This window comes from Equus quagga, chromosome 4 (genome assembly GCF_021613505.1).
Source record: "Equus quagga isolate Etosha38 chromosome 4, UCLA_HA_Equagga_1.0, whole genome shotgun sequence".
Taxonomy (NCBI): domain Eukaryota; kingdom Metazoa; phylum Chordata; class Mammalia; order Perissodactyla; family Equidae; genus Equus; species Equus quagga.
In genome coordinates, this window is record NC_060270.1 from 62202458 (window position 1) to 62274032 (window position 71575).

Genomic DNA, 71575 nt, shown 5'->3' on the forward strand with positions numbered 1-71575 from the left:
TCATTTACCACTGCCTTTCCCAAAGTTTTGTTTTAGCTTTTTAAAAGTATATATATATAGAGAGAGAGAGAGACAGAGACAGAAAATTTATATATAGAAAAGATGACAAATCTTAAGTGTACATCTTGATAAATGTTTCTGTACACATATCTACCACTCAGGAGTAGGGTTGCCAGAAGGTTCCCTCAGGCCACTTCCCAGGCATTCTCCCTATCCTGCTCCCAGAGGCCCACAGGGGCTTAAAAGTATCTTAAAAGTTGAGCAGTAGAGATAATTAACGTTTCCCTTTTTCTCTCCATTGTCTTTTTTTTTTTTAATAAACTTTTTATTTTGGAATAATTTTAGATTTGCAGAAAAGTTACAAAGGTAGTCTACTCTTCACTCAGTTTCCCCTAATGTTAACATCTCCCATACTCATGGTACAATTGTCAAAACTAAAAATTACTATTAACTAAAATCCAGACTATATTTGGAATTTACCAATTTTTTCACTAACATTGTTTTCTTTTGTTCCAGGATCTCATCTATGACATCACATTGCATGTGATAGTTCCTGAGTCTTCCCTTGTTTTTCATGCCCTTGCTAGGTTTGAGGAGTACTGGTGAGTTATTTTGTGGAATTTCCCTCAATTGGAATTTGATGTTTTTCTCATGGTTAGACTGGGGCTATGCTTTTTTGGGAGGAAGATCAGAGGAAAAGTGACCTCTTCATTACATCCTATAAGGGTAAATACTATCATGACTCATCACTGTTGATGCTAACCTTGATCACATGGTACAGTACTGTTTGTGAGGTTTCTCTAGTTATTTTTCTCCCTTCCCACGCTGTACTCTTTGGGAGGGAGTCACTATGCACAGCCCACACCCAGGGGTGGGTGGAGATTAATACCCCTTCTAGACAGGGTATGATTAATTAGAATTCCTATATAAGGAAGATTCATCTCTTCTCCCTATTAACTCATTTAATCATTTATTTACAGCAAAATGGACTCTAGCATATTGATGTTATATTCTCTGTTACAATCTAATCCTATATAATTTAAGTTGTTGCAGAAATTGTTCCACGTTGGCCTTTGAGAGCTCTTCCCGGTTGACTCCTGTGACCTCTGACAGCCTCCATTTCCTAAATTGCTTATTCCTGGCGCTGCACGATGCTGCAGACCTCGCTTGGGCTCCCCAGGACCCGCTCTAGCGTCACTCTTCTCCCTAAGGAGCCCCGGCTTCTTTTATTGGAGGGGGCATTCAGAAGCAAGGTGTGCGCACGCACTGCCCCTTCTGCGCTGGAGCCCAGCCCGAGCTCAGCGGAGCAGGCGGAGCCCCGCCCCCGCCCCCGCCCCCGCGACAGCCCGAGGGGCCCGCCCCGCCGCGGTCCGGGCAGGCGGCGCGCCGGGCGCATGCGCGCCGGGGTTGTGACGCGACGACGGCAGCCGCGGGCGCGAGGCGGCGGAGTCCGGAACCGCGGCGGCGTCCTTGCGTTCTCAACGCTCCGTGCTCGCAGGTGACCGTCCCGGCCAGCCGGCCCTCCACCCCGAACCCCTCCGGGCGCCCCTCGCCCGGCCTCGGTCCCCCGAGCCGCCCGCTCCGCCGGAGCGCGCCCCCGCAGGCGCCCCCGGGCCCGCCGCAGCTCCGCCCGGGCTCCCGCGGTGCCGGCCGCAGTGGCCGCAGTGGCTCGGGCCCGCCCGCCGGCTCGTGGCGTGCCGTCCCTTCGCCTCCGGTCGCCTCCCGACCCGTGGGGTCTCCGCGGGCGGGGGGTGGGCTCGCGTCGGCGCGGGTTCCCGCCGGCTCCTCTCGGACGCAGAGGGACTGACGTGGGAGGCGTCCTGAAGGAGTCGCGGCGCTGCGGCTGGGCGGAGGGCAGGGCGAGCCGGGCCGCCGGGCCTTCCGTCTGTTCTTCGGCCCCGCTCTGACCCGGAGCGCGGCGTCGCGCCGGGGGCCGGGCGCTGGGCCTCGTGGAGGCCTGTTACAGGCTCGGAGCGTGGGGCGCGCGCCGGGACCGTGGAGTGCGTCGGCCCCGGATCGCGGGGCAAGTCAGTGACCGCTGTGCGCGGCAGGCTCCCGCCCCGCTGCTGGTCCGCGGGTTCCCGACCCTGCGCCGGTCGGGGCGTCGTTCGCGGGCAGCGGTGGAGACGCTCCGGCTGGGCGGGCGCGCGTCTGGGCTTCCAGCGCCCGGCGTCCGCCCCGTGCCGCCTTGTTTCCTCACTGGCCTCCGCTGTGCCCCTCCGCCCCAAACGCCCTGAGCCGGCGTAGGGCTCCGAGCGCTGCGGGTCGTCCCGGCGGGCGGCGCGGTGCCGTGCCCGGCGCCTTCCCGGGGTCGGTGCGTGCTTCCTGGAGGAGGCCGCAGAAAGGGCCAGAACCTGACGGCCAGTCTGTACTAGCATGGTATTTTTATTCGTGTTAGCACATTCTGTAAGTAAATTGCCTTTTTTTTTTTAAATCGAGGTAGTATTGGTCTATAACGTTATATAGATTTCAGTCTTCTTAAATTTATTGAGACTTGTTCTGTGGCCTAACATGTGATGTCTCCTGGAGGATGTTTCATTTGCGTTGAAAAAGAATGTGTATTCTGCTGTTTTTGGGTGGAATGTTCTGTATACATCTATTAAATCCATGTGGTCTAATGTTTCTTTTTTTTTGTGAGGAAGGTTGACCCTGAGCTAACATCTGTTGCCGTCTTTCTCTTTTTGCTTGAGGAAGATTGTCGCTGAGCTAACATCTGTGCCAGTCTTGCTCTATCTTATGTGGGCTGTGGCTTGACAAGGGGTGCTAGGTCTGGGCCCGGGGTCCAAACCCGCAAACCCTGGGCCGCGGAAGTGGAGCACACCACTGGGCTGGCCCCCTCTAATGTGTCTTTTAAAGTCACTGTTTCTTCAGATGTTCTGTCTGGATGATCTATCCGTCCATGTAAGTGGAGTGTTAAATTCCCCCACTGTTACTGTGTCACTGTTTGTTTCTTTCTTTAAGTCTGTTAATATTTGCTTTATGTATTTAGGTGCTCTCGTGTTGGGTGTGTAGATATTTACAAGTGTTATATATCCTCTTGTTGGATTGTTCCCTTTATCACTATGTAATGCCCTTTTGTAGGTAAATTTCCTGATAATCTCATAAGGACAGAATTTATGAAATGTGTACATCGATGGTTTAGGAAGAACAGATAACTTACATTTTGTGGTCTTCCTAGGGAAGACAGGTTTTTCTTGACTCCCTTTAGAAGCTTTGCTATGCTTCCCACCTTGCTGTCCTATGGTAATGTTTGATTTCCGTCTGCTCGCCTCTGCCTTTTTTATTTTTTACTAGATATCTAAAGAAATTAAAGAATTACTTTATCAGTGTCAGTAACTATCAAAAATTGCAGAGTGTGAAATAAACTGTTAAAAGTGTTACAAAAAGTAGGCCAGTTGAACCAGTCGTTTGATTGGTTGTATATTTACTTCTGAATCTAATCATGGGTACAGAGAGTTGAACTTTCTTGCCTCTTTGTTTTCTTGGTCTGTCTGCCCTTTGATGAGTGCTTGTTATTAAGCAGTTGTTGCTAGCTGGAAGTGACCACTGCCACATACGAACTGACCTCTAAATGGTGCTAGGTCACTCTGACCTCTTGTCCCCTGTGTTGTTGTGAAGTACACTGGAGACTTCTTGTTGTGTTTACGGTACTGTCCTTGAAGAACAGAGTTTTTCTCCCTTTGATGAGGAAGTGACTTACAGCGAAGGTCCAGAGAACACTAGAGGACCTAGGGTATTGAGAACAGGTCGGTTGTAGACAAGTGACCCTGAGTTGCAGCTCTTAGAATGAAATAGTAATGTAATTATAGCAGTTCTCACTTTGGGAGCATGTCCTACAGGGCTCCTTGGGCATATTATTTAATTCTCAAAATAACCCCACGAGGTAACTAGTAATATCCTGTGGTTCAGGTAAGAAAAGTGTGGTTTAGAGAGGTTTAGTCTCTTGCCCAAAGTCATACCAGTTAGTAAAAGGCAAAGGGAGTCGACTTCAGCCTCAGAACTGCAAGATTCAGAAGGCAGTGTTCTTTCCACCTCTTAAATTGGCCCCTTTTGGATTCAGTGCCTTTAAAATGATTTGGAGTTCACATTGAAAATAATTTGAATTGTTGGGTATGGTTTATATTTTAAAAGTTTCCATAAGTTTTCTTGGCATGTGAGTATTGTAGCTATTTTCCGGCTAGTTTGCCAGCATTTTATCCTCCAGAGACGCACAGCAGGACTTTAGACTTTGTCTGATGAGTTTTAGTTTATGCATTAGGTCTTGCTCCAGGGCATGAATAGTGAAATGTTGGAATAAGTTGTGAAGTGCTGTGGAGTGAAGCAAGGTAAGGCAAAGAGCTGCTGTTGTTCCTTCAGAGACTAATTCGGTTGTGTGTTCTGGAAGGTTTTTGGTTTGATTTTTTATTTTATTTAACTTTTTTCTTCTAGGGTGTATGCGTTCAAATTTTGACCCTCAAGGGCGTCTGAACTTATGAAGTCTTCTAAGCCATTTGAGAAGCACCCTGATGTGCTTCTGTCTTCTAGAATGTTTTGGGCAAATTTTAGTCAAGTTGATAGTGAGGAAATAATAGTGATAATAGTAATAATATTTGTTGTAGGAGCAGTTTTAGTAACTGTCAGGCACTATGTCAAACACACCTTATTTCACCCAATTTTCCAAACATCCTATCTAGTAGGTGTTGGATTTTATAGATGAGAATAGGGTAAGCCTTGGAAAAGTTAAGTAACTCACCCACAGTAATTTATAAGTGATTGAGTCAGGATTTGAATGTAGGTCTTTTGACTCCAAAGCCTGTATTCTGAAGCATTAGGCTCTATGAATTTTTAAAAGCATATCATCAAAATCATACTTTGTGATTTTTGGTTTCTAAAGATATACTAAGTTCCTCCGCCCAATTTAAAAACAAAAGCAAGGAACTGTTAGAAGGAAGGTTCAAGTAGGTGGATTTCATCCAGGGTTTTTTTTTTTTTTTGTATATTTGAAGATATTTAAATTATTGCTTACGTGTTTACATGTATCAAAAGAATACATATGCATAGATTGGAAAGCCAAATAATACTTTAAACCTCAGAGCAAAAAAATCAGTTTCTTGTTCACTCCCTTTCCATTAACTAGAGACAACCATTTTTACCTTTTTTAGTTGCCTTTTTTAATAGTATTTTTATATTTTGAGATGTGATGATATATTATTGATTTCAATATAGTCTTTAATTCCCACCATATAAGACTTTTGCTGCTTTGTAAACACTCCTCGATCCAGTTTACCAGAAACTCTAAGATGTTGTCAGTCCGTCTGTCCGAGTCATCTCTGTTCCTCCCCCCACCGCCCCCAACTCTGTCCTGCTCCAGTCTCGACTAGTTTCTCTCCCAGGCCTATTGCAGCTGTCTTCCTGGGACCTGCCTTCACCTGCTTCCTGGGCATTTTCTTTCTCTTGGTCTCTTGTTGGATCCCTTAGTTCCTCTTGGTTTATTCTCTCGTTTTGGTGGAACACATTCTTCACTAGGTTGAGGTGGAATCAGGGTACATGGATGGTAAATCTTGAGCCTTTCAGCATGTATGTAAATGTCTTTATCTACCTGATTAATAGTTTGACTGGCTATGGAATCCTGGCTTGGAAATAGTTTTCTGTCAGCATTTTGAAGATACTGATCCGTTGCTTTCCAGCTTCCAGCACTGTTGGTAAAGATGCCTTGTGCTTTTCTGATCCTTTATGTGTGACCTCTTTTTTTCTCTGGGAAGTTTTTAGGTTCTATTCTTTGTCCCTAGAGTTCTAAAATTTCTGTCATATACCTTATTGAAGGTCTTTTTGTAAAAATTATTACTGAGGTCATAATAGTTTATAATGTGAAATTTCAGTTGTACATTATTATTTGTCAGTCACCATGTATCTGTGCTTCTTTACCCCTTATGCCCACCCCTCTGGTAAGCACTAATCTGTTCTGTTCTCCTCTCCTGACCACTAAACTGTTCTCTTTGTCTGTGTGTGTGTTTATCTTCCACGTATGAGTGAAATCATGTGGTGTGTTGTCTTTCTCTGGCTTATTTCAGTTAACATAATATCCTCAAGGTCCATCCATGTTGTTGCAAGTGGGATATTTTTGAATATAAGAAGTGATTTGAGTCTGCAGAAGAATTACCCTTTTTAAAAAGTCATGAGTTAACTGTTGCTAATTCTAGTGTAAGTTTCTTTCTGTCTTGTTGTAATAAGCTAGTTTTACCTTTCTCTAACTTTTGAATTATTTTATGTAGACACACCAAAGATATGTTTATGGTGGTGTCCTCTAGATGTAGAAACTTGTTTTTTTCCTTTTTGATTCCTGACTCAAGTGGCATGAAATTGATTCCCAAGTCAGCTGTTCAATTTCCTCTTGGTGACATTCCTTGAGCTCTAGCTACCGGAAAAGAGTAAAAGAAACCCAGCTTCACCCCAAGGAAGCACCAAAGAAAACATAGGCAACTCAGATGTTGACCCATACAATGAGTAGATGATAATCCGATAATAGGAAATCTCTAGGTCCTTAAGATTTTATCTTAAGCTCTCTTTTTAACTCTTTATGTTCATGGGTGCTAGTGTTGTTGCTAATCTTACAGGCATGTAAAATTGTTGAACTCAGAATCTTAAAGACCTCTGAATAAATGAAGTTGTTCTTAATCCCAGTTACAATAGTCTGATGTTTTGACTGATTTATGACAGCACATATAGCCAAAACAATATCAAGAATCATTAAAGATTTCTAAAAACTTACCACAGAAGTTCAGGAAAATCCGTTTTTGTTGCCTCACATTTTTACACTGTTCACTTCGTTCCAGAACCACCAGCTCATAAGGTACCAGCAAAATTGTATGGCAACATTTCCGTCAGGTTTTATGTGTGTATTATAAGTAGGTAGCTCCTAGTACCCACAAGTAATTTTTAGCCTATTCCTGGATATTTTCTTTTTCATGTGAAATACAAACTGAGAATTCACATTGTGACGGTAGGAAGTTTTAGTGTGAATATCCAGAATTTGGCATGAATGAATATGTGCTCCATACCCTTCCAGTTTTATGTTCTGGGGTAATAACATCACTGAAGAGATGTGATGCCATCGATAACACTCCTTTGCTTGTCTTTTTAATTTGTAAGTTTAAACTGTTTCTTCCACTAGAGTGTGAGCTAGATGAGAGGGGGTGCTTTGGCCTGGTCACTGCTGTATCCTTAGTGCCTATTGCAGGGCTGGGCACACATTCCGAGCTCAAGGAATATTTGTGGAATGAAAACATGATGGTATTATTTCCCTGCCTCAAATCCTTTTGAAAGTAAATGATTATTTTGGAATGTTTTAGGCTACATGTTGCAGGAAACTAGTTCAACCCAGTTTAAATAGTAAAAAAACCTGTCATTTTGCTTAGCAGAAAGCCTTGGATTCAGACGGATTTCCTGGGTGGCTGAGTCAGTGGCTCTGCAGAGTCAGCTCTGCTCTCTCTACACTCAGCTGCCCTCAGGCTGGTTCCCTTGTGGCAGAAGGTGGCTGCCAACAGCAGTAATCAGCATGCACATCCCCTGGGAGAAGGAGGAGAGATCGACTTTCTGGATCTAGTTCCCCTAGGACCGGATACGAACACATAAGTGTGTGGGGGAAAAATGGGGCAGGATGAGGAACTTACTTTGTTTCCTTTCTTGGTGAGGACAGACAGCATGAGTTGGCAAAACTTGCAGGAGATTAAGAACCTTCAGAGTACAAGATTATGGAGATGTCAGAATATAGAATGACTAAAGCTTATGGAGCTATTTTTCTAAAAGTTTGGAGAAGTGAGAATTCAGCCATATTTCAATGTGGGCAAAATTAAATAAGGGGGACTCATTTATTCTTCTGAGGTGTCCACTTGGGCTTTTGCTCCATTTTGCTAACCTTCCAAACCATAGTGCCTTAAAGAGAACACTTGAAAATGCTAAGGTAGAAAACAAAAGTGGTCCATAATCTCAAACTCCAAATATCTGTTAATTTCAACAACAACAGCAACAACAAAAGAATAAATAAAAGGATATAATAATGCAGATTTTTAAGAAATTTTAGATAGTACAGAAAGGTGTAATAGGACCAAATAGTCACCTTCTTTTCTGATGTACACACAGCATTGCCTCATTCCTTTCCTCAGAGGTACACATTGTTAATAGTTTCTGTGATTCCTTCCAGAAAACAGCCGTGCAGGTGTCAGCTTGTCAGCACGCACTGTCCCACCTCACTCCTTCCTGTCTGCATCGTGGTCTGTGCTGTGTGGAAGTGCCCATTGCGCAGGCCTCTGCTGTGCGCACTTAGGGTAGGGCTGGTGGCGTGCAGTGTGAGCCGTGCTGCAGTGAGTATACCTGCGTGTTGGTGAACCTGCACCCACGTGAGTGAGGTGGATTCCTAGTAATGGTGAGGTTGCTGGGTCAGAGTATATGAAAATGTAAAATTTTGGAAGATACTGTCAAATTCCCCTTGTAAAAAAGCTTGCAACATTTTTTATTCCTGCCATCACACTTTCTCTTTTCTAGGTATCACAGTTGTTTTCATTTGTGTCCATCTGATAGATAATATTGTTAACTTGTGTTTTGAATTTCATCCGTTGATTTGAGAAATTGAGTATCTTAGGAGTTTCTTGCCCCTGCATGTTTCTTTTTCTGTGAACTGCTAAATGATTGCCATTTCTGTTATATGTGAGCTTTATGAGTGAAGGAAATTAGCTCTTTGCTGCCATATGGCTGTAAATGTTTTTTCTTAGTCTTTTATTTTTCTTTGTATTTTTTTAATTGAGATTATGATAGTTTACGACATTGTGAAGTTTCAGTTGTACATTATTACTTGTCTGTCACCATATAAATGCTCCCCTTTACCCTTTGTGCCCACCCCCGACCCCTCTTTCCCCTGGTAACCACTAATCTGTCCTCTTTGTCAGTGTGTTTACCTTCCACATATGAGTGAAATCATACAGAGTTTGTCTTTCTTTAGCTGGCTTATTTCACTTAACATAATACCCTCAAGGTCCATCCTTGTTGTGGATGGGACGATTTTGTCATTTTTTATGGCTGAGTAGTATTCCATTGATATATAAACCACATCGTCTTTATCTTATCACCAGTCAGTGGGCTCTTGGGTTGCTTCCATGTCTTAGCTATTGTGAATAATGCTGCTATGAACATAGGGGTGCATAAGCCTCTTTGAATTGCTGATTTCAAGTTCTTTGGATAGATACCTAGTAGTGGGATGGCTGGATCATAGGGTATTTCTATTTTTGATTTTTTGAGAAATCTCCACACTGTTTTCCATAGTGGCTGCACCAGTTTGCATTCCCACCAGCAGTGCATGAGGGTTCCTTTTTCTCCACAACCTCTTCAACATTTGTTATTTTTTGTCTTGGTTGTTTTAGCCATTCTAACGGGTGTAAGGTGATATCTTAGTGGAGTTTTGATTTGCATTTCCTTGATGATCAGTGATGATGAGCATCTTTTCATGTGCCTATTGGCTATCTGTATCTCTTCTTTGGAGAAATGTCTGTTCATATCCCCTGCCCATTTTTTGATCAGGTTGTTTGATTTTTTGTTGTTGAGTTGTGTGAGTTCTTTATATATTATGGAGATTAGCCCTTTGTTGGATATATGACTTACAAATAGTTTTTCCCCCTTGGTGGGTTGTCTTTTCGTTTCAATGCTGTTTTCCTTTGCTTTGTAGAAGCTCTTGAGTCTGATGAAGTCCCACTTCTTTATTCTTTCTATTGTTTCCCTTGTCTGAGAAGACATGGTGTCCGAAAAGATCCTTTTGAGCCTGATGTCAGAGAGTATACTGCCTATATTTTTTTCTAGGAATATGGTTTCAGATCTTACCTTCAAGTCTCTGATCCATTTTGAGTTAATTTTTGTGTATGGTGTAAGAGAATGATCTTTACTTTCATTATTTTGAGTGTGGCTGTCCAGTTTTCCCAACACCATTTGTTGAAGAGACTTTCCTTTCTGCATTATATGTTCTTAGCTCCTTTGTCAAAGATTAGCTGTCTGTAAATGTGGGGGTTTATTTCTGGGCTCTTGATTCTGTTCCATTGGTCTGTATGCCTGTTTTTGTGCCAGTACCATGCTGTTTTGATTACTATAGGTTTGTAGTATATTTTGAAGTCAGGGACTGTGATGCCTCCAGCTTTGTTCATTTTTCTCAGGATTGCTTTAGCAATTCAGATTGTTTTGCTTCCCCGTATGAATTTTAGGGTTCTTTATTCTGTTTCTGTGAAGAATATCATTGGGATTCTGATTGGGATTACACTGAAGCTGTAGATTGCTTTAGGTAGTATGGACATTTATTTTTGTTTTTCCCATCCATGTGCATGGAATGGCTTTCTATCTCTATGTTGTTGTCAATTTTTTTTAGAAAAGTCTTGTAGTTTTCTTTGTGTGGGTCTTTCACATCTTTCGTTAAATTTATTCCAAGATATTTTATTCTTTTTGTTGCAGTTGTGAATGGGATTGGGTTCCTGAGTTCTCTTCCCATCAGTTCATCATTAGTGTATAGAAGTGCAATTGATTTCTATAAGTTGATTTTGTATTTTGCAACTTTGCTGTAATTGTTGGTTACTTCTAGTAGCTTTCCGATGGATTTTTGTAGGGTTTTCTATATATAAAATCATGTTGTCTGCAAACAGTGAAAGTTTCACTTCTTCATTGCCTGTTTGGATTCCTTTTAGTTCTTTTTCTTGCCTAATTGTTCTGGCCGAAACCTACAGTACTATGTTAAATAAGAGTGGTGAGGGTGGGCACCCTTGTCTTGTTCCTGTTCTCAGAGGGATGGCTTTCAGTTTTTCCCCATTGAGTGTGATGTTGGCTGTGGGTTTCTCATATATGGCCTTTATTATGTTGAGGTACCTTCTATACCCATTTTAGTAAGCGTTTTTATCATAAATGGATGTTGGATCTTGTTGAATGTTTTCTCTGTGTGTATTGAGATGATCATGTGGTCTTTGTTGTTCATTTTGTTAATGTGGTGTATCACATTGATTGACTTGCAGATGTTGAACCATCCCTGTGTCCTTGGTATAAATCCCACTTGATTGTGGTGTATGATCTTTTTAATTTATTGCTGTATTCAGTTTCCCAGTATTTTCTTGAGCACTTTTGCATCCCTGTTCATCAGCAATATTGGCCTGTAGTTTTCCTTCTTTGTATTGTCCTTGTCTGGCTTTGATATCAGGGTGATTTTGGCCCTGTAGAATGTTTTAGGAAGTGCTCCATTTTCCTCAATTTTCTGGAATAGTTTGAGAAGAATAGGTATTAAATCTTCTTTGAATGTTTAGTAGAATTCTCCAGAGAAGCCTTCTGGTCCTGGACTTTTATTTTTGGGAGGTTTTTCATTACTGTTTCAGTCTCTTTATTTGTGATTGGTCTATTCAGATGAGTCTAAGAATTTATCCATTTCTTCTAGATTTTCCAATTTGTTGGCATATAGTTTTTCATAGTATCTTAGAACGTTTTGTATTTCTGTGGTATCTGTTGTAATTTCTCCTCTTTCATTTCTAATTTTATTTATTTGAACCTTCTCTCTTTTTTTCTTAGTGAGCCTGGCTAAAGGTTTGTCTGTTTTGTTTATTTTCTCAAAGAACTAGCTCTTTTGTTTCATTGATACTTTTTACTGTATTTTTTGTTTCAATTTCATTTTTTTCTGCTCTAATTTTTGTTATTTCTCTCCTTCTGCTGACTTTGGGCCTTGTTTGTTCTCTTTCTAATTTGGTTAGGTATAGTTTGAGATTGCTTATTTGAGATTTTTCCTGTTTGTTGAGGTGAGCCTGTATTGCAGTGAATTTCCCTCTTAGGACCACTGTTGCTGCATCCCAAATGAATTGGTATGGTGTGTTTTCATTTTCATTTGTCTCCAGATAATATTTGATTTTTCCTTTGATTGCCTTAATGATCCCTTGGTTGTTCAGTAGCATGTTGTTTAATCTCTATATCTTTGCCCCTTTCCTGGTTTTTTTCTTGTAGTTTATTTCTAGTTTCACAGCATTAGGGTCAGAAAATATGCTTGATATTATTTCACATTTCTTAAATTTATTGAGGCTTGCTTGTTTCCCTACATGTAATCTATCCTTGAGAACGTTGTATGCACACTTGAGAAGAATGCATAACCTGCTGTTTTTGGATGGAGTGCTCTCTATTTATCTATAAGTACATCTGGTATAGTTTTCATTTAACTCTACAGTTCCCTTGTTGACTTTCTGTCTGGATGATCTATCTATTGGTGTAAGTGGGGTGTTGAGGTCCCCTACTATTATTGTATTGTTGACATCTTCTTTTTGTTAATAGTTGCTTTATGTACTTTGATGGTCCTGTGTAGGTGCTTATATATTTATAAGTGTTATCTCTTCCTGGTGGAGTGTCCCTGTTATCATTATATACTGCTCCTCTTTGTCTCTCATTATCTGTTTTGTCTTGAAGTCTACTTTATCTAAGTATGGTGACACCTGCTTTCTTTTGTTCACTATTAGCTTGGAGTATCATCTTCTATTACTTCACTCTGACCCTGTGTTTGTCTTTGGAGCTGAGATGTGTTTCCTGGAGGCAGCATCTTCTTGGGTCTTGTTTTTTAATCCTGCCACTCTGTGTCTTTTGCTTGGAGAATTCAATCCATTAACATTGAGAGTGATTATTGATATGTGGGGGCCTAATGCTGCCATTGTATTTTTCCTTTTCTGGCTATCCTTCATTTCCTTTGTTTCTCATCCCATGTATTTCAGACTACCAATTCAGTTAGTTAGTTTTCTAGGCTGATTTTCTTAGTCTTCTCCTTATTTATAATGTGTGTCTCTGTTCTAATTATTTGTTTAGTGGTTACTGTGTGGTTTGTATAAACATCTCGTAGATGAGGTATTCTGTTTTCTGATGGCCTCTTATTCCTTTAGACTAAGCCAATTCTATCCCTGTCCTCTTCCCCTTCTAAGATGTTGTTGTCACATCTTATTTCTTCTTGTATTGTGAGTTTGTAGTTAAAATGACAAGATTATGTTTATTCTTGGTATTTTCCTTCCCTTTATCTTTAATGTTGTAATTAAGCATTCGCTAATGTGTTCTGATGGAGAGCTGCAATTTTCTGATTTTGTCTTTCTACTTATCTCCTTGCTCAGGGTTTTGTAACCCCTGTCCTTTTTTTTCCCCCCCAGGTCTGAGGGCCTTCCTGAGGATTTCTTGTTGGGGGTTCTTGTGGCGATGAACTCCCTTAAGTTTTATCTGGGAACGATTTTATTTTTCCATCATATTTGAAGGATATTTTTGCTGGATAGAATATTCTTGGCAGCAAGTTTTTGTCTTTCAGAGTTTTGAATATATCATTCTACTCTCTCCTAGCCTGTAAGACATCTGCTGACAGCCCAATAGGGGTTTCTTTGTAGGTTATTTTCTTCTCCCTTGCTGCCCTTAATATTTTTTCTTTGTCATTGACTTTAGCTGGTTTTACTACTATATGCCTTGGCATTGGTCTTTTTACACTGATAAAGTTTTGAGATCTCTTGGCTTCTGTCACATGGGTTTCCAGCTCCCTCCCCAGGTTTGGGAAGTTCTCAGCTGTTGTTTCTTTGAACAAACTTTCTGCTCCATTCACCTTCTCTTCTCTCTCTGGGATACCTATAATCCCTACATTGCATTTCCTAATTGAATTGGATATTTCCCAGAGAGGTTCTTCACTTCTTTTTAGTTTTATTTCTCTCTCCTCCTCTATCTGAAGCATTTTTATATTTCCTTTCTACAGACTGCTAATTCTGTTCTCCAAATTATCAGCCCTATTGTTCAGGGAGTCCAGATTTTTCTTAATCTCCTCCATTGTGTTTTTTGTCTCCAACATTTCTGATTGGTTGTTCTTTATAGTTTTAAGTTGTTTTGTGACATAGCTGTTGAACTTGTTGCGATGTCTATCTGTATTCTCTTTTAATTCATTGAATTGTTTTTTTTTTTTTTGAGGAAGATGAGCCCTGAGCTAACATTTGCTGCCAGTCCTCCTCTTTTTTGCTGAGGAAGACTGGCCCTGAGCTGACATCCATGTCCATCTTCCTCTACTTTATATATGGGACGCGTGCCACAGCATGGCTTGCCAAGTGGTGCCATGTCCGCACCCGGGATCTGAACCTGCGAACCCTGGCCTGCCAAAGCAGAACATGAGAACTTAACCGCTGTGCCACTGGGCTGGCCCCTCATTGAGTTTTTTAATGATAGCTATTTTGAATTCTTTGTCCTTAGGTTATAGGTTTCTTTGTCTTCAGGATTGTTTTTTGGGTACTTGTTATTTTTCTTCTGTTTTGTAGATTTAATATATTTTTTTCGTACTTCTTGATGGCATGGATTTGTGCCTCTGCATAGCGGTAGAGTTTGGTTACTGCCTCCACTTGGTGCCACTAGGGGGAGGGAGCAGGAGCTGTGTAATCCGTGCCCTCCAGGACCCCTGTCAGCTTGGGATCCTTGGGATTGCAGTGGCCCTGTGGGTCTCCCATCAGCTGTGGGAACGATCACACGGGGGCTTCAGGCTGCTGCTGCCTGCTTCCATAGATCTGCGTAGACATGCTCTCTCCTTAGGAACCGCAGACATGTTTTGGGCTTTCAAGATAGCTGGGAGTTGTTCACCCAGACTCACAGCTCCGCTGCCATCTCCTCCTGCTGGATCTCACTTGCCTCCTCGGGGCTGCAGCAGAGCTATGGGGGTTTAAGGCAACCAGCAGTTTGCTCGCCCAGCTGCCTGTGTCTGCTCCTAGGTTGCACCAGCCTTTGTGTTTGGTGGGCGAGACCTCTCCACTAGGGCCAAGACAAGTCTCTCCCTGGGGCTACTCTGGGACTGTGGATTTTCCCCACTCCCCAAGGAGGGCTCATGCTGGGGCTCCAGATTGTCACCGCCCACTCCCACAGTCCCTCTAGATTTCACTTGCTCCATTGGGGCCCCTGCAGAGCTACGTGCATTTAATGCGGCTGGTGGTTAGCTCAGCCAGCTGTGCTGCGTCTGTTCCTAGGTTGCCCAGCCATTGTGCCTTGTGGGTGGGGCCTCTCCACTAGGGCTGAGCAGAGACTCTCCCTGCGGCTGCTGTGGGGCCGTGGATTTTCCCACTAGACTAAGGAGCAGTCACATTGGGGCTCCGGATTGTCACCACCCACTCACATGGTCCTGCTGGGTCTCACTCGCCCCCTCAGGGCTGCAGCAGAGCCCTGGGTGTTTAAGGCATCTGGTGGTTTGCTCGCCCAGCCACGCTGCATGTGCTCCTAGGTCTCACCAGCCTTTGTGCTTGGTGAGCGGGACCTTGTTACCAAGTCTGAGCCCGAGTCTTTCCCTGGGGCCACAGTGGGTCCATGGATTTTCCTACTGGTCCAAAGAGCAATAATAGGGGGCTTGGGGCTGCAGTCGCCTGTTTCCATGGTCATGCTGCGGGGCACGGCCACCCTCAGGGCCGTGGCTGTGCTGTGAGTACTTAAGCTGGGAGAGCAGTCACTGTGGATACTGGCCTGTCTCAGGACTGGAGAGTTCTCACCCATCTCCCCCTCTTCCCTGGGATAGTCCATCCACCTTCCATGTATAGCAGCATGGGTCTCTCAGGCATCTTGAGGTGCTTTGTGAGTATCCTCGTTGGTAAATGAATGTCCATTTAGTTCTAGTTCGAAGGGGGAGAGACAAAACTGCTCACTCCACCATGTTGCTGGCGTCACTCTCCTTTAATTGGTCTTTTTGACCTTTTTTTTTTTTGCCATCCAAATTTTTATTTTTAGGGAGTTAAATTTATCAGATTTTTTTTTCATGACTCTGGTGTTCTGCTCTGACCTGGCCACTCTGCTAGCTGACAGCAGTACATACCTGACTGGGCTGTTAAAGTTGACTGGGCACACCGGCGGCAAAGCTGAGGCAGCTGGACTCAGAGCCCCAGGACATAGGGCACTTTATGAGAAGCGGCACTTCTCGACAGAGCTAAATCTTCATGTTCTTGGGCCTGCTTTATGTCTGCTAAGTGAAGTTAGACTTAGTAAGGTGGACAGGGTGTTGAGGCTAAATCCTAGAGTGGGAAGTGAGGCGGAGAGGTTGTATTGGCCCCACTGAGGAGGTATTTGGTAAATACCAGGTAGCCAGTGAGGTAAGTGCCTTTGGTTGACGCTGAAAGGGATGAGGATGGAGAGTTAGACCGGATGGCTGTGATTTTGTTACATAAGAAAGAACATGTGAACTTGTAAAACCCTTGGAATTTTGTGAGAGATTAAAGTGTTGTTATTTATAATAAACCTCTTTCAATCATGACTGAGTTTATGCTAATGAGATGACTCTTGGTGGGCCTCTGGATGACTTCAGGATGGGGCACATAGCCAGAGGAACCAACCTTGTGATTAGAAGGCCAGAACTTTCAGCCCCATCCCTGGACCTTCCTGGAGTGGAGGGAGGCAGGAGATTGAGCTTAATCACCAGTGGCCAATGATGTAGTCATTTGTGCCTACCTAATGGAACCTCTTTCAAAACCGCTGAAGGACAGGGTTCCTGAGAGCTGAGTTGATGATCACATAGAGGTACTGGGAGGTGGTGCGCTTGGAGAGGGCGTCACAGCTCTGCATCTTTCCCCACACCTTGTCCTGTGCATCTCTTCCCTCTGGCTGTTCCTGAGTTGTGTGCTTTCTAATAAACAGGTATAGTAAGCAAAGTGCTTTCTTGAGGTCTGTGAGCCATTCTAGCACATTATCAAATCTGAGGAGGAGGTCATATGAATTTATAAGTCAAAACTATGGGCCGGCCCAGGACTTGTGTCTAAAGTGGGAGTACTCTTGTGGAACGGAGCCCTTCACCCATGGGGTCTGATGCTAATTGCAGGTAGTTAGTGTGAAAATTGAATTGAATCAGTACTATCCAGTTCATGTCCTGAGAGTTGGAGAATTGGTTGTTCGAAAAACCCCAGACATATGGTGTCAGAAGTGCTGTGAGTAAAAATAACTTTCATGAGCCATTCTCTTTTCTGGGTGTAACTTTGAACCTGTTTCTTTTCCTCTAGGTGAAAAAATGGCGTTTGTGAAGAGTGGGTGGTTGCTGCGACAGAGTAAGTACAGGACACGAGCCTCTTGGACTGGGTTTAGTCTTGCCTTAGGGCACATCTTTATTTCTCTTGCTGGAACAGATCACATTTAAAACAAATAGTAGGAGCCAGCCTGGTGGCTTAGTGATTAAGTTTGTGTGCTCTTCTTCAGTGGCCCGGGATTTGCTGGTTTGGATCCTGGGCGTGGACCTACACACTGCTCATCAAGCCACGCTGTGGTGGCATCCCACATAGAAAAACTAGAAGGACCTACAACTAGGATACACAACTATGTACGGGGACTTTGGGAAGAAAAAAAGAAGAGGAAGATTGGCAACAGACGTTAGCTCGGGGCCAGTCTTCCTCAGCAAAGCAAAGACAGAAAGAAAAACAACAAAAGACATCCTCTTGAAAAAACAAAACAAAATCAAATAGCACAGTCTGATTAGTATTGTTCCCTTGGATTTCCTCTTGGAAAGTTTTAGAGCTCTGTGAACTGTTTCTCTTCACACATGGAGCTCCTTGGTCACTGCATTGACAGAAGCTGGGTAATAGTGGTATTCCCTGCTTGTTTCTCTTTTCTTACTGGCTTGCTTTATGGGTAATGGCTGACCTGAGGCTCTGCTTGAATCTAACCAAGCTCAGCTGATATATTAGCATGAAGGTATGCTCTCTTTGTGGGAAATGCCTGTCTTATCTGGGATATGAACAGTGACTGAGATTCCGAAATACTGGAGTCTTTGTACGGGTGAAGATTTGACCTAAGGGAATGAGTTCCTCTAGCTAGCCCTGGTGGCCTAAGTGGCAAAGTTTGGTGCGCTTTGCTTTGGCGGCCTGGCGTGGGTTTGGTTCCTGGGCATGGACCTACACCACTCGTCCATCAGTGGCCATGCTGTGGCAGCAGTTCAGATACAAAAAGAGGAAGATTGGCAGCAGATGTCAGCTCAGGGTGAATCTTCCTCAGCAAAAAAATAAATAAAACCAAACCTTTTGTATTTCCAAAAGGTCTCTGGAGAAGAGACTCAATTCTTTATTTATGGGATTGAGATCTGCTTCCTGAGACTCATCTCTGTGGGTTTATCTTTCATATGCTCTCTGCTTATCTCTGAGGCTGCCATCTGAAGTAGGATTCATAGTCTGGTTTTTTTTTTTGACTGGAAGATTTTTTTTTTTAAAGATTGGCACCTGAGCTAATATCTATTACCAATTTTCTGTGTTTCCTCTTCTTCTCCTCCCCAAAGCCCCCCAGTACGTGGTTGTGCATTCTGGTTGTAGGACCTTCTGGTTGTGCCCTAGTGTGTTTTGAAGCTGGAAGAACCAGCTCTGTTTATTGAAGAAAGAGTAAGCAGATTATTCTGCTGTCCTTCTAGAAAGAACAGAGTTAATGGAAAATTGACTACATCGTTTATGCCTCCAGCAAAAAACTGAGCTGTCGTATATATTGTTTATTGTTTAGTTATGAATTTATCTTTGAGAGATACCGTCAGAGCTTTGTCGCCCTTGAGACAAGCGGTGAAGGATGGGTTGTATACCTTAGATGGTTTATAAAAACTGTTATTTATGAAGCTCGTTTGTGTTCCTGTTACACAGATTTTACATATGGTATGTAATTCTCACAACAGCTCTGTGAGGTGGTGGCATTATCCCAGTTTCCAGTTGAAGAAACTGAGGTTCAGTGATAGATAATTCGCCCAAGTGTTAACAATGGGTGGCAAAGATACATTCACACTCAGGACTGTCTCATTTCAGCACTGACACTCTTTCTACCAGGAGACAAGCCTCAGCCTGTCTGTCCTGCTGCTAGTTCTGCATTCCCAGACCTAGAGCTGAAGCAGGTGTCCCTTCAAGGTCTGTCTAGTGCTGTGTTCCAGGAATGGGTAGAGCTGTTGTAATGCTGGCTTTAAAAAGAAAGTCTTGGCATGTTGGATTTGAGCTCCAGTCTTTGTGTAAGTTTCCTTATCTTGAGTTTTGTGATCCCAACCTCCCCCAAATGGTCAGGGGACATGGAGAGCTTTTCTCAGACCTTGACGATATGCCTGCCTTTCCTGGCTCTTCCGATGTCCTCTGGTTTTCTTCTTAGACTCTACTGCACCCATGTTTGAAGGCAAGCTTTCCTTTCTCCACCATAATTCAGTGTAAGTGCTCTGTCAACCTAAGTGGAAAATTTTGACAATTTTCTATTGCCTATCAGTGCCTAGCATGATGATGTGCATAAAATAGATGTCCTTTTAGTAAGTTGTACAGTCTTTCCAATGTCCCAGGCCATGGCTACGTCAAAAGTGTGTATTCAGAAGACTGATTCCATTTCACCATCTCCCAATGTGTGGGTTGATTTTCCTTTGCTAAAAGCAGGAGTATCAATCATAGTAAAATGAGGTGAGATGTAATATATTCACCGGGTTACAGAGCAGCAGAGATACACATGTGGTTACATGTATGCAAAGCTGTCTCCAGAACTCCTTTTCCTGCTGTTGCCAAATAGACCCTTAGGGCCCAGTATCTGGACTCTGGAGGGCGCCTAATTTGGGAATCTGCAGTCAGGGCTTTGATGGCACGTGAGATACTTGGGTAGACCTCCCCAACCCAGTGATTCCACCTGTCTGTTTGGGTGGCTCTATCTGGTAGTTTCTGCACAGCTCAGGTGCTGCCAGTCAAATGGGTGCTGGGTGTCATTTATCAGTTTGGGCAAGTGCTGTGGCTGCCCTTCTCAGCAAGAAGAAGTGCCTGATAGTGGTAAAAGAAATTTGAAAGGCTGTTGTGTCACGTATTTGGTTGAAACCATTAGCAGACATGGGAGCATCAGGAGAAGTACATGGAGTGGATTTGTGCACGTTGGCCAAGAGCACGTCGGGATCTACAGGAACAAAAAGTATGTGTGGATGTGAAAAAGGTGCAGGGAAGACTTGGAGTTTTGGAGCCAAAATTGGCCTTTTAGTATTCCCTTTTGGCTGACAAGGAAATTAGAGTTTTTTAAAGTTAAACGTCTGGTCCAAGATTACAAATGAAAGGATGAATTCTCGTAAACTGATGGAGATGTGTGAGGTAGTAGGATGGATGCATGGAGGGTAGGCGTCAGGCCGGGGACCTGGGTTTGGTGTCCTGGGTGTGGATGTATCCACTGTCTGAGCCTGCCTCTGTGTCTGCCTCAGGCAGGCAGGCCCTCCTAGGTGTGGGCTTTAAGGGAAGAACAAATGTTAGAGAAGAGTATCCGTGAAAGCTCTTCAAGGAAAAGAGAAAAACATATTTTTCCAAAAGAAGGTGTTATTATTATTTGTATATGGAGACTTTAACATTTTCTGATGAATCCAGCAAAGTTAGATACTACTGGGAAAATTTAGAGAGACTGCATGGAGAATTAAATGTTAGACATCTTTCATTAGCTCAAAATCAAGGTTTTATTGAATTTTTTCTTTTAAATTTTGGGAGTTTTAAGTTGTCAGTCTTCTCAGTATCTCTACTGTGTGCCTCAGGCAGCCCTGGTACAGCGTGGGTGTTCATGCCCTTGGGGTCTGCTTTCACTTCCATTTGGATGGACTGCTCCGGACAGTTATGTGCAGGAGTACTTATAGGGCCAGAGGAAAGTTTTCTTTGCTTCTGTTCCCTGTGAATTAGAGGACAAAGTTTCAGCTCAAAGCCAACTTTTCTTTGTTTTCAGGTACTATTTTGAAGCGCTGGAAGAAGAATTGGTTTGACCTGTGGTCGGATGGTCACTTGATCTATTATGATGACCAAACTCGGCAGAGTGTCGAGGATAAGGTCCACATGCCAGTGGACTGCATCAATATCCGCATGGGACATGAATGTCGGGGTAAGTGGGTCTGTCTTGGCCAGCTTCTGTCATCTACCCCTCCCCGTTCTTGATGAGAGTTGAATCCTCTTCCTTACCCACTTTGCTTTCATAAATAGACCAAAGAAGTGTTTCATCTGGGAAGAGGTAACCACAGTGGGGACCCAGACACTTAGATCATGAACCATATGGTTCGGATAAATTAACTTTTTCATCTGAATTAGACCACATTCCTTCCTCTCTCATGGAGAAGGTGGTGGAGAGCTAAGGTGTGCTGGGAACCCCAAGAAGGATGGAGCCACCCTAGGCAGTATAGATTTTGTGACTCAGAAACTGGCATCTTATTGGTGACAATTACAGTCAGTTTCTTGAAATCCATGATGACTTGGTTTTCTGGAGTTATTCCTTATATTCATTTTAAAGGAATAGATTTTTAACAATCTTAGACTTTTCTATTTCTAATTGATGGCATAGGTTAGACTTCCCTGTTTGTTTTAGTAACTCTCTTGCTATTTGGAGTAAACAGTCTGCTGTAATAAACATTGATGCTTATACCATCCTGCCCCTACATATTAGTTCATGAATTAAAAAGTCACAAATGAGATATTTGCTTGTGGTAACCATTGGCATTGTAGTATCTTGCCCCTATATATTAGTTCTTGAAACACAAGTCTCCATGGACCGTCTGTTGAAATCCCTACCTAAATCAGGCTCACATATCATAGATCTTATTTTTTGGTACACTGAGATACTTCAAAAGTCAGATTTTCACTTTTAAAGCAGTGATCTGTTTTGATGCTTCCTGTGAACAAAAGCAGTAAGTATTCTCCTGTCTGATGCTTTGTAACATTTTCACTGTGTGGGGCGTATTCTTCTACGGCCTGGGCTGTTCTGTCCATCTTCGTCTGTGGAATGCCCTCTGGAAGAGGCTCGCTTGTTCTTCCTGCAGGAAGTGTGATTAGGATGGAGTTGTGATGCGTGTTTGTTCTGTAGAGCAGAACAAAGATGTTTTGTAATGGGAATGTTCTGAATACTGCTCCTTTGCTTATCTGAGCTGGTAGATAAGAAGAAGTCCTTTTAAAAAAACTATATAAATATTCCTTTATTCTACTTCTTTGTCATAGATGTGCAGCCTCCAGATGGGAAGCCGAAAGACTGTATGCTGCAGATTGTTTGCCGAGATGGGAAAACGATCAGTCTTTGTGCAGAAAGTACAGATGATTGTTTGTAAGTTTAATTTTCTTAGGTGTTTAATTTAAAAAGTATTTTCTGTTTTAATTTCCACTTATCAGAAAGGGAAAATAATGTGAGTGGAGTTTTCCTTTAGGCAGCAGAATAAGTGACTCAGAGGATGAGTGAAAGAAATATAGCAGGATCTTATTCCACCTCTGATAACGCTGATCCCAGTTCCTGCCTGTTTAGAGCTGCCCTGGCAGAACCCCTTACAGAGAGAATGACAGGAAGTATTCACCTACAGTCACTTTGCGCTCTCTTTTTTCATTACTAGATGCACATCGGGAATGGGCTTAGTTGAATGAATTCTTAAATCTTGTTCTTTTTATGTAAAAGTCTTTTTAAAAAGCCCTGATGTCTGCAGTATGCAGCCTTTTCCTTCCTTGATGGTTCTTACTCCCATCTGCCATCTCTGAAGAAGGGATGTGGAACTGCAAGGAGGAAAACCCAGCTTTATTAATTCTCAGCTTGTCAACATTGGCATTGATGTTGGATCAGAATCTTGAAAATACTGATTAAATGAAATTTGGAGGGAAGAATTTTTTTTTCCTGTCTGCTCTGTACTCCCACCCTGAGTTAACTCTGGACATTGTGAGAATTCACTAACAGAGATTATTGTAGTATTCATATATATATGACATGTTCATAAAATCAATCCAGCAGACTAGTTTGTCAGAGTGCCTGCCTCCCCATTTCACATATATGTTCATCCTCAATTTAAACATTTATTCCATGCTAAACTATAAGGTTTATTTTAAATCCTGGGTGTAGTGTCTTTTTTATACTGTTTTGATTTATATCAGTGAATCTTAAATGATACTTTCTGGAAGAGATGTGGCTTGCCTAAAGACTGATGGAGAAATGGCCACATGTCAAGCTAGTTCACTACTTTTTTATAAACTGGAGCTATATTATTACTATTTAATAATTTAAGCTTATATATATTGGACACTTACGTTGCACTAGGCACTGTGCTAACTGCTTTGCATATGTTATTTAATCCTCACCATACCATGTAAGGTGGGTTACTTTTCCTAGTATCAGAAATTGAGGTGTCCTGAGGTTAAGTAACTTAACCTCGTTAACTGTATCAGTTTTTTAATGTTCCTGTAATAAATTACCACAGTGGCTTCAAATAATACAAATTTCTGGTTATATTTCTGGAGGTCAGAAGTTCATCAGGAGTTTCACTGGGTCTCAGAGAGGGTGTTCCTTCTGGAGGCTCTGGGAGAGAATCTGTGTCCTTTCCTTTTCCACCTTCTAGAGGCCTCCTGTGTTCCTTGGCTTCTGGGCCGAGCCCTTATGCTGTCATCTCTCTGGTTCTCTGCAGCCAGGGAAGGTTATCTGCTTTTAAGGACTTGTGACTAGTTTGGGCTAACCTGGATAATCCAGGATAATCTCCCTATCTCAAGCTCCTTTATCTTAATTATGGCTCTGGAGCCCCTTTGCCCTCTGAGGTGTCACCTTCACAGATTCTGGGGATTAGGACGTGGACATCTTTGTGGGGAAGGGACTTCATCCTGCCCGCCACACTTCCCGAGGTTTAGAGCCGGTCTGCTAGACTTGGGATCTGAACCTTTGTCTCCAGAGCCCTTTGTCCTCAACTGATCTGCTCTGCCGTATGCTGAGATGTCACATGTATGAACTATTCCTTTAGGTAATAGTGGAAAAAATATCAGGAACTAAAATTTTATCTTAGCAGAACACGGGAGGTTTTGCTATGTAGGAGGGAGAACAGGTAAAAGTATGAGGGAGCACTTGCTTTGTTTGGCCTGGAAGAATGTGTGGGTCAGAGGAGGCTGAGATATTCTCCACCTATGTGGGGAAATAGAAGTTTATATATACGTCTAATTTTAAGGATATACGTTAGGGAAGATAGCAATGGAGGATAATACTTTTTTAAACCAGAAGAATAAAAAGGAACAGAAGACATTCCTCAGGGGGAAAAAAAAAGAAACAGTAGATAAAATTAATAAAGCATGACAGAAAATGAACTAGCAGTAATTAGACCAGCAATATCTATATCTCAATAAATGGGAGCTGGTTACATTCCCCTTAAAAAGAATAAGATCTGAGATTGGGCAAAAAAATACAAAGTCTAGCTATATATTCTGTTCACAAGAAACCCACTTGGCGTAAAATGTCACAGATAAAAAAGTAAGGGATAAAAGACTATTAGTTACCTATGGCTGCTGTAACAGAGTGCTGCAAACTGGGTGACTTAAAACAACGGACATTTATTCGCTCATGTTCTGGAAGCTGGAGGTCTGACATGGGTGTGTCGGCAGAGGCAAGCTTCCTCCAGACTCTGGGCAGACTCCTCCCTTGCCGCCTCCTGGTTTGGTTGTGGCGGTGAGCCTTGGCGTTCTTGGCTTGCCCCTGCATCCCTCCATCTCTGCCCTTGTTGTACCACAGCATTCTCCCTGTGTATCTGGGTCCAAATTTCTCTTCTTATAAGGACACCAATTAGATTAAGGACCCGCTTAATTCAGTATGACCTTATCTTGATTCCATCTGCAATGACCCTATTTATGAATAATTCACAGGGACTAGGGATGGGAACTTCACCTTATCTTTTGTTAGGGGACACAGTTCAACCCATAACAGAGACCTCTGAGTAAAAGTGTGAAGTAAATCTGGATCATCTTCCCCAACTACCTAGTGAAATGAAGGGGAAAACATTTCAGCAGCAACAGCCAAATAAAGAAGTTCACCTGCAAGCACAGACTACAGAGAGTGACAGCCAAAGAAAGAGATAGAAGGTTCTGTTGAGGTGTATCACCGTTTTTAACCCCACCCGAACTCCCAGAAGCAGTAACAAGATGAGTTAATTAAGTCTTGCAAATTTTTAGTAATCATCTGTGGTCTGGAGGGATGCTGATTAAAGGAGTAAGATCGTTTTTGGGAAAGCTAAGGAAAAACCCTTGAGAATATGATGTCCTTGGGACCTCAGCAGAGACTAGAAGATTCCCCCAGGGCTTGTCATTTCAGAGCACTGGAAGGCATTGAAGCTCACAGGAGTAGGAACACTCTCTGGCTGATGAAGTGAGTCCTAGCATGAGAGATTCAATGAAATATGTTCAGAAGAGTATAGAACCTAAATTAAAAAAGATAGGAGAAGGATGGAGAGTCAGAAAGGTGAGGGGGATGAGGGAGGGAGAGCAGAAAAGTTGTGATAGTTAGGATTTAGGTATCTAATTTTTATGATCACATAGGCAAAAGTTGGTGATAGAATTTGTTACAGTCTTTTTCCAGGGCCATTTGGCAGTACCCACTGAAGTAGATTTTGTCTTTTGGCCCAGTAGTTTCACTCTTTGGAATTGTCCTATAGAAATATTTACATAAGGGTAGAGAGGTAGTGAGGATTTTAATAGCAGCGTTATTTTAATGTATGACAAACCCATAGCTAATACATTCAACAGTGAAGGGTTGAAGGCTTTCCCACTACGATCAGGAGCAAGGCAAGGGTGCCCACTCTTACTTCTGTTCAACATAGCACTGGAGGTCTTAGTCAAAGCAGTTAAGCAAGAAAAAGAAATAAAAAGCACCCAAATAGGAAGAATAAAATTTTCTCTGTTTACAAACTTACGTACAGACAGCCCTAAAGATTCCAGCAAAAAACTGTTAGGCCTAATAAACGAGTTCAGTAAAATTGCGGGATACAAAATCAACATACAAAAATCAGTTGTGTTTCTTTACAGTAATGATGACCTATCTGAAAAAGAAAACAATTCCATTCACAACAGCATCAAAAATAATAAAATACTTAGGAATAAATTTATCCAAGGAGGTGAAAGATCTGTACACTGAAAATTATAAGACGTTGATGAAAGAAATTGAAGACACAAATAAAATGGAAAGATATTCCATGCTCATGGATTGGAAGATTTAATATCGTTAGTGTCCATACCACCCAAATCCATGTATAGATGCAATACAGTTCTTATCAAAATTTCAATGGCATTTTTTACAAAAATAACAAAAAGTCCTAAAATTTATGTGGAACTGCAAAAGGACCCTGGATAGCCAAAGCAATCCCAAGAGAGAACAACAAATTTGGAGGCATCACAATTCCTGATTTCAAACTTTAGTACAAATCTGTAGTAATCAAAACAGAATGGTATTGGCATAAAAATAGACATGTAGACCAATGGGACAGAATCTAGATCTCAGAAGTAAATACACGCATATATGATCAACTAACACTTGACAAGGAAACCAAGAATACTGTCAGGAAAAGATAGTCTCTTCAATAAGTGGTGTTGGGAAAAATGGATAATCACATGCAGAAGGATAAAATTGGACCCCTGTCTTACGCCACTCACAGAATTTAAGTTGAGTGGATAAGGACTTAAATGTAAGACCCTAGACTGTAAAACTGCCAGAAGACAACATAGGGAAGATGATCTTTGGCATTGGTCTTGGCAACAGTTTTTTGGATATGACACCAAAATGCAAGCGTCAGAAGCAAACAAGTTAACAAATGGGACTACATGGAACTAAAAAGCTTCTGCACAGCCAAAGGAACATTCCAAAAAATTAAAAGGCATCCTACAGAATAGGAGAAAATATTTGCAAACTATCTATGTGATAAGACATTAGTATCTGGAATATATAAGGAAGTTGTACAACTCCATAGCAGAACAGCAATCTGATTAAAAAATGCACAGTGGACTTGAACAGACACTTTTCTAAAGAAGACATACCGATGGCCAACAGGTACATGAAAAGATGGTCAGCATCACCAGTCATCTGGGAAATGCAAATCAAAACCACAGTGAAATCACTTCACATCTTAGGATGGCTGTTGTCAAAAAGATGAAAGAGAAGTGTTGGCAAGGACGTGGAGAAAAGGGAACCCTCTACATTGTTGGTGGAAATATAAATAGGTACAACCACTGTGGATATGTTATGGAGGTTCCTCGGAAAACTAAGAGGAGAACTACCCTATGACCCAACAATCCCACTTCTGGGTATACGTCCGAAGGAAATCATCTCGAAGAGATATCTGCACCCCCGTGTTCATTGCAGCATTAGATAGTAGCCAAGACATGGAAACAGCCTAAGTGTCTGTCAATGGATGAATGAATGAAGAACATGTGATATATATGTACATGTGTGTACACACGCAATGGAATATTATTCAACCTTAAAAAAAAAAAGAAGAAATCCTGTGTTTTGCAACAGCATGGATGGACCTTGAGGCTGTTATGCTAAATGAAATAAGTCAGACAGAGAAAGACACCGTGTGTTCTAATTTATGTGTAGAATCTAAAAAAGTCAAACTCAGGGGGGCTGGCCCCGTGGCCGAGTGGTTAGGTTCGCGCGCTCCGCTGCAGGCAGCCCAGTGTTTCGTTGGTTTGGGTCCTGGGCGCGGACGTGGCACTACTCATCGGGCCATGCTGGGGCGGTGTCCCACGTGCCACGACTAGAAGGACCCACAATGAAGAATATACAACTATGTACTGGGGGGCTTTGGGGAGAAAAAGGAAGAAAAAAAAAAAAAAAGTCAAACTCAGAAATAGAGAGTAGAATGGTGGTTGCCAGGGGCTGGAGGTTGGGGGAAATGGGGGGGATGTTGGTTATAGGGTACAAACTTCCAGCTATAAGATGAATAAATTCTGCACATCTAATGTACAGTATGGTGACTGTGTGAATAATACTGTATTATATACTTAAAAATTAAGAGAATAGATCTTAAATGTTATCACCAGAAAAAATGTAATTATGGGAAGTGATGGAGGTGTTAAACATATTGTGCTCATCATTTTGCAATATATGTGTATCAGCTCATCACTACACCTTAAACCTAGGTATGTTATATGTCAATTTCTCAAGCTGGCAAAATTACCAGCGTTATTTTTAATCACAAAAAATTGCTGATAATCTAAATCTCATATCATGGAACATTATGTAGCCTTTACAAAATCAAGTAGATCTGTGTGTATGACATGAAGTGATGAAGTTGTGGTATAGTTAAGCACGGTACATTTTACATTCATGAAAAGTAAAGCAAAACCCTGTGTTTTAAATGTTATATGTTGTAGGTACAATAGATACAGTTTTTTATGTCTCAAATTAGTTGACCCAGTGGGTGTTGGGGCAAGGGCTGAAGACCTGTTAAAACAAGCTTTTTCAGAAACTGTGCTGCCAATGCAGGTTTGCGAATCAGAGAGAGAGATGTTGGATTGCCTCAGATGAAGTACCCCTTTCTTTTTCTATTCCCCAGGGCCTGGAAATTTACACTTCAGGATTCCAGGACAAATACAGTAAGTTGCTAATGGACACCAGTAATGTTTTCACATCGTCTTACTGTAAGAAACAGGAGAACAGGAGATGAAGAAAGGGAGATGGGGAAGATGGGTTTCTGGGCCATCCAGCCATGGATGAGCAAGCAGAGCTGGGCAGGGCGGCTTTTGCTGACTGAGCAAGTTGGAGTTTGCCCAGCTTTTTGGCAGGAGGAGCCCTCCTCACACAGCCATACTGGTTCCAGTGTTGTCTTCTAGAAATGTTTGTGTCTCGCAAAGATTGGTAGCACTGTGAACCCCACTGTGGTTTACAGTTCCGAAGGCTCAGAAAGGACCACAGGTTGCTTTTTATGCACAGCATCTCAGCCTCATGGAACAGACACTTCTGGGGCTTGTACTTGGCTCTAGTTCTGACTGTAACAATATGAGGTCATTGAGACAGCCAACCCCATTTGCAGAGGCTCGTGATGCCATCTTTGTGTCTGTCAGGGAGTCAGAGTGACTTCCTCTGTGGTTAGCATTTTCATTCTTCAGGTAGGATTTTATTTTTTCCTTTCTCTCTCCAGGAAGAAAAGAAAAAGGTAGATGGCGCTTATAAAAGCATTTGTACGGGTGGGAAAAGAACGAAAAAAGACTTACTATCCAAAGGTCATTGTTTCCTACTCTTGTTAGCCCAAGACACTTCTTCCCCCAGAGCTTACTGTAGAGCTCCAGTTACCCTTTCTCTCATGAAAATTCTCTTCTTGGGTGAAATTAGTATTAATGATCCGTATAGTTAGGAGCAAGATGTCAAGATGATTCTTTATATGGATATTTTTTTAGAGAGTGCATGTATTTTTCTTTTCCGCTGGAAAGTAATTCAATGAAGGATTTTTTTAAATGCAAAAAACAGACTCTGTGCGTAGAACATATCTCTGGCTGCTACACTTCAGATTGTAGGATTTTTATTTGTGAACAGAAGAGTTGTTGAGAGTGGTGTAACATCTTTCAAAGGCCTCAGGAGCAGTGGAGGCGCTGTGGCCCTCTTGGGCAGTGAGAGCTCTCCTCCGCCTCCTGAATTCAGAGGACCCCAGAGTGTGGAGCTGAGGGGAGGTGTGGGAGATAGTCTTCCTGCGGTTTACTGCTTCTCCGAAAGCATTTGCTGGTCAAAGATTAACATTTTGGCTTTTAATTTTTTTTTATCTGCTAAATAAAGTGGATATATGTATAGGAAGAACCTGCAGGTGCTTTGTGGCAACTCACTGTCTTTCATATTTTCTCTCCTCTTTTAGGCTTATGTGGGCTCAGAAGTCATGTATGATGAGACTGCTGTGGCTGCTTCTCCACCTCCCTACACAGCCTATGCCGCACCAACCCCTGAGGTAGGGAGCAAATCTTTGCCTTATACGATCCAAGGGAGGGACGTTGGGGTCTCTGTGCCACTGTCCTTTTCTTTTAAATTTAATTTTATTTTATTGAGGTCATAATAGTTTATAGCATTGTGAAATTTGTCACTCACCATATAAGTATGCCCCTTCACCCGTTATGCCGAACCCTGAACCCCCTGCCCTCTGGTAACCCGTAAACTTTTCTCTGTGTGTTGGTTTATTTTCCACATAGGAGTGAAATCATATGGTGTTTGTCTTTCTCTGTCTGGCTTATTTTGCTTAACATGATGCCCTCAAGGTCCATCCATGTTGTAAATGGGACGATTTTGTCTTTTTTGTGCCTGAGTAATATTCCATTGTATATCTATATACCACATCTTCTACATCCAGTCATTGGTCGATGGGCACTTGTGTTGCTTCTACTTCTTGGCTGTTGTGAGTAGTGCTGCAGTGAACATAGGGGTGCAAAGTCTCTTTGAATTGCTGATTTCAAGTTCTTTGGATAAATACCTAGTGTTGAGATAGCTGGGTCATATGGTATTTCCATTTTTAACTATTTGAGAAATCTCCATACTGTTTTCCATAGTGGCTGCACCCATTTGCATTCCCATCAGCAGTGGATGAGGATTCCCTTCTCTCCCCACCCTCTCCACCATTCATTATTTTTAGTCTTGGTGATCATAGCCATTTTAACGGTTGTAAGATGATATCTTCGTGCAGTTTTGATTTCCGTTTCCCTGGTGATTAGTGATGTTGAGCATCTTTTCATGTGCCTATTGGTCATCTGTGTATCTTCTTCGGAAAAATGTCTTTCATATCCTCTGCCCATTTTTTGACTGGATTGTTTCTTTTTTTTGTTGTTGAGTTGTGCGAGTTCTTTATATATTTTGTAGAGTAACCCCTTGTCAGATACATGATGTGCAAATGTTTTCTCCCATTTGGTGGGTTTTCTTTTCCTTTTGTTCCTAGTTTCCTTTGCCTTGCAGAAGCTGTTTAGTGTGACGAAGTCCCACTTGTTAATTCTTTCTTTTGTTTCCCTTACCCGAGTAGACATGTTATTTGAAAAGATGCCGCTAAGACCATTGTCAAAGAGTGTAGTGCCTATATTTTCTCCTAGGAGTTCTATGGTTTCAGGTTACCTTCAAGTCTTTGATCCATTGTGAGTTAATTTTTCTGTATGGCGACAAATAATGGTCTACTTTCATTCTTTTGCATGTGGCTGTCCAGTTTTCCCAATACCATTTATTGAAGAGACTTTCCTTTCTCCATTGTATGTTCTTAGCTCCTTTGTCGAAGATTACCTGTCCATAGATGTGTGGTTTTATTTCTGGGCTTTCAATTCTGTCCCATTGATCTGTGTGTCTGTTCTTGTACCAGTCCCATCCTGTTTTGATTACTGTAGCTTTGTAGTATATTTTGAAGTCAAGGATTGTGATGCCTCCAGCTTTGTTCTTTTTTCTCAGGATTGATTTAGCTATTTGGGGTCTCTTGGGGCACCTATGAAGTTTAGAATTCTCTGTTCTATTTCTGTGAAGAATGTCTTTGGGAGTCCGTTGAATCTGTGGGTTGCTTTGGGTAATGGGGACATTTTGACAGTGTTAATTCTTCAAATCCATGAGCATAGAATATCTTTCCATTTATTTGTGTCTTCTTCAGTGTCATAGTTTTCAGTGTACAGGTCTTTCACCTCTTTGGTTAAATTTCTTTATAGGTATTTTATTCTTTTTGATGCAGTTATAAATGGGATTGCTTTCTTTATCTTTTTGTTTTTTTAAAGATTGACATCTGAGCTAACATCTGTTGCCGGTCTTCTTTTTTTTTTTTCCCCTTCTTCTTCTTCTCCTCCCCAAAGTGCCCCTCAGTACATAGTTGTATATTCTAGTTGTACATCCTTCTGGCTCTGCTATGTGGGATGCCACTTTAGCATGGCCTGATGAGTGGTGCCATGTCCGTGCCCAGGATCAGAACTGGTGAAACCCTGGGCCGCGAAGCAGAACGCATGAACTTAACCACTCAGCCACAGGACCGGCCCCTGGGATTGCTTTCTTAATTTTTTGTTCTAATAATTTGGTTTTAGTGTATAGAAACACAACGGATTTCTGTATGTTGATTTTGTATCCTGCAGCTTTACTGAATCCATTTATTCTCATAGTTTTTTGGTGGAGTTTTTAGGGTTTTCCATAAATAATATCATGGCGTCTGCAAATACTGACAGTTTTACTTCTGTCTTTCCAGTTTGGTTGCCTTTTATTTCTTTTTCTTGCCTGATTCCTCTGGCTAGGACTTAATACTGTGTTGAGTGAAAGTGGCTAGAGTGGCATCCTTGTCTTTTTCCTGTTCTTAGAGGCATGGCCTTTTCCCATTGAGTATGATCTTAGCTGTGGGTTTGTCATATATGGCCTTTATTATGTTGAGGTACATTCCCTCTATGCCCCCTTTGTTGAGAGTTGTTGTTGTAAACAGACGTTGAATTTCAAAAGTATATCTCTAATGGGCCTGTTTCTTTTCAGCAGGCATATGGCTATGGTCCATACAGCGGTGCGTACCCACCAGGAACTCAGGTGGTCTATACTGCGAATGGGCAGGCTTATGCTGTACCCTACCAGTACCCATGTGCAGGTAACTCATGCCAGGCTTCCATTCCTTGTTTCTCTTCATTTAGTGGGTAGATCAGTGAAGAGTTTTTATTTCTGAGTTTAAGGATAAGAGAGCTATGTTTTTGGTTATAGACCACACATCTCTCTGCTACTGTGCTTTTTAAAAAAAATATGCGGTATGTATTTTCACTGTTTTACAAAGCTAGAGTAGGCTTGATTTTTAAAACTTTACCGTTGTATCCACATTTGTTTCCAAGAAGAGAATTAGTATACTTAAACATGTTTCACATATATTGAGAAGCAGCCAAAGTAAGAGGCTCATTTTAAGGGGTAAGAGGTAATCTTTCTCCTGTTTTTTCCTTCTGGTAACATCCTTCAACAATTATCACTACCGAGGTGATGTTTCATTTTGCAAGTGCAGTAGAGTCCTGGAAGGGCTTATCTTTGTTCTGGGCTTTTGATGTGTTTCTGCCCATTTTTCACCTCACCTGAAACAAATTATAAGTGTGAGTGACTGGCCTTTGTATCTGAAGCGAGAGTCGTCAGGAGCACACACTGTAGCCCCAGTGCCTGGCCTTGTAAGCCCTTACTGCTCTTAATCCCTTTGTGCCTCACTTTTTGCCTGTCTGTAAAATGGGGATAATAGTAGACCCTCCTAGGGTTGTTGTGAGGATTCACTCCATGTAAGCACTTGTAACAGTGTGAGTGCTTAGACTGGGATGGTTTCACTTCCATTCTTCGTCCACAGGGACACACTGCTATTGGATTAGTTTCTGGCTCTCCTGGGGTTGAGCTGTTGAAGGAATAGTGGGTCAAGGAGGAAAGTTAACGCTATTTATATGTGAGCAATTTTGAAGCTAATTACCTATTAGACTATATAGCTGTGAAGTATAGAAGAGAACAAATAATGTGTTTCCAGTTGTAAACTTTAATCATCCAAAATTAAATATTAAATTTGTTTAAAGTGTGCTTTTTAGAAATTTTTCTCTAACATAAATATTGTTCCCCATAAGTTCACATGATTAAAAATGAAGAGCAAGTTATATTACCAGATTTAAGGTTTAATTCAAAAGTAGTTTACATGAGGGCCGGCCTGTTGGCATAGTAGTAAAGTTCTTGTGCTCCGCTTCAGCGGCCTGGGTTCGCAGGTTCGGTTCCTGGGCACGGACCTAGTACTGCTCATAAAGCCACACTGTGGTGGCATCCCACGTAAAATAGAGGAAGATTGTCACAGATGCTAGCTCAGCAGCAATCTTCCTCAAGCAAAAAAAAAAAGTTTACATCAATACTTAGAAGCTAATTAGCTTTTCAATGAGTTTTTCATTTTTAGCTTTCAATGGCGATTCTTGACTCTCCCATTGTCTGCAGTCTCTGTGTATCTCCCATGCTCTCCGCCATCTGCCTGTCATCCTAAGTGTGATGTGGAGAGCTGAAGTGGAAATTGGAGGCTGGAGTTTGCAGCTTCATTTGAATTCTGCTCTTTGCAGTATTTGAGACTTTGGACCTTGGAAAGCTGTGCATCTTGATTTTCTCTTAGTGCGATTTTAGAAATGGAGGTGTTCTCACTGAGCCAAGTCTGGTCACGTTAGCCTGAGGTGGAGGAGCACTGGGGAGCACTAGCTGCAGCCACCCTACCACCTCTCTAGAGGCACACTCAGCCATAGCAGGAGGGCCACAAATGCACAGAGAATGACCTCAGCTACTTGCAGAAAGGTTCTCAGTCCAGTGGGCCCTTTTTGAGTGACTGTTGGATTCACAAACTGCTTCTCAGAGGTCTGTTTTTTTCCTTCTTTTATAGGACTTTATGGACAACAGCCTGCCAACCAAGTCATCATTCGTGAGCGGTATCGAGACAATGACACTGATCTGGCGCTGGGCATGCTGGCTGGAGCAGCCACGGGCATGGCCTTAGGGTCTCTGTTCTGGGTCTTCTAGAGTCCTTGAAATCTGGATATGCATAGCTTCTGATACCCTATGTGCAATAATATAATTTGCAGGGCATTTCTGTTTGATAAATGTTTTTAATAATAGTTTTAATAGTTCTTTTCAAAGTAGTGACATTATAGTTATAACTGATCCACCTTAGTACCACAGAGAAGGCACTGGACTGCTCTTTAGCTAAAACATGGACTCTTGGGGACACTGGCTCGTTTCAAGTTTCCTTATGGAACCCTTGGAATCCCTTTTTGAACATACCTGTTAGGAAATACATTTTCTTTTTAGGGATGGGCATAGTGCTTAAGGGATAATTTATTTTAGTGTTACGCTAGTTGGTAATACGGTGATCTGTGAGTGAGTGAGTTAGTGTGGCAAGAGAAACTGCAGCTTCTTTCGGTTTAACATCAGACGCGGAAACCTCAGACAGCACTGGCTGTCTGTTACTTCAGGAGTTTGGGCTGGTGAGCTGCCTGGGAGCTTCCCTGAGGCAGTGGTGTGATGTCCCCGCGGCCTGTGGGGCTCTGCAGGCCTCCAGCCAGGCTGGCTGCTCGGGGTGAGGGGGCAGTTCTGTGTTTAACAGTGATGCTGGTTTGTTTTTGGTAGTGGTCTTTGGAAAACGCTCCAAATTAGGAATTGACTTGAGCCTCAAAGGGCTTTATCCCTTAAAACTTGAAGAAGACAAAACAATGACAAGTATGTAGAGTGGATTTGCTTTATTCAGAGGCATTGTTTTTAGTGTCTGCCTTGAGTATTTTTATTGCCACTCCAGCCCACTTAGAGCCTATTTTTCTACTTGTTCAGAAGGTAATATTAAAAGAATGGTGGGGAAAATGGAGTGAGAGCCATGGTTACAGTGCTACTGGTTCAGGCCTGCCAGGGAGTGCGCTGCAGAGAGAATGCTCTTTTCCATCCTTCTGAAGGCTGTTGAAGGGCAGCTTTCCTGTCCTGTGTGGGAGTGGGGCACTGTGGGTGTCCCCAAGCACTTGGGTGTGTGTGGAGCCCTGCTGGTGGCACAGTGCCGGGCTGTAGGGGAGACTCAGGTTAGAGATGGGAAATAAGGCCTAAGGACATGGATGACCTCGAGATATCACTCACCAGACCAAGGCACCAGCCTTGTTTTTATTTCTGACTCAAATATCATAGAGAAGCTTAAACCTTGCAATTTTCAGCCCCAACTATGTGTGAAGCTTGGGAAAACCCACAGTCCTGCATTTCTATTATTCTTTATCTCTGTGAATTTTTAAAGCTCCTAATTATTCCAGTTTTCTGTCCTCCATGCTTTAAAAAATGTACTTTTATGAAGGCAGATTCGCACAGTGAAAGTCCCTGCCCCTACACTCCATGTGGCCCTATTTTCCATAAAGTACACTCCTAGTAGCACAAATTCTATTTTTTATGCTGTTTGGCCAGATACATACATACATACTCTTTTGTTTTACTGGTCAACTGACTCCATCTCTGAGGCTTAAATAGATCTCCCTGTGAAGCCAGATGCCAAATGAACTTTGTGGTGACTGCAGGTCTGTTTTCCTAGTCAATTCTAATGGACTTGTTGACACTGGAGAGTCTGTTTCCAGCAAAAAGGAAGTGTAATTGTCATCTCTTTGGATGTTTGACCTGGTGGAAAATTACCAGATGTGATGTATGATAACACTGTCGTTTGGATTGGTAAAAATGTTACTTTTATGATTTTACATCCTATGTAGTAAGAATGGCTTTGTTCAAATGGTAATCATTATTAAGACTGTATGCTTTACTTACAGAATATTAAACTCAGTTGTTAATGTTGTATTTTGGGGTATTAATTTTGAGCTTGAGGTTACTGGAACCACAGAGTATTGAGTCACATCACTGAAATGCCCTTGAAGCAAACATTCTTCTGGTTTTCCCCCAGCTGCCCTCAGACTGAAGGGGGAGAGCTGTGGACTGAAGTTTGGCATACATGTGTGCCCCATCCTCAGTCCCTGTCCCCACTAGGGCCAGCCCCGTTGAGCAGCTGTAGTTGAGACTGGAAGTTCCCTGTTGCTAGTGACTAGATGCTGATGTGAAATGCATACCAGTTGTAAAGATGGGCTGAGATTTCATTTCCCTGGCCCACCTCCCATGGGTGCCAACCATTTGATTTGCCTCACTTAGGTAGTTCTACATCAAGAAGTCCAGTGAGCTGGAAGGAGCTCGTTCAGATTTGAGTAAGCATTTTACTTCCATGTGCACTTTTAAGTAATGTACCTGGAAGAAGTTGGCCGTTGACATTGTATACCTGCTGACCGGGTTGTTTTTTAGCTCTCTTCTTGTAATTCCTGCAGTTAACTTTAGGGTCTTAGCTAGTAAACAGAAGGGAGAGACCAGAGGCTGATTTCAGATCACCATCCATGAAACAGGCCAGACCAGGACCCAAGATCTGATCATAAGGGCAAGTTCCTGCAGTTGAGACAGAATGACCCAAGTTTATTTTCTACTTCAGTTGTGATCCTGTGTAATCTTTCTTTCTCCTTCTCAAGTTTGTGTAGACAGAGGCATGGAATGCACTTCCATTTTTTTCCCACTAGAGTTGATCTTTCTTCTGATTGCTTCCCTGTCTCTTGTATTCCGTGTGTCCACAGAACCTATTTTTCCCTGTATATGCAAATTGTATGTTTATAAGTGGAAATGTTAATTCAGTAAATGATTGTTAACCTTAAAGCGTGTTTCATTGTGATGTCTGCTTTTTAAAAAACTCTGTTTCTTTAGGGGGCCAGCCCTGTGACTGAGTGGTTAAGTTTGCGTGCTCTGCTTCAGCAGCCCAGGGTTTCGCTAGTTCATATCCTGGATGTGAACATGGCACCGCTCGTCAAGCCATGCTGAGGTAGCATCCCACATGCCACAACTAGAAGGACCCACAACTAAAAATACACAACTGTGTACTGGGGGGCTTTGGGAGAAAAAGGAAAAATAAAATCTTTAAAAAAAAAAAAAAGCTCTGTTTATTTAAACTAAAAAAAAACCAGTTCGCCCACAGCCAACATCATACTCAATGGGGAAAAACTGAAAGCCATCCCTCTGAGAACAAGAACAACACACAGGTGTCCACTCTCACCAGTCTTATTCAACATAGTACTACAGGTTTTGGCCAGAACAATTAGGCAAGAAAAAGAAAAGGAATACAAATAGGCACTAAAGAAGTGAAACTCTGACTGTTTGCAGATGACATGATTTTATATATAGAAAACCCTAAAGAATCCGTTGGAAAACTATTAGAAATAATAACTACAGCAAAGTTGCAGGGTAAAAGTCAACTTAGAAAAATCAGTAGCATTTCTATACTCCAGTAACGAAGTAACAGAACAAGAACCCAAGAATCCAAACCCATTTACAATTGAAACAAAGAGAATAAAATATCTGGGAGTAAATTTAACCAGGGAGGTGAAAGACCTATACAAAGAAAACTATAAGACAAGAGTGAAAGAAATTGATGATGACATAAAGAAATGGAAAGATATTCCAAGCACATGGATTGGAAGAATAAATATAGTTAAAATGTCCATACTACCCAAAGCAATCTACAGATTCATCTCAATCCTAATCAGAATCCCAATGGCATTCTTCGAAGAAACAGAACAAAGAATCTTAAAATTCACATGGGGCAACAAAAGACCCTGAATAGCCAAAGCAATCCTCAGAAACAAGAATAAAGCTGGTGGCATCGCAATCCATGACTTCATGTTACAAAGCTATAGTAATCAAAACAGCATGATACTGGTACAAGAACAGGCACACAGATCAATGGAACAGAATTGAAAGCACAGAAATAAAACCACACGTCTATGGACAGCTAATCTTCGACAAAGGAGCCAAGAGCATACAACGGGGAAAGGAAAGTCTCTTCAATAAATGGTGCTGGGAAAACTGGACAGCCACATGTGAAAGAATGAAAGTAGACCATTCTTTCCCCATGCACAAAAATAGACTCCAAAGACTTGAAGGTAAGACCTGAAACCATAAAACTTCTGGAAGAGAATATAGACAGTACCGTCTCTGACATCAGACTTAAAAGGATCTTTTTAAATACATGTCTACTCAGATAAGGGAAACAAAAGAAAATATAAAACGGGACTTAATCAGACTGATGAGCTTCTGGAAGGCAAAGGAAACCAAGATCAAAATTAAAAACAACCCACCAACTGGGAGTAAATATTTGCAAATCACGTATCTGATAAGGGGTTAATCTCTGTAATATATAAAGAACTCACAAACGAACTACAAAAAAGTCCAATCAAAAAGTGGGCAGAGGATATGAACACACATTTTTCCAAAGAAGATAAACAGATGGTCAATAGACGCATGAATTGATGCTCATCATCACTAATCATCAGGGAAAAGCAAATCAAAACCACACTTAGATATCATCTTATTCCTGTTAGAATGGCTGTAATCACCAAGACAAAAAACAACAAATGTTAGAGAGGGTGTGGAGAAAAGGTAACTCTCATCCACTGCTGTTGGGAATGCAAACTAGTGCAGCCACTGTGGAAAACAGTATGAGATTTCTCAAAAAATTAAAAATCGAAATACCATATGACCCAGCTATCTCACTACTGATATTTACCCAAAGAACTTGAAATCAACAATTCAGAGACTTATGCACTCCTATGTTCATTGCAGCATTATTCACAATAGCCAAGATGTGGAAGCAACCTGAGTGCCCATTTACTGATGATTGGATAAAGAAGATGTGGTATATATATACAATGGAATACTGCTCAGCCAGAAAAAAAGACAAGATTGTCCAATTCACAACCACATGGATGGACCTTGAGGGCATCACGTTAAGTGAAATGAGCCAGACAGAGAAACACAAACATGGTTGATTTCACTCATAGAATATAAACAAACTTACAGACAGAACAAATTAGTGGTTACTGGGGAAAGAGGGGTGGAGGGTGAGCACAAGGGGTGAAGGGGCATACTTGTGTGGAGTATGGCAAATAATAATGTACAACTGAAATTTCACTACATTATAAGCTATTATGACCACAATAGAAAAACCCCCCAAAATAGTTCACCCATTTCTCCCACCCTCCACACCCCCACCTCTGGCAACCGTCAGTCTGCTTTTTAAAAATTACTTTGTAGTGACACTTGTCAGCTTTTTCTGCTGCATCATGGGCAGTGAGAATGGCATTTACTGAGCATTCCCTAAGTGCTAGGGCATGGACTCACATCAGGAAGCAAGGACTCATTAAGCGCTGACAGTAACTGTAAAGCAGTTGTTATCCAAGCTGCACTGGATGAAGCAGTCTCACAAGCTCAATACTTTTCTCAGCAGCACACAGGTGTGAGTGAAATGGGTTTATATCTGATATTAAAACATGTTCTTTTTCCTATGCCACGTGCATTCGTAAGAGTATAATTTCCTCGTGAACAGATGGGTGGTGTGTGTAGTATTTTTAAGGTCACTATAACACTAAACTGACACTACCTTCCTCAACCAGATCCACTTGACAGTGTGGGTCCAGTAACTTCTCCACTATCTAAGGGTACATGCTTTGAGTGTTGTTTTGTTTTTAAAACTTATTTTAAATTTCCTTTAGTTCCTAAGTTACCTCGGTTTCCTCTGGGGTAGCTCTTCTGTTTATCTCACCTTTTGCAGACTTTGATTGTGGTGATGTGTGGTTGCCTGTTAGAGATAGGATGAGGAGTCTCATTCCAGAAGCTGTGGGTCTCTTAGTTTCATTTCTCTAGAGGAGAATCCTCTCATGTTTCGCCTGGAGATGGTTATTCTGGATGTGGGGAGGGGAGACACTGCACACAGACGTTGCAGCCCTCCCCTTTCAGCCTGACTTCATTCCCATTTTGTGCCAGGTGGACCCTTGCTGTCTTTGGCTCTTTTTTGGTTTTTAATTTTTTGAATAGGTTATACATATACATAGCTCCAAAATTAAAAAAAAAAAAAAGATTCTGTAAAGGGTCCTCCATCTGCCCATTTTCTACCCTCTCTTTGCTTAACTACTGATACTGGTTTATTGATCCTCCATGAATTTCTTCATGCATAAGTAAACCAGGGCAAAGACATATTCTTATTTTTCTCCCTTTTTTACTCAAAAGGGTAGTATGTACAGCAACATACTCAAACTTTTTGGTCTCAGGATCTTTTTACACTTAAATTTTTGAGGCCTCCAAAGAGCTTTTTAAATGTAAGTTATATCTATCAATATTTGCTATATTGGAAAATAAATTGACAAATTTAAAAACTTAGGAAAAATGGCAGACCCATTGTAGAGTGACATTTTAAAAACAATTTATAAAAAATATTTTCCAAAACAAAATAAGTACGGCAAAGCATTCACATTTGAACAAATTTCTTGAGTGACTTGCTTAACAGAAAACAGCTGGATTCCCCTGTCGGCTTCTGCATTCAGTCTGTTTTCGTTTGTTTTTAAAGATTGGCACCTGAGCTAACAACTGTTGCCAATCATTTTTTTGTTTTTTTTTTTTGCTTTTTCTCCCCCAATTCCCTCAGTACATAGTTGTGTATTTTAGTTGTGGGTCCTTCTAGTTGTGCGTGTGGGACGCCACTTCAACATGACCTAATGAGCCGTGCCATGTCCACACCCAGGATCTGAACTGGTCAAACCCTGGGCTGCCGAAGCAGAGCGCGGGAACTTAACCACTCGGCCATGGGGCCGGCCCTGTTGTTTGTTTTTGATTGAGCTGTAGAAGGATATATGGCCTCACATACATGTGTAGGTGGACAAGGTGGACCCACAGACTCCCTGAAAGGGTCTTGGGCACCCTCAGGTGTCCTTGGATCAGACCTTGTAAACTGCTGATGTATGCTGTCCTATACCTTATTTTTTTTCACTTAATATATCCGAGGTATTTCCCTATCAGCAGATAAAGAACTTCCTCATTGATTTAATTTGTCCAGTACCCTTTTGACTTTTGCTGTTGCTAACAATGCTATAATGAAGGATATTGTATAAAAGTTACTCGTCCTAGTGTGAGGCTCTTGGAGGTGGTGTGTCTCTTTGGCCATGTGAAGTTAGTGGATGACAAAATTCCCTGAAGCATAAGTGTCTAAAGCTCTTAGGTTAGTGTGCGTCCAGGATCACACAAGCCCTGGAGGTGGGAGTCAGGTGTCACTGTGTGCACAGAGCTGACAGCTGTGATGCCACCTCAGATCTCAGGAGCTGAAGGCCTGACGCTTCACTGTTGAAGTCCCAGTCCACTGGTTTGCACGGGAGGGGAGACTGCTCCATGTGGTCGTTCAGAGACTGCATCTTCTTCCGTCTGGTTGCCCCGGGGTGCTCTGTGGCAGCTTCTATGTCCGGCTGGAAGAGGGATGGTGAAGACAACACCTACTCCTAGGCTTGGCTGTGGTGCTCACACTTGTGCTCACATTCCAGTGATGAGAGCTAGTCACATGGCCCTGGCTCCACGCAAGGGTCTGGGAGCTGTGGTATAAGTTCAGGAAGAAGCTGCCTTGGCCACAGCTGCTGATCAACACACAGTAAATGGTAGATAACGATGGTGAACTGTCCTCAACACTCAATGCAAGTCAGGTTTATATTTGTCCTCATTTGCACAGTATTTACTGATTGGTGAAGTGGGTGTTTGCATGTAAGTTGTTGGTTCACACAACACAAATCTCATTTGGTCACAGATTTTTCTGTTGTTCAATTCTTTCTTTCTCTACTTACCAGCTGATGTGCAGGTTTGGACCTAGAGAAGGACGTGCACCCTTTCCAGCAAGGAATATAGTCATTTCATCCATTTTTCCTTTCTTTTTTATTGAAGTAACATGGGTTTATAACATTATATAAATTCAAGTGTACATCATTATATTTCAACTTTGGTTTAGACTGCATCCTATTGACCCCCAAGCGTCTAGTTTCCATCTGTCACTCTACAAATGTCCCTTTCTTCCCCTCCCCACCCTTCTCCTGTGGTAACCACCAATGTGTTCCCCATATCTATGTGTTTGTTTATCTTCCACATAGTGAAATTTTATGGTGTTTGTCTTTCTTGATCTGACTTACTTCACTTAGCATAATACCCTCAAGGTCCATCCAAGTTGTCGCAAATGGGAAGATTTCATCTTTTTATGGCTGAATAGTATTCCATTGTGTATATTTATGACATCATCTTTATCCATTCATCTGTCCATGGGACTTAGGTGGTTTCCAAGTCTTTGTTGTTATGAATAATGCTGCATTGAACATAGGGGTGCATATATATTTTCACATTAGTATTTTCATGTTCTCTGGTTAAATATCCAGGAGTGGAATAGCTGGGATCATATGGTAGTTCTATTTTTAATTTACTGAGGAATCTCCATACTGTTTTCCATAGTGGCTGCACCAGTTTGCATTCCCACCAGCAGTGTACGAGGGTTCCCTTTTCCCCACATCCTCTCCAACACTTGTTATTTCTTGTCTTTTTTATTAGTAGCCATTCCTTTTTTTTTCCTGCTTTATCTCCTCCCAATCCCACCAGTATATAGTTGTATATTCTAGTTGTGAGATAATAGCCATTCTGACTGGCATGAGTTGATGTCTCATTGTAGTTTTGATTTGCATTTCCCTAATTAGTGATGTTGAACATCTTTTCATGTGCCTGTTGGTCATCTGCATATCTTCTTTGGAAACATATCTTTCATATCATCTGCCTATTTATTTATTGGGTTGTCTTTTTGTTGTTGAGTTGTATGAGTTCTTTATATATTTTAAATATTAACCCCTTATTGGATATATGATTTGCAAATATCTTCTCCACATTGGTAGGCTGTCTTTTCCTTTTGTTGGTTTTCTTTGCTGTGCAGAGGCTTTTTAGTTTGATGTAGTGCCATCTGTTTATTTTTTCTCTTTTCTGAGGAGACATATCAAAAAGATACTGCTAAGACTGATGTCAAAAGAGCATAGCCCTCTCTTTTCTTCTAGGAATTTTATGGTTTCAGGCCTTAGAATCAGACCTTTAATCCATGTTGAGTTAATTTTTGTGTTTGGTACAAGATGATGGTCTACTTTCATTCTTTTGCGTATGGCTGTCCAGTTTTCCCAGCACCAGTTAGTCTGGCTAGACTTCCAGTACTATGTTGAACAAGAGTGACAAAAGTGAGCATTCTTGTCTTGTTCCTGTTCTTAGAGGGATAGCTTTCAGATTTTCACTGTCAACTATGATGTTAGCTGTGAGTTTGCCATATGTGGCCTTTGTTATGTTGCGGTCCTTTGCTTCTGTACCCATTTTATTGACAGTTTTTTTAAAAATCATAAATGGATGTTGGATCTTGTCAAATGCTTTCCTTGCATCAATTGAGATGATCATATGATTTTTATTCCTTATTTTGTTATTGTGGTATGTCACATTGATTTGTGGATGTTGAACCATCCTTGCATCCCTGGAATAAATCCTGCTTGATCATGGATGTGATCCCTTTGGTGTGTTGTTGTATTCAATTTGCTAATAATTTATTGAGGTTTTTTTCATCAATGTTTATCAGTGATATTGGCCTGAAATTTTCTTTTTTTTGTGTTGCCCTTGTCTGGTTTTGGTATCAGGGTAATTTTGGCCTCCTATAATGAGTTAGGAAGTGTCCCCTCCTCTTCAGTTTTTTGGTAGAGTTTGAGAAGGATAGGTATTAAATCTTCTTTGAATGTTTTGTAAAATTAACTAGAGAAGTCATCTGGTCCTGGACTCTTGTTCTTTAGGAGGTTTTTGATTGCTGTTTTGATTTCCTTACTAGTGATTGGTCTATTCAGATCCTCTGTTTCTTCTTGATTCAGTTTTGCAAAGTTGTATGAGTGTAAGAATTTATCCATTTCTTCTAGGTTATCCTATTTGTTGGTGTATAGCTTTTCAAGTATTCTCCTATAATCCTTTGTATTTGTGTGGTGTACATTGTAATTTCTCCTCTTTCATTTCTGATTTTACTTGAGCCTTCTCTGTTTTCTTAGTCTAGCTAAAAATTTTTCCACTTTGCTTATCTTTAAAGAACTAAGTGTTAGTTTCACTGATCTTTTCTATTGTCTTTTTAGTCTCAAATTCATTTATTTCTACTCTGATTTTTGTTATTGCCTCCTTTCTACTGACTTGAGGTGTGTTCATTTTTCTTTTTCTAGTTCCTTTAGGTGTAGTGTTAGATTGTTTATTTGAGATTTTTTTTTGTTTCTTGATGAAGGCCTGTAACGCTATAAATGTCCCTCTTAGTACCACTGTTGCTGCATCCCATAGATTTTCATATGTTGTGTTTTCATTTTATTTTGTCTCCAGGTATTTTAGGATTTCTCCTTTGATTTCCTCATTGATCCAATAATTGCTCAGTAGATGTTGCTTAGTCTCCACATATGTATGACTTTCCAGCTTTCTTCTTGTATTGGTGTCTAGTTTTATATCACTGTGGTTGGGAAAGATGCTCGATATGATTTCAATCTTATTTAATTTATTGAGACTTGCTTTGTTTTCCAGCATATGGTCTATCTTTGAGAATATTGGTTGTGTACTTAAGAAGAATGTGTATTCTGCTGCTTTTGGATGGAATGTTGCAAGTATATCTATTAAGTCCATCTGGTCTAGTGTTTCATTTAAGGCCAATGTTTCCTTGTTGAATTCCTGTCTGGATGATCTCTCTATTGATGTCAGTGGAGTGTTAAAGTCCCCTACTATGATCGTGCTTCTGTCAATTTCTCCACTCAGGTTTGTTAATAATTGCTTTATATACTTTGGTGCTCATATGATAGGTGCATATATATTGATAACTGTTGTGTCTTCTTCATAGATTCTCTCCTTTATCATATCATGTCCATCCTTGTCTCTTGTAATCTTTTTTGACTTGAAGTCTATTTTGTCTGATACAAGCATAGCTACACCTGCTTTCTTTTGGTTGCCATTTGCTTGTAGTATCATCTTCCATCCCTTCACTTTGAGCCTGTGTTTGTCTTTAGAGCTGAGAGGAGTCTCCTGGAGACAGCATATTGTTAGATCTTATTTTTTTAATCCATTCAGCCACTCTGTCATTTGTTTGCTAAATTCAGTTCATTTGCATTTAGGTGATAATTGATAAGTGAGGACTTAATACTGCCATTTTATCTTTTGGTTTTTGATTTCTCCATATTTCCATTGTTTCTTTTTCATTGTGTTTCTCTCTGCCATTTCAGTTTGGTGGTTTTCTGTGATGTGTTTCTCAGTTTCTTCTTTATTATAATTTTATTGACATCATAATGGTTTATAACATTCTGAAATTTCAGGTGTACCTTTTTTATCAGTATTCTATACAGGTTGCACCATGCTCACAACCAATAGTCTAATTTTTGTCAGTCACCATACATATGTGCCCCTCACCCCTTATACCCACCCCCAAACCCCCTTCCCCTCTGGTAACCACCAGTCTTTTCTCTTTGTCCACATGTTTGTTTATCTTCTACATGTGAGTGAAATCATGTGGTGTTTGTCTTTCTCTGTGTGGCTTATTTCACTTAACAATATCCTCAAGGTCCATCCATGTTATTGCAAATGAGGTGATTTTGTATTTTTTATGGCTGAGTAGTATTCCATTGTATATATTTACCACATCTTTATCCATTCATCACTCAGTGGGCACGTGGGTTGCTTCTACATCTTGGCTATTGTGAATAATGCTGCAATGAACATAGGGGTGCATAAGTTTCTTTGAACTGTTGATTTCAAGTTCTTTGGATAAATACCCAGTAGTAGGATTGCTGGGTCATATGGTATTTCTATTTTTAATTTTTTGAGGAATCTCTGTACTGTTTTCTGTAGTGGCTGCACCAGTTTGCATTCCCACCAGCAGTGGATGAGGGTTCCATTTTCTTCACATCCTCTCCAACATTTGTTAATTTCTGTCCTTGTAAATATAGCCATTCTAACAGGGGTAAAATAATATCTCATTATAGTTTTGATTTGCATTTCCCTAATGATTAGTGATGTTGAACATTTTTTCATGTGCCTGTTGGCCATCTGTATGTCTTCTTTGGAGAAATGTATTTTCATATACTCTGCCCATTTATTTATTTCTTTATTGTTTTATTATTATTTTTTTTGATGAGGAAGATTGGCCCTGAGCTAACATTTGTTCCAGTCTACTTCTATTTTGTATATTGGACGCCGCCATAGCATGTCTTGACTGATGTGTGGGTCTGCACCTGACATCTGAACCTGCAAACCCCAGGCTGCCGAAGTGGAGGTCACGAACTTAACCACTATGTCACTGGGATGGTCCCTCCTCTGCACATTTTTTGATCAGGTAGTATTTTTTTTTGTTATTGAGTTGTATTAGTTCTTTATGTATTCTGGAGATTAACCCCTTGTTGGATATATTGTTTGCTAATATTTTCTCCCAGTTGGTAAGTTGTCTTTTGTTTTTTTCCTGGTTTCCTTTGCCTTGCAAAAAGTTTTTGGTCTGATTTAGTCCCATTTGTTTATTTTTCCCTTTGTTTCCCACGCCTGAATAGACATGGTATTTGAAAAGATACTTCTTAGACCAATGTCAAAGATATACTGCCTATATTTTCTTCTAGGAGTTTTGTGGTTTCAGGTCTTACCATCAAGTGTTTAATCTGTTTTGAGTTAATTTTTGTGTATGGTTTAAGATAATGGTCTACTTTCACTCTTTTGCATGTGGCTGTCCAGTTTTCCCAACACCACTTATTAAAGAGACTTTCCTTTCTCTGTTGTGTGTTCTTGGCTCCTTTGTCAAATATTAGCTATCCATAAATGTGTGCGTGTATTTCTGGGCTTTTAATTCCGTTCCATTGATCTGTGTGTTTGTTTTTGTGTCAGGATCCCACTGTTTTGGTTGCTATAGCTTTGTAGTATATTTTGAAGTCAGAGATTGTGATGCCTCCAGCTTTGTTATTTTTTCTCAGGTTTGCCTTTGCTATTCAGTGTCCTTTGTTGTACCATATAAATTTTAGGATTCTTTGTTCTATTTCTATAAAGAGTGTCATTGGGATTGCACTGAATCTGTAGATTGCTTTCAGTCATATGGACATTTTAACTATGTTTATTCTTCCAATCCATGTGCTTGGAATATCTTTCCATTTCTTTATGTCATGTTCAATTTATTTCAGTAATGTCCTATAGTTTTCACTGTGTAGGTCTCTCACTGCCTTGGTTAAATATATTTCTAGATATTTTTTCTGATTATTGTGATTGTAAATAGGATTGTATTCTTTATATTTTTATTTATTTTTTTACTTTTTATTGAGATTATGATAGTTTACAACCTTGTGAAATTTCAGGTGTACATTATTATTTGTCAGTCATATTGTAGGTGCACCACTTCACCCTTTGTGTCCACCCCCCAACCCCCCTTTCCCCTAGTAACCATTAGTCTGTTCTCTTTGTCCACGTGTTTAATTTCCACATACGAGTGGAGTCATACAGAGATTGTTTTTCTTTATCTGGCTTATTTTGCTTAACATAATACCCACAAGGTCCATCCATGTTGTTGTGAATGGGATGATTTTATCCTTTTTTATGGCTGAGCAGTATTCCATTGTATATATATACCATATCTTCTTTATCCAGTCATCAGTTGATGGGCATTTAGGTTGCTTCCACGTCTTGGCTATTGTAAATAATGCTACAATGAACATAGGGGTGCATGGGTCTCTTTGAATCACTGATTTCAAGTTCTTTGGACAGATACCCAGTAGTGGGATGGCTGGATCTAGGGCATTTCTATTTTTAATCTTTTGATGAATCTCCATACTGTTTTCCACAGTGGCTGCACCAGTTTGCATTCCCACCAGCAGTGTATGAGGGTTCCTTTTTCTCCACAACCTCTCCAACATTTGTTATTTTTTGTTTTGGTTATTTTAGCCATTCTAAAGGGTGTGATAGCTTAGTGTAGTTTTGATTTGCATTTGGGATTGTATTCTTGAGTTCTCTTTCTGTTAGTTCGTTATTAGAGTATAGAAGTACAACTGATTTTTGTAAGATGATTTTGTACCCTGTAATTTTGCCGTCACTGTTCATTGTTTCTAATGGTTTTCTCATGGATTCTTTAGGATTTTCTATATATAGAATCATGCCATCTCCAGACAGCAGGGGTTCCACTTCTTCCTTTCCAGTTTTGATCTCTTTTATTTTTTTCTTGCCTAAGTCCTCTGGCCCAAATCTCCAGTACTGTGTTGAATAAGAGTGGTAAGCATGGGCACCCTTGTCTTGTTCCTGTTGTCAGAGGGATGGCTTTCAGTTTTTCCTCAATGAGTATGATTTTACCTGTGGGTTTGTCACATATGGCCATCATTATGTTGTGGTAGTTTCCTCCTATACCTATTTTTTTGAGAGTTTTTATCATAAATGGAAGTGGGATCTTGCCAAATGCTTTCTCTTCATCTATTGAGATGATCATGTGATTTTTATTCCTCACTTTGTTAATGTGGTGTATCACGTTGATTGATTTGAGGATGTTGAATGATTTTTGCATCCCTATTATAAATCCCACTTAATCATGGCATGATTCTTTTAATGTATTGCCGTATTTGGTTTGCCAATATTTTGTTGAGGAGTTTTGCGTCTATGTTCTCAGTGATATTGGTGCATAATTTTCCTTTTTTTATGTTGTTCTTGTCTGGTTTTGGGATCAGGGTGCTATTGGCTTCCTAAAATGAGTTAGGAAGCACTCTGCCTTCTTCAATTTTTTGGAATAGTTTGAGAAGGATAGGTATTAAAATTTCTTTGACTGTTGTGTTGAATTCTCCAGAGAAGCCATCTGGTCCTTTATTTTTGTTTGTTGGGAGGTTTTTGATAACTGTTTCAATCTCTTTACTTGTGATTGGTCTATTCAAATTCTCTATTTCTTCTTGATTCAATTTTAGGAGGTAGGATGAGTCTAAGAATTTGTCCATTTCTTCTAGGTTATCCAGTTTTTTGGCACATAGTTTTTCATACTATTCTCTTATAATCTTTTGTATTTGTGTGGTATCCCTTGTAATTCCTCCTCTTTCATTTCTAATTCTATTTATTTGAGCCTTCTCTGTTTTTTTCTTAGTGAATCTAGCTAAGCGTTTGTCAATTTTATTTATTTTCATAAAGTACCAGGTCTTAGTTTCATTGATCCTTTCTACTGTTATTTTTGGTTTCTATTTTATTTCTTTCTGATGTAATTTTTATTATTTCCCTTCTTTGGTGACTTTGGGCTTTCCTTGTTCTTTTTCTAGGGCTGTTAGCTGTGGCTTAAGATTGTTTATTTGAGATTTTCTTGTTTGCTGAGATGGGCCCTCAGCAAACAAATTTCCCTCTTGGGATTGCTTTTGCGGCATCCTGTTCAAACTTTTATGATGTATTTTCATTTTCATTTGTCTCCAGCTATTATTTTAGTTCTTCTTGTTTTCTTCATTGATCCAATCAGTAGCTTGTTGTTTAGTCTCCACATATTTGTGACTTTCTCAGCTTTTTTCTTGTAGTTGATTTTTAGTTTCATAGCATTGGAAAAGGTTGGAAAAGATCCTTCTTGTGATTTCAATCTTCTTAAATTTATCGAAGCTTGCCTTGTATCCCAACATATAGTCTATCTTTGAGAATGTTCCATGTGCACTTGAGAAGAATGTGTATTCTGCTGTTTTTTTATTGAGTTTATGATAGTTTACAATCTTGTGAAATTTCCTTTGTACATTATTGTTTGTCAGTCATGTTGTAGGTGCACCCCTTCACCCTTTGTGCCAATCCCCAACCACCCCCCACTTCCCCCTGGTAGCCACTAATCTGTTCTCTTTGTCCACATGCCTAAATTCCTCATATAAGTGGAGTCATACAGAGATTGTCCTTCTCTATCTGGCTTATTTCACTTAACATAATTCCCTCAAGGTCCATCCATGTTGTTGTGAATGGAATGATTTTATTCTTTTTTATGGCTGTGTAATATTCTATTGTGTGTGTGTGTGTGTGTGTGTGTGTATGTATATATACCATATCTTCTTTATCCAATCATCAGTTGATGGGCACTTAGGTTGCTTCCATGTCTTGGCTATTGCAAATAATGCTGCGATGAACATAGGTGTACATGAGACTATTGGAATTGCTGACTTCAAGTTCTTTGGATAGATACTCAGTAGTGGGATGGCTGGGTCATATGGTATTTCTATTTTTAACTTTTTGAGAAATCTCCATACTGTTTTCCATAGTGGCTGCACCAGTTTGCATTCCCACGAGCAGTGTATGAGGGTTCCTTTTTCTCCACATCCTCTCCAACACTTGTTACTTTTCCTTTTGATTATTTTTGCCATTCTAATGGGTGTAAGGTGATATCTTAGTGTAGTTTTGATTTGCATTTCCCTGATCATCAGTGATGATGAACATCTTTTCATGTGCCTATTGGCGATCCATATGTCTTCTTTGGAGAAATGTCTGTTCATGGCCCCTGCCCATTTTTGGATAGGGTTGTTTGATTTTTTGTTGTTGAGTCGTGTGAGTTCTTTATATATTATGGATATTAAGCCTTTGTTGGATGTAGGACTTGAAAATATTTTTTTCCCTGTTAGTGCATTGTTGTTTTGTTTCAATCCTGTTTTCCTTTGCCTTGAAGAAGCTTTTTAGTCCAATGAAGTCCCATTTGTTTATTCTCTCTATTGTTTCCCTTGTCTGAGAATACATGGTGTCTGAAAAGATCCTTTTAATACTGCTGTCAAAGAGTGTACTGCCTACATTTTATTCTAGAAGCCTTATGGTTTCAGGTCTTACCTTTAGGTCTTTGATCCATTTAGAGTTTATTTTTGTGAATGGTGAAAAAGAATGGTCAATTTTCATTCCTTTACATGTGGATTTCCAGTTTTCCCAGTACCATCTGTTGAAAAGACTTTCTTTTCTCAATTGTATGCCCTAGGCTCCTTTGTCGAAGATTAGCTGTCCATAGACATGTGGTTTTATCTTGGCCTTTCAATTCTGTTCCATTGATCTGTGCACCTGTTTTTGTACCAGTACCATGCTGTTTTGATTACTGTAGTTTTGTAGTATGCTTTGAAGTCAGGGATTGTGATGCCTCCAGCTTTGTTCTTTTTTCTCAGGATTACTTTAGCAATTCGGGGTCTTTTGTTGCCCCATATGAATTTTAGGATTCTTTGTTCTATTTCTGTAAAGAATGTCATTGGGATTCTAACTGGGATTGAGTTGAATCTGTAGATTGCTTTAGGTAGTATGGCCATTTTAAGTATGTTTATTCTTCCAATCGATGTGCATGGAATGTGTTTCCATCTCTTTATGTCCTCATCCACTTCTTTCAGGAAAGCCATGTAGTTTTTGTTGTATAGGTCTTTCACTTCCTTAATTAAATTCACCCAAAGGTGTTTTATTCTTTTTGTTGCAATTGTGAATGGTATTGTGTTCTTGAGTTCTTTTTCTGTTAGTTCATTATTAGAGTATAGAAATGCTACTGATTTGCATAAGTTGTTTTTATATCCTGCAACTTGGCTGTAGTTGTTGATTATTCATAAAAGTTTTCCAATGGATTCTTTGGGGTTTTCTATATATAAGATCATGTTGTCCACAAACAGTGAGAGTTTCACTTCTTCCCTCCCTGTTTGGATTCCTTTTATTCCTTTTTCTTGCCAAATTGCTCTGGCCAGGACCTCCAGTACTATGTTGAATAAAAGTGGTGATAGAGGGCATCCTTGTCTCCTTCCTGTTTTCAGGGGGATGACGCTCAGTTTTTGCCCATTGAGTATGATGTTGGCTGTGGGTTTGTCATATATGGCCTTTATTATGTTGAGGTAATTTCCTTCTATCCCCATTTTGTTTAGAGTTTTTGTCATAAATGGCTGTTGGATCTTGTGAAATGCTTTCTTTGCATTTATTGAGATGATCATGTGGTTTTTATTCCTCAATGTGTTGATGTGGTATATCACGTTGATTGATTTGCGGATGTTGAACCATCCCTGTGTCCCCTGTATGAATCCCACTTGATCATGATATACGATCTTTTTGATGTATTGCTGAATTCGGGTTGCCAAAATTTTGTTGAGAATATTTGCATCTACAGTCATCAGCGACACTGGCCTGTAGTTTTCCTTTTTCATGCTGTCCTTGTAAGGCTTTGGTATCAGCTGATGTTGGCCTCATAGAATGTGTTAGGAAGTGTTCCATCTTCCCTAATTTTTTGGAATAGCTTGAAAAGGATAGGTATTAAATCCTCTCTGAAAGTTTGGTAGAATTCCCCAGGAAAGCCATCTGGTCCTGGGGTTTTATTCTTTAGGATGCTTTTGATTGCTCTTTCAATCTCCTTCCTTGTGATTGGTCTGTTCAGATTGTCTTCTTCTTCTTCACTTAGCATTGGGAGATTGTAAAAGTCTAACAGTTTATCTATTTCCTCTAGGTTATCCATTTTGTGGTCATATAGTTTTTCATAGTATTCTCTTATAATCCATTGTATTTCTGTGGAGTTTGTTGTTATTCTTCCTCTTTCATTTCTAATTTTGTTTATCCGAGCTTTCTCTCTCTCTTTTTTTTTCTTTGTAAGACTGGCTAGGGGTTTGTCAATTTTATTTATCTTCTCAAAGAACCTGCTCTTTGTTTCATTGATCCTTTCTACTGCCTTTTTTGTTTCAATAGCATTTATTTCTGCTCTGATTTTTCTTATTTCTCTCCTTCTGCTGACTTTGGGCTTTGTTTGTTCTTCTTTCTCTAATTCAGTTAGGTGTAATTTGAGATTGCTTATTTGGGATTTTTCTTGTTTGTTAAGGTGTGCTTTTATTGCGATGAATTTCCCTCTTAATACGGCTTTTGCTGTATCCCATATGAGTTGGTATGGCATGTTATCATTTTCATTTGCCTCCAGATATTTTTTGATTTCTTCTTTAATTTCATCAATGATCCATTCCTTGTTCAATAGCATGTTGTTTAGTCTCCACAGGTTTGTTCCTTTCTCAGCTTTTTTCTTGTAATTAATTTCTTGCTTTATAGCATTATGATCAGAGAAGATGCTTGTTATCATTTCAATTTTTTTAAATTTATAGAGGCTTGCCTTGTTTCCCAACATATGGTCTATCCTTGAGAATGTTCCACGTGCACTTGAGAAGGATGTGTATTCTGCTGTTTTTGGATGGAGTGTTCTATGTATGTCTATTAAGTCCAACTGGTTTAGCTTTTCATTTAATTCCACTGTTTCCTTGTTGATTTTCTGTGTGGATGATCTGTCCAATGATGTGAGTGGCGTGTTGAGGTCCCATACTATTATTGTGTTATTTTTGATATCTTCTTTTTGGTTTGTTAATAGTTGCTTTATCAACTTCAGTTCTCCTGTGTTGGGTGCATAGATATTTATGTGTTATTTCTCCTTGATGGAATGTCCCTTTGATCATTATATAGTGACCCTCTATGTCTCTCTTTACCTGCCTTATCTCGAAATCTACTTTGTCTGATATAATCATTGCAACACCTGCTTGCTTTTGTTTGCCATTAGATTGGAGTATCATCTTCCACCCCTTGACTCTGAGTCTTTGTTTGTCATTGGAGCTAAGGTGTGTTTCCTGGAGGCAACAGATTGTTGGATCTTGTTCTTTAATCCATTTTGCCACTCTGTGTCTTTTTATTGGAGAGTTCAATCCATTTATATTGAGGGTGATTATTGATGCATGAGGGCTTAATGCTGTCATTCTGTCACTCGTTTTCCAGTTTTCTTGCATTACCTTTTTTCTCGTCCTGTGTGTTTTGGCCTACCCATTGACATCTGCAGTTTCTTATTCCCTTACTTATTTTTTGTGTCTCTCTTCTGTTTCTAAGCTTAGTGGCTATCCTGAAGTTTTTATTCAGAATCTCGTGTATAACAGTACGTTTTCTGGTGGCCTTTTATTTCCTTAGCCTAAATTGATTCAGTCCCTTTCCTCCTTCCCTCCTAAGTTATTATTGTCACCTCTTATTCCATCTTGTGTTGTGAGTTTGTGGTTAAAGTGATAAGATCGTCTTTGTTTTTGGTGTTTCCCTTCCCTTTATCCTACTGCTATAGTTGTAAATTTGCTATCCTATTCTGCTTCTATCTATTTATCTCCTTACTCTGTGTTTTGTGACCCCTTTCTCCCTTTTTTTCTTTTTTTCAGGCATGAGGGCCTTCTTGAGGATTTCTTGTGGGGGGCGTCTTGTGGCTATGAAGCTCCTTAGCTTTTGTTTGTCTGGGAAAGATTTCACTTCTCCCTCATATCTGAAGGATATTTTTGGTGGATAGAGTATTATTGGCTGAAGATTGTTATCTTTTAAAGTTTTGAATATGTCATTCCAATCTCTTCTAGCTTGTAAGGTTTCTGCAGAGAAGTCCACTGAAAGTCTGATAGGGGTTCCTTTGTAGGTTATTTTCTTCTGCCTTGCTGCCCTGAGTATTCTTTCTTTGTCATTCATTTTTGCCAGCTTTACTACTATATGCCTTGCAGTAGGTCTTTTTACATTGACAAATCTAGGAGATCTGGAAGCTTCTTCCACACACATTTCTCTCTCATTCTCTAGATTTGGGAAGTTCTCTGCTATTATTCCTTTGAGCACACTTTCTGCTCCATTCTCCTTTTCACTGCCTTCAGGGATTCCAATTATTCTTATATTGCATTCCCTCATTGAGTCATCTATTTCTTGGAGATTTCCTTTATTCCCTTTTAGTCTTAATTCTCTCTTTTCCTCTGTCTGGAGCCATTCAGCCTATCTTCAATTATGCTGATTTGTTCCTGTATGGCATCCACCCTGGCATTCAGGGAATCTGTCTTCTGTTTTATCTGATCCACTGTATTTTTCATCTCTGGTATTTCTGATGGGTTCTTCTTAATACTTTCAATCTCTTTTGTAAAGTAACTCCAGAACTCGTTGACTTGTTTCTCTATAGTTTCCTTTACCTCATTTAGTTTTTTGACTATAGCTATTCTGAATTCACTTTCGTTTTCTTCACTTATTTCTGAGTCCTCAGGGGATAATTCTGGGTACTTATTTTCCCTCTGGTCTGGAGTTTTTATGAATTGTTTGATGCTAGAACTTTTTGCCCATAGTGCTATTATTCGGTTGCAGTTACAGCCTGTTGCCACTAGATGATGGTTGAGAGCCGCGTATTCTGAGCCCTCCACCTTCAGCTGAGATGGCTGGTGCAGCACGGGTGGGGGAGGGAGGTGCACCTTCTCCCATGCGCAGACCCAGTTTCCCAATCAGCTCTTGCTATCTGCTCTCCTGGGGTCTTGACTTGATGAGGCCACCCCATGTGAAAGCTTTCCCCCATTAGAGGACTTCTGTCTGGGCTGCACAGCTGTAGGAGTCCTGGGTGATTCTGTGGCTGTGTGGCCCCTCCCCTGCTCCTTCCCTCATGGAGCCTCCCTGGCAGTGATCCCAGTCTTTAGGGGAGGGAGCGAAATTCTCTCTTATGCTGTTCCAGCTCCTCCGAGGGGGACTCCAGCCTGTCTGCCCTCTGTTGTTTGGCTGTTGTGGGTCTCTGAGGATTCCTGTGCTATTAGTATATTATTTTGTTGGAATATGGTTGTTCTTCTTTTGTTGTATGTTGGAGGGGAGAGAGTCCGGAACAAACTCACTCCACTATTACACTGACGTCACCACTGTATTCTGCTGTTTTTTGATGGAATGTTTGCTATATATCTGTGAAGTCCATCTGGTTTAGTTTTTGTTTAATTCCATTATTTCCTTGTTGACTTTCTGTCTGGATGATCTATCCTTTAATATAACTGGGGAGTTAGATCTCCTACTATTATTGTATTGGTGTTAATTTCTCCCTTTACGTGTGTTAATACTTTATGTTCTTTGGTGTTCCTGTGTTAAGTTCATACATATTTATATGTGCTGTGTCCTCTTGGTGGAGTGTCCCTTTTTTCATTATATACTGCCCCTCTTTGTCTCTCATTGTCTTTTTTATCTTGCAGTCTGCTTTGTCTGATATAAGTATGACAACACTCTCTTTCTTTTATTTGCCATTCTCTTGGAATATTGTTTTCCATCCCTTCACTCTGAGCCGGTGTTTGTCTTTAGATCTGAGATGTGTCTTCTGGAGGCAGCATATTGTTGGTGTTGTTTTTTAATCATCTCACCACTCTGTGTCTTTTTATTTGAGAATTCAATCCATTTACATTTAGAGTGATTGTGATCTATTAGGGCTTAATGCTGCCATTTTATCTCTTGTTTTCCGGTTGTTCTCTATTTCCCCTGCTTCTCTTCCTTTGTATTCCTGCCTGACATTTCAGTTTGGTGGTTTTCTGTGATGGTTTTCTCATTATTTATCATTTGTGTCTCTGTTCTTATTTTTTGTTTGGTAGTTACCATGATGTTTGTATAAAAGATCTCATAGATGAGATAGTCCATTTTCTGATAGCATTTTATCTCCATTAGCTTAAGCAGATTCCATCCCATTCCTCTTCCCCATCCAAGTTCTCATTGTCACAAAATATCCTGTTTTGTGTTGTGAGTTTGTGATTAAAATGAAGTGATTATAATTATTTTTGATGCTTTTCTTCCCTTTATCTCTTATGTTGTAATTAAGTGTTTGCTAACTTGTGCTGAGAGCTACAGTTTTTTGATTTTGTCCATTTATCTCCGTGCTCAAGGCTTTGTAAACCTTTTCCTTTTGTTTCAGGTCTTGTGCCTTCTTGATCCTCTCCTCTAAGGGAGGTCTTGTGGCAATGAACTCCCTTAGCTTTTGTTTATCTGGGAAAGTTTTTATTTCTCCATCATATCTGAAGATAGTTTCCCTGGATAGAGTATTCTTGGCTGAAAGTTTTTCTCTTTCAGTATTTTGAATATTTCATTCCACTCTCTCTTGACCTGTAAGGTTTATGTTCAGAAGTCTGCTGAAAGCTTGAAAGGGGTTCTGTTATAGTTTATTCTCTTCTGCCTTGCTGCCCTTGATATGTTTAGTTTGTCATTGATTTTTGCCTATTTTACTAATATATACCTTGGAGAAGGTCTTTTTGCCTTGATGTGATTAGCAGTTTTATTAGCTTCATTTACTTGTAATTCTAGTTGCTTCCCCAGGTTGCAGAAGTTCCAAGCTATTATTTTTTTTGGACAAGATTTCTGCTCCTTTCTCCCTCCCTTCTCCCTCTTGAATACCTATAATCCTTATATTGCATTTCCTAATTGAGTGAGATACTTCTTGACAAATTTCTTCATTTTTTTTGTCTTGGTTCTCTCTGCTCCTTTACCTGAAGTATCTCTATATTTCTGTCCTCAAAATTAGTAAATCTATCCTCCATAATGTCATCTCTGTTTTTAAGGATTCTAGATTTCTTTTATCTTTTATTCATTATCTTCATCTCCACAATTTCCGTTTGTTTGGGTTTTTTTTAGAGTTTTAATCTCTTTTGTGAAGAACTCCTCATTCTCATTAATATTATTCCTGAGTTCATTGAACTGTCTTTCTGAGTTTTCTTGTAACTCATTGAGTTTCTTTGTGATAACTATTTTAAATTCTCTCTCATTTATATTGTAAATTTCTGTGTCTTCAGGATTGGTTTCTGCCTTGTCATTTTCCTTCTGAACTGTTGTGTTGATGTATTTCTTCACGATGTTTGATGGAGTGGTAGTGTCTGGTCACAGATTCCTCCTCACACCATTGCCGGCACATGGGCTGTGTTTTATGGACCTGCTGCGTCTGCTGGAAGTTGTACCAGTAGGGCTCTCCTCTATGTTTGTTTGCTGCTGCTTGGTGGGCCCCACACACAGGTCCTGGTGCTCTGATGTGTGTCTGGTGCCCTAACTGACCAGCCGAGCTGGTGCACCAGGTGGGGGGCAGGGGAGGGACACTTTCTTTCATGCATGCCTGTGCGCCCCCACTCTGCATCCACTGGCAACCCACCTAGGCTCCTAGGCTTGGTGGGACTGCCCACACAGTGATCTACGTGCCTGAGTGTGGAGCATTCCTGTGAGGGGGTATGCAACTCTGGAATCAAATGTGTTCCTGCGGAGGCCTCCTTGCTCCCCATCTCCTCCCACAGTTGCACGCCAGCAGCTTCATGAGGTCCTGTGCCGCAGATCGCTGCTGCTGGCAGGAGAGGGAGGTCCGCTTACCTCCTTCTCCTGCTCTGTGGGGACCCAGCACCCCCACCTTGAGACGTATGACTGTGTGGATCTCTCAGACGTCCTATTGTGCTGTGTGGTGTTGTCTGTTGACTGATGAATGTCCTTTTTATTATATCTTGTGGGGTGAGGAGAGGCTATTGGAACAGCTCACTCCACCATGATGCTGATGTCAGCTGGCTTCCTGTTTTTTTTTATGATTTGTGGCTTTGCTCTGATTTTTTCTTTAGTGGTTACTATGAGATTTGTATAAAAAATCTTGTAGATAGGATAGTCCTTTTTCTGCTGATAGCATCGTATCTCCATTAACCCATGCAGGTTCTGTCCTTGTCCTCTTCCCCTTCTATGTTTTTGTTGTCACAAAATATCCCTTTTTGTATTATGAGTTTGTTACCAAATCGATTTATAGTTTTTTTCAATGTTTCCTTTCTCTTTAACCTTTACGCTATAATTAAGTGTTCACTAGCCTATTCTGATAAAGAACTGTAATTTTCTGATTCTGTCTATCTACTTATCACCTTGCTCAAAGCTTTGTAATTCTTTGCCTTTTTGTTTCTGGTAGAAGAGTTCCTTTGAATATTTATTGTAATGCAGGTCTAATGCTGATGAACTCCCTCAACTTTTGTTGTCTGGGAAAGCTTTTATTTCTCCATCATATCTGTAGGAGAATTTTGCTGGATGGAGTATTCCCAAAAGGTAGTTTTTGTCCTTCAATATTTTGAATATATCATTCCACTCTCTCCTAGCCTGTAGGGTTTCTGCTGAGAAACCTGCTGAAAGTCTTTTGTGGGTTCTTTTCTAGGTTACTTTCTTTCTCTGGCTGCCCTTCATGTTCTTTCTTTGTTATTGACTTTTGACAGTTCTATTACCATGTGTCTTGGAGAAGGTCTTTTTGCATTCAGATAATTGTGTGTTCTGTTAACTTCATGGACTTGTCTATCCAATACCTTCCCCAGGTTTTGGAATTTCTCAGCTATTATTTCTTTAAATAAGCTCTCATCTCCCTTCTCTCTCTTCTCCTTCTGGGATACCTATTATCCTTATGTTGTCCTTTCTAATGAAGTTGGATAATTCTCGTAGAATTTCCACATTTTTATAAAACCTTAGTTCTATCTCCTCTTCTGCCTGCATAATTTCTATCTTTGAGATCACTAATTCCCTCCTAATTCTTTAATTCTCCCCCTCTGCTGCTGTCCTTCTCCCATGGGTGCAGGTGCCACCAGGCTGGCTGGCTAGAGTCACGTGCATGCCTCTGCTGCTGCCCATTAACTTCTCTGGGCCTGGCAGCAGCTGGCTCAGCTGCCCCAGCCAGGGCTGCAGGATTCTGGATTCTGCCTCTGCTGTTCCCTCGTTTAACCTCCTCTATGTGATCCAATTCAGCTTTGTATGTCCCAATGTGTGGATCTCTCCAGTGTGCTGGGCAATGTAGCCTTTGTTGGGTTATGGATATTCTACTGGCTGTAGATTGAAGGGAAGACATAAAGGGATCGTCTCCCACTGCCACAATGATGATGTCTCCTTGAGAAAATGGTTTGTTCTTTAATACATTAAATTCATGTATCCCATCAAAAGTTTACAGAACATTGTGGCAGATTGTACCATTGTTCCTGGTTACTCCTCCTTCTCCCTTCCGTGTGAGAGGGTTCAGGTCCAAACTCCAGTACTCAGGTGTTGATGAGAAATGCATATTCCTGGGACTCAAGACCAGAAAGTCCTGAGGGGTCTAGCCTGGGCTGGAGTCTGCATTTCCACTCACCCCTGGGCATTCTGTCCAGCCTTGGCTCTCTCCTGGTCCTGCCCTCCCCAAGCACTACCTGTCTGGAAACTTCTGCATTCTTTCACCTTTGCCAGGTGCACCTCTCTCCCCCTCACCATGCCTGCTGACATCCTAGGAGGCCTTTCTGCCCCTTCCAGCTCAGCACTGTGATGAGAGGGGTGACACAGTGGGAGGCAGGCATCTGGCACTGGCTTTGCATGGCTCTGGCTGTTTCTCTGCCTGGCTACTGGGAAATCAGGTCAGAGGCATCTCCCCCTGTGCCCCATGAGGGCTGGCAGCTTTGTGTCATCCAGATGACATTCCTCAGATGGGGCCATCCCCCAATGGGCAGTGAGCCTGGGGTGCTCCTGAGCAGCCCGTCAGGCAGGACCTGGTCCTGTCAGAGGTCACATGAGCACCTCATGGGCACAGGGGATGTATTTTGGGTGCAGTGTGAGTCTGAGTCCTTGGCTCCCCATGAGGAGGTGTTCTGGACAAGGAGCCTGTGAAGCCTGTTCATCCCAGTGCTCAGGAGCTGCCTCACCTGCCCAGGTGGGGAAGGCAAGTACAAGGGCAGGCTATGACCACTCAGTAGATGTGCAGGAGGGACCACAGGGAGAACTCTGGGGCCAGTGCTGTGGGAATGCAGACAGCATGGCCTCTCTAAGCCTCAGTTCCCTCTTTTATAAAGTAGATGTAATGGCAGTGCTACCCTACAGGCACACTGCAGGAGCACAGACAGCCCTTCTCCTCCACTCCATTCCTTTCCTAGACTAGTGGTTCTGAGTGCAGGCCACCAACAGCCCCTGGGCAACTATTAGAAATGCACATTTTCTGGCTCAGCGACTCAGCCCTCAAGGTGGCTACACTGCAAGTTCAAGTCTTGAGAACCACTGATCTAGAATAGTCTCTCTCCCTCCTTCCCACCCTCTCCTATCATCTTTCTCCCTCCCTCTGTCCCTCTCTCCCTTAGCCTCTCTCCTGCTCTCTCTCTGGGCCCCCCTCCACCCTACTCCCCTGCTTGGGAGCAGCTGCACTTCCTGCTTGCAGCCCGTGGTTCTGAGAGTCACCACTGGGTGTCAGAGCAGCCTCAGGAATGTCTCTGCTGTCACACCCCCCTCCCCCTCACCTGCCCATTCCCTGCCATGTCTCCCAGGGCTGCCCAGACTTAGCCCAGAAGAAGAGAAGTGCTTGGTTCTTGGCTTGTGTCCAATTGCAGAGTCCCCTGCATCTTTGCTCCTGCTTCCTGGTCCCTGGCCTGGGCTGAGGCACCTGCTTCATGTCCCTGAGAGTCCTCTGTCTGCCTCTGGTGTTTCTGGACTGAGGAAGGGCCAGATGAGGTCCTGAGAGGAGAAAGGCCTTGCTGAAGGTCACCCCGGAGCCTCTGTCAGGCCACAGGTGTTGCTCTGTCCTCTCATAACTGTCCAGGGTGAGTCAGCAGGGCACCAAGGTGGTGCATCTGTCAGCACCCATGTGGTGGGTCCCAGAGTAGCCCCCAGTACTGTATAGGCCGTCATGAGGGGTGTGGGGGGCATGCCCAACCCCTACTCTTGCCAGTCGCATCTTCCTCATTCTGCCTGTCCCTCCACAAGGTTTCTCCAACCTCCCTGCTTTGGGCCTCTCTGAGAGCCCTGGCCAGAGCCACCAGGGCACTTAGGACCCTTCACACCCAGTCTTCACACTTGAGCCTCCCTTCTCTTCCCTTACTGCTTGCTGATTTCAAGGTGGACCCTGGGCTGCCGGTCTCAGGCCTGTCCAGCCTTGTGGCTGCTCCTTCTTCTACATGGCCTGGTAGACAGTGTGCCCCCTCCTGAATATCCACTCCCAGATTTTGCCCACAGTCCTTGCCAGGCTTGACCCCCTCAAGCCCTTCCCTCCATTTACGGCCGGAGTCCACCCATCCATGCACTTAGCACATGCTCAGTGCCAGAGACTGGGGCATGAGGATGAATAGACAGACAAGGTCCCTGCTTTGTGGAACCCAGCACATCAGCAGCCACCTTGACATAGTGGGCGCTCAGCAGAGTCCCAGGAGGGGCTATGATGGAGAGTGGGGGCTATGCTGGGTTTACAGACAAGGAACAAGAGTGCCAAGGCCCACAGGTAGGACTGGCTGGGAGAGGATGGGGACTGGAGACTGGGGCAGAGCCATGGGTGGCCTTGGGGAGGGTGGCTCTGGGGACAGAGGACTTGGAGAAGTGCTTGGAGGTAAAGAAGCTGTGTGGTGAAAGGTGGGACATTGGCCAAGCCTTGGGATAAATGGAGATGTGTTGTCAAGTGAACTTCAGAAGGACTGGCTGAGGGTTGACTGGATGGTGGAGGGAAGTGATTTCTGACCAAGCTCCTGGGCCCCCATCCTCGGGTACTCTGGGTGTGGCTGGGGCAGAGACTCAGGAGTGAGGTGTGTAAAGGTGGGATTTTTCTCAAATGTCCCTGTGGGAATGTCTGGAGGTCAGGACAGAAATCTGGGCACAGGGGTAGCATTTAAGGCCTTGAGCTGGTGAGCAGGGGGCAGAGGAAGTCTCAGGACAGACCGCTGAGGTGTGAGGGAGGAGGCCAGAGGATTCGGTACATGTGAGCAGAGAGCAGCTCGGATGGAGAGGGTGCGGTCAGGGGAGGCGGCAATAGAGGGTAGCCACTGGGTTTGGCAAGTGGAAGTCATAAGTACCTTGACCTATTTCAGTGGAAAATGGAGAGGACTGGAGTGGGTTTGGGGCTGGACATACACATGGTTCCCCCGCGCATCCTCTTGAGTGTTCCCTGCCTGGCCCTGATGGTGAGGGCCTGGCCTCAAGCATCAGCAGCCAGCTCTGAAGTTCCTCTTTCACTGGGTGATGTAGGCCAAGCACCTTGCACAGGGCAGTGCATGTGGGCTCCATGCACTGGCAGACCCTTGCTGGGGGGCTGTGGCCACAAGAGAAGGGTGAGGGGTCCAGGTGGGCACCATCCTGCATTGGGAAGCCACACGTGGGCATGCTCAGCTGGGCACATGCAAGTGTGTCTGCTCTGTGGACAGAATCCTTCGGGCACCCTGGGCATCTGATACCCAAGGTGCTCATCACCACTGTCATCATCTGCTGCCAGATTCAAGTCTGGCCCTGAGTCCTGCCAGCTCTGTGAGTGAACAGGCCAGGCTGTTGTTTGTACCCATGTGCCATGTGCCACAGAGTCTGTAAGAGAAGCCTGGTCGCTAGTGCTCAGTGGGGACCAGGAAGGAGGGCCCCAGAGAGAGAAGGGCCAAGCTGTCTCCTCTTCCTCCCCTCACAGCCTCCCTGAGCCTTCGCAACGCCATCTGTCAAATAAGGACGTGACAGCAGCTGCCCCTGAGGGTGCCGGGGTGTGGAGGTAACACACTGACACAAAGGGTACTCGGCACAGAGTGAGCATCCTGGGGGCTGCTCTTATGATGACTTCAGGAAAGGACACTGAAGCCCAGAGAGGGTGGCACGTCAGTGGGCTCCAGCGCCTGTCTCTTCTGCCAGAGTTGGGTTCTCAGCATGCACTCAGTGCCTGCGTGGAGGTAGGCTCTCAGCAACTGTGAAATTAACTGATACTCTGCTGGCTTTTTGGGGTTGAAAAGTCACATCTGATTAAGATCAAAAGTCTGTCACTTGTGGCCAACACTTGGGCCATCTATGAGTGGCATCAAGTTGCTCTGGGCTGAAACCTTGGCTGGTTTAGAGTGGCCAGATTTTCCAGGCCACACTGTGAAGGCAGCAGGAAGCCTGGTGCCAAGTAACAGGAAAGGCCTCCGGTGGGTAGCTGTGGAGCGCTCAGGCACCGCAAACAGCATTCTGTTTCCAGCAGAGTTCAGGCTGAAATCCTTCCCAGCCCTGGACTGGCCCAGGCCTTCCTTCTCTTCACCTACAGGGGGTTTCTGGCCTCTGGTTCTTTGTACTCACTGTTCCCTGGCGTGAGCCCTGCGCCCTGCCCTGGCATCCCCCAGATCCCCACTCTGCACCGCTCCTAGCACACATCTGCTCCCTGGTTAGTTCTTGCTCACCCGCCAAGTCCCTATCCTGACTCGGCACCACTCCTAGCACGCATCAGCTCCCTGGTTAGTTCCAGCTCATCCTCCAACTCCCAGCCAAAGCAGCACTTTCTCAAGAAAGCCCAAACCTTGGAGCAGGCCTCTTAGGTCTTTGATGACGCCTTCCTTCCCTTCAGCCCCTCTGGCGGCTCCTCCTTTTGTGTGTGCAGATCTGTGTAACTGTTTGGTCATAGCTGTCCGGCAGGGAGAGACGTATACCTCTGTTCCCTCTCTGCCTTTGGGCCCCCTGCAGCGCTGGGCGGGCAGTAGGTGCTGAGCGAATGACCTTCTATTGTTTATGACTCAGCTTCGTCACTACCTCTTGTGAGGGGGGCTGCCAGAGTCAAGAAGCTCAACACGACCTTGAGGCACCCTGAGGAAGTCTGAAGAAGCCTGTTTGATAAGATCTCCTTGGGACCCCCATTCATGAGGACTGCCTGTATGGGGGCTCGGCCCTCACAATGCCAGACTCATGTGTGGTCTGAGTTCCTTTCACTCCCACTGCATGCTTCTCACCTGGTCCAGGAATAGCTGGCACTGCACCTGAGGGGAGGGCCATCTCTACCTTCTAACAACAGAGTTTAGTCTACTTATATTTAAAGTTACTGATGATGATGGATTTACTTCTGCCATTTGCCTGTTTTCTCTCTGTCTTCTATATTTTTTGTTCCTCCATTGCTTTTTATTGTATTTAGTTTTTTTTGTTTGTTTTGGTGAGGGAAAGTGGCCCTGAGCTAACATCTTCCTCTTTTTGCTTGAGGAAAATTTTCCCTGAGCTACCGTCTGTGCCAATCTTCCTCTGTTTTGTATGTGGGACGTTGCCACAGCATGGCTTGATGAATGGTGTGTAGGTTCAAGCCTGGATCCGAACCATGAATCTTAGGCAGCTGAGGTGGAGTGCACAAACTTAATCACTATACCACTAGGCTGGCCCCTAGTTGATTTTTTTTCATAATGTACATTTTCATTCCTTTCTTTTTTACTTTTCTGTAGTATAATTTTTAGTTATTTTCTAAGTGGTTACTTTGGGGGTTGCAATTAACATCTTAAACTTATAACAACTTTGAATAATACCAACTTAGCATTAGTAACATAGAAATACTTTGCTTGTGTATTTTTCCGTCTCTGTCCCTTTATGTTGTTATTGTCACAGATTACATCTTTATACATTGCTTTCTTGTTAACATAGATTTATAATTATTGCTTTCTGTATTTGCCCTTTTTTTTTTTTTTTTTTTAAGATTTAACGTTTCCTTTTTCTCCCCAGATCCCCCTGGTACATAGTTGTGTATTTTTTAGTTGCAGGTCCTTCCAGTTGTGGCATATGAGATGCCACCTCAGTGTGGCCTGATGTGTGGTACCATGTCCGTGCCCAGGATCCAAACTGGTGAAACCCTGGGCCACTGAAGCAGAGGGGGCCAACTTAACCACTTGGCCATGTCACCGGCCCCTGTATTTACCTTTTAAAACAAATAGAAAAGGAGTTACAAATGTAAAGTACAATAATACCAGCTTTTATATTTTCTTATGTAGTCACCTTTGCCAGGGTTCTTTATTTCTTCTTACAACTTTGAGTTACTGTCTAGTGTCTTTTCCTTTCAGCCTGAAAGACTCCCTTAGCATCTCTTGTAGGGTAGGTCTACTGGTAATGTACTCCCTGAGTTTTTGTTAATCTGGAAATATCTTAATTTCTCTTTCATTCTTGAAGGATGATGTTGCTGGATATAGAATTGTTGGTTCACAGTTCTTTCCTTTCAGGACTTTAAATATGTCATCCCACCATCTCCTGGCCTTCAAGGTACTGATGAGAAATCAGCTGTTCATCTTATTGAAAATCTTGTGTGTGTGATGAGTCCCTTCTCTTTTGTTACATTACAAATTCCCTATGTTTGGGTTTCAGTAATTTACTATAATGTGTATTGATGTGAATGTCTTTGGGTTCATCCATCTTGGTGTTGGTTGAGCATCCTAGGTGTGTATATTCATGTCTTTCATCAGCTTTGGGAAGTTTTTGGTCACTGTTTCTTAAAATATTCTTTCTGTCCCTTTTGGCCCCTTTCTTCTTCTTCTGGAACTCTGCTATGGATATATTGGTATTTTTAATGGTGTTCCTCAAGCTTATCAACTTTTCTTCATTCTTTATTATTTCTGCTCCTCAGGCTGGATAGTTTCAGTTGCCTTATCTTTAAGTTTGTTGATCCTTTCTTCTGCCTGCTCACATTTGCTGTGGAAGCTCTCTAGTGAATTTTTCTTTTCAGCTATCGTACTTTTCAGTTCTAGAATTTTTGTTTGGTTCCTTTGTATAATTTTATCTCTTTATTGATATTCTCGTTTTCTTCATACATAGTTTTCCTGGTTTTCTTTAGTTCTTTTCCATGATTTTCTTTAACTGATTGAGAAGAATATTTAAGACAGTTGATTTAATATCTTTGACTAGTATTTTCAAAGTCTGGGCTTACTCAGGGATGGTTTCTGTCAAATACTTTCTTTTTTTAAATTTTTTTATTTTTTTTATTGAGTTATTGATAAGTTACAATCTTGTGAAATTTCAATTGTACATTAATGTTTGTCAGTCATGTTGTAGGTGCACCACTTCACCCTTTGTGCCCACCCCCCACCCCACCTTTCCCCTGGTATCCACTAAACTGTTCTTGGTCCATAGTTTTAAATTCCTCATATGAGTGGAGTCATACACAGATTATCTTTCTCTCGCTGGCTTATTTCACTTAACATAATTCTCTCAAGGTCCATCCATGTTATTGCAAATGGAATGATTTTCTTCTGTTTTGCAGCTGAGTAGTATTCCATTGTATATGTGTACCACATCTTCTTTATCCATTCGTCTGTTGATGGGCACTTAGGTTGCTTCCACGTCTTGGCTATTGTAAACAGTGCTGCAATAAACATTGGAGTGCACAGGACTTTTGGGATTGCTGACTTCAGGCTCTTTGGATAAATACCCAGTAGTGGGATGGCTGGATCCTATGGTAGTTCTATTTTTAGTTTTTTGAGGAATCTCCATACTGTTTTCCATAGTGGCTGCACCAGTTTGCATTCCCACCAGCAGTGTATGAGCATTCCTTTTTCTCTGCAACCTCTCCAACATTCGTTGCTATTAGTTTTAGATATTTTTGTCATTCTAACGGGTGTAAGGTGATATCTTAGTGTAGTTTTGATTTGCATTTCCCTGATGATCAGCGATGATGAGCATCTTTTCATGTGCCTATTGGCCATCAGTATATCTTCTTTGGAGAAATGTCTGTTCATGTCTCCAGCCCATTTTTTGATTGGGTTGTTTGATGTTTTGTGGTTGAGTTGCGAGAGTTCTTTATATATTATGGATATTAAGCCTTTGTCAGATATATAACTTGCAAATATTTTTTCCCAGTTAGTGGGTTGTTTTTTTGTTTCAATCCTGTTTTCATTTGCCTTGAAGAAGCTCTTTAATCTGATGAGGTCCCATTTGTTTATTCTTTCTATTGTTTCCCTTCTCTGAGAAGGCATGGTGTCTGAAAAGATCCTTTTAATGCTGATGTCAAAGAGTGTACTGCGTACGTTTTCTTCCAGAAGCCTTATGGTTTCAGGTCTCACCTTTAGGTCTTTAATCCATTTTGAGTTTATTTTGGTGAATGGTGAAAAAGAATGGTCAATTTTCATTCTTTTACATGTGGCTTTCCAGTTTTCCCAGCACCATTTGTTGAAAAGACTTTCTTTTCTCCATTGTATGCCCTCAGCTCCTTTGTCGAAGATAAGCTGTCCATAGATGTGTGGTTTTATTTCTGGGCTTCCAATTCTGTTCCATTGATCTGTGCACCTGATTTTGTACCAGTACCATGCTGTTTTGATTACTGTAGCTTTGTAGTATGTTTTGAAGTCAGGGATTGTGATGCCTCCCGTTTTGTTCTTTTTTCTCAGGATTGCTTTAGAAATTCGGGGTCTTTTGTTCCCCCATATGAATTTTAGGATTCTTGGTTCTAATTCTGTAAAGAATGTCATTGGGATTCTGATTGGGATGGCATTGAATCTGTAGATTGCTTTAGGTAGAATGGACATTTTAACTATGTTTATTTTTCCAATCCATGTACATGGAATGTCTTTCCATCTCCTTATGTCGTCATCCAATTCTCTCAGAAAGGCCTTGTAATTTTCATTATATAGGTCCTTCACTTCCTTAGTTAAATTTACCCTAAAGTATTTTATTCTTTTTGTTGCGATTGTGAATGGTATTGTATTCTTGAGTTCTTTTTCTGTTAGTTCATTATTGGAGTATAGAAATGCTACTGATTTATGCAAATTGATTTTGTACCCTGCAACTTTGCTGTAGTTGTTGATTACTTCTAAGAGTTTTCCAATGGATTCTTTGGGGTTTTCTATATATAAGATCATGTCGTCTGCAAACAGCGAGAGTTTCACTTCTTCCCTCCCTATTTGGATTCCTTTTATTCCTTTTTTTTGCCTGATTGCTCTGGCCAGGACCTCCAGTACTATGTTAAATAAGAGTGGTGATAGAGGGCATCCTTGTCTCGTTCCTGTTTTCAGAGGGATGGCGTTCAGTTTTTGCCCATTGAGTATGATGTTGGCTATGGGTTTGTCGTATATGGCCTTTATTATGTTGAGGTAATTTCCTTCTATGCCCATTTTGTTCAGAGTTTTTATCATAAATGGCTGTTGGATCTTGTCAAATGCCTTCTCTGCATCTATTGAGATGATCATGTGGTTTTTATTCCTCAGTTTGTTGATGTGGTGTATCACGTTGATTGATTTGCGGATGTTGAACCATCCCTGTGTCCCTGGTATGAATCCCACCTGATCCTGATGTATGATTCTTTTGATGAATTGCTGAATTCTGGTTGCCAAAATTTTGTTTAGAATTTTTGCATCTATGTTCATCAGTGATATTGGCCTGTAGTTCTCTTTTTTCGTGGTGTCCTTGTCAGGTTTTGGTATCAGCATGATGTTGGCCTCATAGAATGTGTTAGGAAGTGTTCCATCTTCCCTAATTTTTTGGAATAGCTTGAAAAGGATGAGTATTAAATCGTCTCTGAACGTTTGGTAGAATTCCCCAGGAAAGCCATCTTGTCCTGGGGTTTTATTCTTTGGGATGTTTTTGATTGCTGTTTCAATCTCTTTCCTTGTGCTTTGTTTGTTCAAATTGTCTGCCTCTTCTTGAGTGAGCTTTGGGAGATTGTAGGAGTCCAAGAATTTATCCATTTCCTCTAGGTTATCCCTTCTGTTGGCATATAGTTTTTTGTAGTATTCTCTTATAATCTGTTGTATTTCTGCAGAGTCTGTTGTTATTTCTCCTCGCTCATTTCAGATTTTGTTTATTTGAGCTTTCTCCCTTTTTTTCTTTGTAAGTCTGGCTAGTGGTTTGTCAATTTTATTTATCTTCTCAAAAAACCAGCTCTTTGTCTCATTGATCCTTTCTACTGCCTTTTTCATTTCAATAGTATTTATTTCTGCTCTGATTTTTATTATTTCTCACCTTCTGCTGACTTTGGGCTTCATTTGTTCTTTTTTCTCTAATTCAGTTAGGTGTAATTTGAGATTGCTTATTTGGGATTTTTCTTGTTTGTTAAGATGTGCCTGTATTGCGATGAATTTTCCTCTTAATACAGCTTTTGCTGTATCCCATATGAGTTGGTATGGCATGCTATCATTTTCATTTGTTTACAGGTATTTTTTTATTTCTTCTTTAATTTCTTCAATGATCCATTGCTTGTTCAGTAGTGTGTTGTTTAGTCTCCACATCTTTATGCCTTTCTCAACTTTTTTCTTGTAATTAATTTCTAGCCTTACAGCACTATGATCTGAGAAGATGCTTGTTATTATTTCAACTTTTTTAAATTTGTAGAGGCTCCCCTTGTTTCCCAACATATGGTCTATCCTAGAGAATGTTCCATGTGCACTTGAGAAGAATGTGTATTCAGCTCCTTCAGGGTGGAGTGATCTATATATGTCTATTAAGTCCAATTGTTTTAGTTTTTCATTCAGCTCCACTATTTCCTTGTTGATTTTCTGTCTGGATGATCTGTCCATTGATGTGAGTGGGGTGTTGAGGTCCCCTACTATTATTGTGTTGTTTTTAACATCTTCCTTTGGGTCTGTTAATAGTTGCTTTATGAATCTTGGTGCTCCTGTGTTGGGTGCATAGATATTTATAAGCGTTATTTCTTCTTGATGAAGTGTCCCTTTGATCATTATATATTGTCCCTCTGTCTCTCTCTTTACCTGTCTTATTTTGAAATCCACTTGGTCTGATATGAGAATTGCAACACCTGCCTTTTTTTCCTTGCTATTTGCTTGAAGTATTGTCCTCCACCCCTTCACCCTGAGTCTGTGTTTGTCCTTGGGGCTGAGGTGTGTTTCCTGGAGACAACAAATTGTTGGATCTTGTTCTTTAATCCATTTTGCCACTCTGTGTCTTTTTATTGGAGAGTTCAGTCCATTCACATTGAGAGTGATTATTGATGCATGTGGACTTAATGCTGTCAATCTGTCGCTCATCATCTTGTTTTCCTGTGTTTCTTTTCTTGTGTGCTTTAGACTATCCATTTAATACTGCAATTTCTTACGCTGGGTTTCTTAGATTTTTCCTTATCTATGATTTGTGACTCTGTTCTGTACTTTATTTTAGTGTCTACCTTGAAGTTTGTATTTAGAATCTCGTGTATAATATAGTCTATTCTCTGGTGGTCTCTTACTTACTCGACCAATACTGATTTAGACCCTTTGCTCTTCCCCTCCTAAATAATTATTTTCATTTTTTATTCCAACTCGTCTTATTAATTTGTAGTTAATGTGCCTTTTCCAAGCAATTTGTGTGTTTGGAGCACAAATAGGTAAATGGAAGTAAGGAGGTACATTTCACTTGAAGTGGTAAAATGTTGATACATATAAATTGTTGTAAGTGTACTTCCTTACTTCCTTTTAGTTTTATTTACCTTCTCCATTTAAAAATATTATTGTATTTGGGGCTGGCCCCGTGGCCGAGTGGTTGGGTTTGCATGCTCCGCTGCAGGCAGCCTGGTGTTTCGTTGGTTCGAGTCCTGGGTGCAGACATGGCACTGCTCATTAAACCACACTGAGGCGGCATCCCACATGCCACAACTGGAAGGACCCACAACGAAGAATATACAACTATGAACCAGGGGGCTTTGGGGAGAAAAAGGAAAAAAAAATCTTAAAAAAAAAAATTCTTCCATTTGATGTCAGAACATGTTATAATTTTTGTCTTATTCAAGAGTATGATTTATAAATTCTTTAGAGGGAAATATAATCTATTGTACATACTTACATTTCTGTTCTTGCTATTGCTCTTTCTTATTTCCTGATGCTCCAAGATTTCTTCTTTGATCATTTTCTTTATTTTTGAAGTACTACCTTCAGACTGTCTTTGTGATTAGGTCTCTTCATGACAAATTATTTTAGCTCTCTTTCATTACAGATGCCTTTATCCCTTCTTTGTCCCTGAAGGGCAGCCTCACTGGGTATAGACAATCAAATCTTTATCCCCTCTTTGTCCCTGAAGGGCAGTCTCACTGGGTGTAGACAATCAAACCTTTATTCACTCTTTGTCCCTGAAGGGCAGTCTCACTGGGTGTAGACAATCACCCATTTAT

At 41.4% G+C, this 71575-nt stretch overlaps 1 protein-coding gene across 4 annotated transcripts; it reads left to right on the forward strand.

Moving 5' to 3' along the window:
* The first annotated feature begins 1379 nt into the window (after positions 1-1379).
* On the forward strand, positions 1380-36875 carry PLEKHB2 (pleckstrin homology domain containing B2). 4 transcript variants are annotated; one of them, XM_046658629.1, is made up of 8 exons: positions 1380-1498; positions 16998-17042; positions 20674-20826; positions 21930-22032; positions 28268-28307; positions 29558-29647; positions 32167-32272; positions 34049-36875. In XM_046658629.1, exons 2-8 carry the CDS (start codon positions 17006-17008, stop codon positions 34183-34185), a joined length of 666 nt encoding a protein of 221 aa, XP_046514585.1. In that variant the 5' UTR covers positions 1380-1498; positions 16998-17005; the 3' UTR covers positions 34186-36875. The 4 variants fall into 4 exon arrangements, with proteins under 4 accessions (XP_046514585.1, XP_046514580.1, XP_046514581.1 ...); XM_046658624.1 differs by having other exon boundaries at positions 1381-1498; positions 32164-32272; XM_046658625.1 differs by having other exon boundaries at positions 1428-1502; positions 17001-17042; positions 32164-32272.
* Positions 36876-71575: the final 34700 nt, after the last annotated feature.

Coding starts and splice junctions, on each gene's coding strand:
- PLEKHB2 (XM_046658624.1), top strand. CDS start 17,006: ATGGCGTTTGTGAAGAGTGGGTGGTTGCTGCGACAGA. Junction 17,043..20,673: donor TGGGTGGTTGCTGCGACAGA/GTAAGTACAGGA, acceptor CTTTGTTTTCAG/GTACTATTTTGAAGCGCTGG. Junction 32,273..34,048: donor CTACCAGTACCCATGTGCAG/GTAACTCATGCC, acceptor CTTCTTTTATAG/GACTTTATGGACAACAGCCT.